General features: G+C 35.6%; 3 protein-coding genes across 3 annotated transcripts; 1 reads left to right on the top strand and 2 right to left on the bottom strand.

Moving 5' to 3' along the window:
- Positions 1-1,303: 1,303 nt before the first annotated feature.
- Positions 1,304-9,112, bottom strand: LOC132544933 (coiled-coil domain-containing protein 92-like). Its single transcript, XM_060208597.1, has 4 exons — positions 8,995-9,112; positions 7,171-7,336; positions 6,239-6,286; positions 1,304-5,256 (listed from the first exon to the last, which is right to left on the bottom strand). Exons 2-4 carry the CDS (start codon positions 7,295-7,297, stop codon positions 4,490-4,492), a joined length of 942 nt encoding a protein of 313 aa, XP_060064580.1. The 5' UTR covers positions 7,298-7,336; positions 8,995-9,112; the 3' UTR covers positions 1,304-4,489.
- Positions 9,113-9,388: 276 nt separating this feature from the next.
- Positions 9,389-25,751, top strand: LOC132544941 (E3 ubiquitin-protein ligase DTX4-like). The gene is made up of 8 exons (XM_060208605.1): positions 9,389-9,593; positions 11,032-11,965; positions 19,362-19,429; positions 20,401-20,559; positions 21,941-22,005; positions 22,357-22,503; positions 24,245-24,496; positions 24,896-25,751. The coding sequence occupies exons 1-8, from the start codon at positions 9,389-9,391 to the stop codon at positions 25,112-25,114; spliced, it is 2,049 nt and encodes a 682-aa protein (XP_060064588.1). The 3' UTR covers positions 25,115-25,751.
- Positions 25,752-28,574: 2,823 nt separating this feature from the next.
- LOC132544932 (rRNA methyltransferase 1, mitochondrial-like) lies at positions 28,575-44,944 on the bottom strand. The gene is made up of 10 exons (XM_060208596.1): positions 44,901-44,944; positions 43,435-43,608; positions 41,458-42,053; positions 40,567-40,795; positions 39,523-39,581; positions 38,927-38,978; positions 38,296-38,375; positions 30,580-30,682; positions 30,115-30,217; positions 28,575-29,007 (listed from the first exon to the last, which is right to left on the bottom strand). Exons 3-10 carry the CDS (start codon positions 42,030-42,032, stop codon positions 28,841-28,843), a joined length of 1,368 nt encoding a protein of 455 aa, XP_060064579.1. The 5' UTR covers positions 42,033-42,053; positions 43,435-43,608; positions 44,901-44,944; the 3' UTR covers positions 28,575-28,840.
- Positions 44,945-58,274: the final 13,330 nt, after the last annotated feature.

The following is a 58,274-nucleotide window of genomic DNA, read 5'->3' as shown; positions in this document are numbered from 1 at the left end:
GAGTGTATAACACCTTTTAATACAAATTTAGAGTTTCAAACTGTATCACACAGCTGTTTCGTCCTTTTAGAACAGGTCAGTGAGGCATAAAGTTTAAAGGCTAGGAAGCGACTGAGGACAATCCCAAGTAACCGAAAGAAAAGTCAAAATCTAGATGGGGAGGTTCACCAGCCCCAAATTACAATGTAAATAAATTTCGTAATTTTTCATATATCTGGAAATTTAAGAGCACCGTTAAGTATGTGTATATTCTGAACTGTGCCACTATTCCGGATTAAAACAATTCTTTTGTTCACAAAATAAAATTACTATATGCGATTTTGTTCTAAATGTGTACTGAAATTAACATTGTCGGCACTTCCAGCTCCAGTTAATTTCATCGTGGGCTTAGAAATAACTACATTCAAGACCTTGGTATAAACTAGGTGATAAAAGAAAATTTATTTAGAGTCACAAGCTGTAGAAAGTTTAAATGGATTAAAAATTGGTGATAATAAAATGAATTCCGATCCTGGCCAAGGAACAACCAGGCCCCCTTCCGTTCCCTCCCCCATCCCCCCAGCCAGAACACTCAGTTTTATTTTCCATGATCTGCGTGTATGTATTTGTTTGTTCACATTTGACCAAAGTTTGCCTTCATTTTACGGAAATTGTCTTTCAATCAATGCAAATTCTTTTCGTTGAGCACTTTTCGATATGTATGTGGTCTACTTCAGTTCCTTTTTTTGTAATAACCAATATTTAATAAAACGGATAATTTTCGAAGCGTTGTTATGTAAATAACCGTGCCTTTTGCATTCGGCGACCTCATGGTCTGACCTGGGTCTTTCTTATCTCTACTGAAGTCGGTACGGAGCACAGTATAATGACCGACTATAAGTATGTAAATATCGGACTTTTGTGTTACATTTGTCTATTTAATAATAAGGGTAAAACACAGCTTAGTCAGACACAATGTCAAGGTCAAGATAGACAACATAATTCCAGTCGGAGCTACATTTGTATGTTTGTGTTTCTGAAGTTGTTATTTCAAAACATACTCATTTTCCCGTGTATTTCACACAGTGATGTGTTAGTGTTTGTGATTCTGTAATTTCGAAGTATATGAAATAATCTTTATGTGTATTTCACAAAGTTTTTTTTATTATTGATACATTCAATATCTGAAAGTTTCACCCTCTCTCTGATTGGTGTGCTATTGTGTTTTTAGTAAAATATATGGACGGATTTTAAAGGCCTTAACGGTCTCCCAGTTCTTCTGAGTGACTGAATAAAAAGAAACAAGACAAGTTTTCTCTTCAGTTTTATTTTTTTTATTTTGATCACAACTCGTGAAATAGTTGTAAAGAAACAGCTATTTATTAAAATGATATCCCTTGTCATCACTCATTTTAATACACACTACGACACAGTGTACATAAATTTGTAAAAATTTGTATAATTAATTAACAAATAAGCCATCTTCACTGGAGAAACTTTTTATATAAAATCAACTTTTACTAGAATTGGACGGATGGACATTGATAAGGTTATAAATCCTATTTAATTTAAATAAGTAAATTGCAAAAAATTCATACATTTAAAACCTTGAAACAAAGTATCACAATAATTCTCAATATTATTGGTGTATTTAATTATGGTTATTACCTGAAGAAAACACCAGAACAGTTAGTGAAATTTCATTTCTTCATTTTCATACACTTGAAGTATTTCCCTGTTCTATGAATTTTCCATCATGTAATATAAAAAAAATTCAATGATTCAACGAGTGGTGTTTTTCTTTTGGTATTTCCAGTCTAATTACCATACAAACATACTATTTTGTGTTTATCAGTTTAGTCTAGTTGAAATCAATCTAAAGCTTGATCCAGATATATATCTACATGATCGAGGAACTGAACAGAGTTAGTTTTAAGTTACAAACAACAGGACAGACTGGTCTCTGACAAAATGCACCGCTTACCAGCTCAGATATCTACCATTCTCCAAAATTTAAGATAACTGATTTACTGATCACATAACTTCCTGATAAAGAAATTTCTGAGAAACATTTCACAAGGACGTACACGGTGATAACTAAACTAAGAAACTGATTCATAAAATGTGTTTTAACTCTACAAAAACAACAACAACAAAATATTCTGTGACCATATGAGATTCAAATATCCTTATTTTTGGCTTAAGATCGTTTTATGTTAGGACTGTTTTGTAATTATTTTGATTTAAGACAAAAAATTCATATAATAAACTGTAAGACATTCTCACACATGATCAACATTTACAACAATGCTTTCAACTCTCAACATATTCTTTATCATTTTCACATGAAATCCTAGACTGCAAATGTTTGTAATGCACTAGTATATAATGTATGACCAAATGAACTAAGAATAGATGACGGTGAAAAAAAAAACTACTTCAAGCACTTTGGCTCATTTAAATGGCAGAGTTAGTCTAAAAATTCGAAGTTTTTGAAAACAAAAAGACTTTTTTGAACCCAGTATGTCCCCTCGAGTTTCCTTTCTTAAAGATTTCTCTGAATAATTTTCTTGTCTTTTTAAAATACATGTTATTTAATTTCATCTTTCAAATGATCAGCACAAGGGTAATCTGTAGCTGCATATACTATTTGTAAATTATGTCATTTTTTATATACCACTTTTTCCAAATGCTTAAAAATCATCAAACTGACAATAAGGATAAGGGCCTTTAGAAATCCTACAATTATAGTATTTGTGAGGATTTGTGAAAATTGATCTTTACATACATGGAATTTGAAGACTTCTCTTGTCCTCCTTTAAAATCAAAATCAATATTCACATCCAAAGAATATTACACAGAAAAAATGAATTTATGGTATACTCAAATCCAAATCACTACGGCACGACTAGTTTCTTCACATTAATCCTGCTAAAACACAGCTATATTGTAAGTCCTCATCTTTGTGAAAGCAAATTTCATGGTTAAAACATACAGATACAGACTTCTCCGATCACATATATCACAGTAGAAGCTCTTAGAAAAGAAATAAAGCACATCCATCTAAAAAATACATTATTTATCAAATTCCTGAAATTCAAGAATGAACAAGGTTTTTTCTAAGCAACTTAAAAAACATTTCTTTCACTCCTTAACACTTACTACATGAAATAAACATAACCTAATCAACATTACAAAGAACACTTACATTGCATTGCACGATATATTAAGTCTACAACAATCCTCTGCAGTTAAGTGTAATTGCAGGGGTAAAAAAAAAAGACTTAAATAACTCCATTTCGTTTTTCTTAAAATTTCTTTAAAAAACAAAATTTTATATTCCTTTAACTCAATATACAGTATTTTGAATACAGTAAAAATTTTTTTACAACAAATGAATGTGTTTTCCTTTTGTCTGTGCACATCATACAACAGCTACCTAATCAAACCAGTCTTTACTTTAAGAGAAAGTAAAACAACAGGCACAAAATTAGAATTCTTTACCAGAATGATACTTTCTGTAATATCCCGCTGGAAAGTATTGCTTTACATCATTCAATTTTAAATGATGCCATTTTTATTAATTTTGCCGTGAACAAGTGATAGTTATCAAGCAGGCATATTTTGATAAATAGCATTAACTTGGTTAATGTGTCCATTTCATTTAGTAGCGTTAAAATTTGTGGAGAAGCTTAAGAGTATAGTTCCTAATATTTTGTAACGTTTGTAAGAGTTACATAAAATTTTGCGAGGTCATTGTTTAAAAAAAAAGAGTGAAATCATCACACGATATAACATAATACATAATACACCATCTACAGACAGCAAAAACAACACAGAAGTCACAAAGTCACAGTTTGCAAATGAAAGGTGACAAATGAACCTTCCGCTGACAGCCAATCAGAAAATTTCTTACTTATCTAAAAGCCAATGACAGGATAACTTCCATCTTTCAAACAAATTAGATTTGTTATCATCAAACAACTAGACATACATGTACAAAACAAAATGTAAAATTAGCAAAACACTATTATAAGTGTAAAAGTTGGTGTAACAATGAGCTATACAAAAAAAGACATTGTTAACAAAATGACTTACCAGGTACTATTAAAGTAAAACTTAATAAGTGCAAGGACTATGAATTCAAAACACAAATATCCATATTCCATTTAAAAAGTAATTTGGAAATAAGAGCAGTTTTCGGTCAGTACCACATTCAAACTAAAATTTTTGAAAATCTTTTCAATAGAATATATTACTCTTACCATCATAAATATCTTAACTTAATGGAATATTTGATTTCAAATAAATGAATGAAAGTACAAATTTGTAGAACTTCAAAATTTATTCTGTATTAAAAATTAGTGATATTTTGCTTTTCCAAACTTTCCATAGAGTGATCCTTATATTTGCCCCTTGATGTGTTAGGTATAAATGGTGTATAAAATGTGTCAATATCCGTGGCACTAGTAAAAAAAGTCTCTATGAAATGTTCATAAAGACATTTACATCAATTATATTCATGGCTATGTGAATGCTGTGGTTGTGCCCACTTAGACTCCGCCCCTGACACCTGATCGACAGCTAGAATGGGCATTTCCCTTGTTTTCGTCCTGCCGTGTTTTGTAGCTGTAAGCTGTGGAGGTGGAACAGGAAGCATTTTATGCAGATAAACCTGTCGACCATTGGCTGGCTCCTCTCTACTCACTGAGGACCTAATAGGTGGAAGGGGATGTCGAACATTACCCTTTATTTGGACATCAGGATCCATTTCATCACTTAAACGTAAAAATGGCTTTGCCAATTCAATTGGAGAGTCTGAACGAGAAGAACTTGTGGATTTTCCAGAACTGGTTCGAACAGCACGTTTTTCAAGCTCCTCAGGTTTAACACTTGGCTTACTGTGTCGAATAATCCCACGACGAGCACGACCCGAGAACTGATCTCGGGATGGTGGCATTGGTACAATATGTCCATCAGTGATCACAGTCTTTGCAACAGGTGTAGACTCAAGTTGAAGACGTTTTAGTTTGTGCAGTTCAGATGTTAAATAAGCAATTTGGTTTGATTTGGACTCAAGTTCTGCCTTATATTGATCAATTTCTTGTGTCTTTTTACGTGCTTCATCAATGTATTTCATTTTTTGTTTTTTTGCCAATAGTTCAATATCACGAACAAGTTTCTCCTTTCTTTCTAGCTCCTTTTCTAGTTTAGTGTGGAGTTGAGATTTGTCTTCCATCTCCTTTTGTAGTTCCTCCACTTTTGCAGATGTAGCACCTGCATAAACAAGAAAAGAACTGATAGATTCAAATTACCCAAGTACTTCATCTACCCACAGTTTAATGACCCTTGAAGTCCTAAATGAATATTTCTACCTCCAAACCTCTTATAATCATTTACTTAACTATAACACTGAAAGTCAGGTGCTCATGAAAACCAAAAAAAGGAATTGCAGTAATTTTAGACGAATGGATTCTCAGGCATTTACCAACAAAACAGACTATAACATTGTGATTATCAGACTGATTCAGATCCGGAGTATTAAAAATCATCTGAAGTCCACCGTTAACTCTAATACCCCTTCTATGGGTATCTCTTCATTACTCAGTATGAAAGAAAATTACCCCATCCCCATTCTCTTCACAAGTATTCCCTCTACTGAAGAAGTGCACTGTTTTCATTATAAGTCTGTTTCTATCATAAGCAGCCTACTCAGAATTATACATTGTAAATGTAACCCTGCTTCAAAATGACCTGTGCTGTAGGCAGGGCAATAAACCAAGCAAAGAATAAACACACAGCATATACATTGTATATAGTTTAACATCACAACAAGTGAATCAACACCTCTTTTAAATAAACAAACAAACCCTCTGACCTTTTTATTCACAAAACGGGAAAGTGCTTTCTTAGACTTTACTGTTGACCAATGACAAACAAAATCTAATCAAGTGTAGAACTTGTGTAGAAAATGTATACAAAACAATGCTTTTCTGATGTGTACACAAATTTTTAATTTAATTTAACACAAACAATGAGTGATGTTCATTTTCTTGAACTTGTTGATAACAGGGGAAAGAAAAAAAATCAATTACAATGTTTTGTCTGTGAAATCTTAACTCTTGGGGTGAGATTACTGAGTTTCTAAGCATCTATTTGAAACAAACCTCAGTCCAAATGTCTTATATAACATGATACAACATTCTATCTTTTTATTTGTCTTCGATTTTTTTATTTAAATCATAACTGATATACATACCAGTGTCATCAATGCCCAGACCCTGCATATTAATCTGGAATGTTAAGTCTGGAAAGAAAATCAGGCAATTATTGTCAATTGCAAATCAATTTTACCAAAATGTACTACTACGGAAGAGCATACATAATCAGTCAGATCAATGCTATAATGTATAGCACAGTTAAATATCCTATTAGTATACATCCTGGTACAATCTAAAGCAAGAAAAAAACTACTGTAAATGTACATATTTTGCAATGATCTTATTTTAGCATTGTTTTATGCTGAAATTATTGCACTAAAGTATGATAGCGCTAATTGCAGTTTATATCATATATCAACAATTGTGGATGTGCTAATTCATCATTGTTTTGATGTGGAAAAAAATTAACAAAAATGATAAAGCACTAAAATTTTATTGCCCTTTTAGAAGTATATTTACTGTAGCATTAGACAAAAAGATACTGAATTTTGTCATGTTACTCTATTGGAAATTGTTTTCCAGTAAAAGTTCCTGTTAAATTCAAAATGACTTTAAAAAAACTTTGCAAAAAAAAAATTTTGACACTTTTTCTTGCATTAAAATTTCTATCTTAAATCTCTCGAAAAATGAAATAGAAATGAAGTTTATAGTTTAACTATATAACTATCATAACTAAGTGACAAAAAAATTAATATCTCTTATCAGACAGGTAATTATTAAAAATGTATTTTAAATGAAAGGAAACTGAAGTATCATTAACACTGAATTCAAGATAATATGCTTATTAAATTACAGAAAGAAATGTTTTAGTTTTTAGTAATCATAAAACTGTCAATAAATGATTAAAATATCCAATAAAATATCAATAATCATAACTAGTAGCAAAATCCAAGCTGATGGATAATATAATGCTTTATAAATCAATTTCCTTGTATGTAATAGGTACAATGTATATCAGAGGTTTGCAGACCTGAACACTTTTTCTGTAGGTTTCGTATTTCTTCATGTAGAGCCTTCAATGTGTTGGCGTGCTCCTGCTGCATAAACAAGATGGCACTCTCCATGTTGCGCTTGTGAACAGCCGATTCATTTGCCATGATAAGAGCTTTGGCAGTATCCTTTGTACAAAAAATGATCTAAAAAACAGAAAAAATAATTTTTGTAAGTCAGGGATGATGTTGAATATGGGGTATATAAGTACTCATATTATCTGCAGATAAGAAGGCCAATAGAGAAACACTATTTAAATGATGACAGACAGAAAAATAAACATCAATCTCTAGAACTGCAATGGGTTCCTTATGACTAAATTGAATGATGAGAAAAAACTTTGAAGAAAATTTCTGATCTGCAGGGATCCCATATCAGTTGTATTCTGAAAACGTTCATCGCTTCAGTGCAATGCGCAAGACCTCTTCTTCCTTGGACTAGCAAAAAGAACTTGAGTTAGAATAATCAACCTCCTCAATGATACTTTGTTTCCTGTTTGTGAAAAGATTTAACTTAGAAGCAGATAAGCCCATGACAAAATCACTTTTATTTTAATTAAAAGATTTTAGGATATGCAAAGTGCTTCAGATTTAAAAAAGATTGAAAAAAAATTACATAATGATCTCAATATTTTTATTTCTTGTTCCACTAACTAATTAATCTTAAGATCTACAACAGGATTTACATTTAGATCTGATCACTGATAACTGTTGGGACAACAAAAACAAAAAAATTAAAAGAAAAAAAAAATGAACATCATTAATATCATTAGGGGTATCAAGTTTCTTGAATTAAATTGAATTTTACATATATTGAATGTACAAAATATCAGCAACAAAGGTAACAGAATAATTTGTTTTGTAAAACGTAATTCAAATATGGATTCAGTCTCGGAGCAAGCAAACAAATCTCTAGTTACAACCTCAGTAGAATATGCTAGCACAGTTTGGAATCCTCACAAAAAAAAAGAAAACAAAGACATTGATTAACTGCAAGTAGCCCAGGCATACCACCTGCTTTGTTACAGTGGTATCACAACACACCAAATGTTGGATATATGCTCCAAAGGCTGGTCTGACACAATTTTGTTGATAGAAAGAGAGGCACTAAAGTGATCATAATGTACAATCACACACACGTTAGAGTGACGATGATGTACACTGTCACACACAAAGTTGTTGTCATCAATATAGATAATTCTCCTGTTTCACCACACGACAAGCCATTGTCCAAAACAAGGTGTTACAAGGAATCATTCTTTCCTTGTAGCATATCACAATGAAATAAACTCCTTACTAATCTGGTAACTGCAAAAACCCCATCCACTTTCAAATCTCAGATCTCTTCTTACATTTATTAACTTCGCTCTCATAGTTCTAGATGTGACCAACTGATGATATACTTCTTTTCTTCACAAAGCGCAGACTTTGACACTTGACTGTATCTTCAGAATGTTGAAGGAGGTCAAAATCAGTAAAAGTAGAGAACCAAAATACACTGAAAATTGCGATGCACATACCTCGACAAGACCTTACTGCGATTTCATGACAAATTATACGCAATTATGGTTACACTGATAGTCCTTCTTTTCCCACGCAGCCAAGACATGGTAAACATAACATCATATCTATGTGTAATATCAAAAACAGAGTTCCTAATTTATCGTTGTCTCAAAGCTAAGTAAGACATCTCTCCGATATTGTAAACTAGACACCATGACTGGCATGAGAAAGGATCGAGGAGCAAAATGTTTGTGCAAAAATGCATTGACATATTTCAGTACATCAAGCAATGGCATTGTTACCAATAAAGTTAACAGCTGAAGTAGGTCATTTCCAAGAAATATCCAACTATCAGCCAGCAGGTCATGCTGACAGAAGACTAACTCCAATATTTTTTTCTTGCATCGCTGTCAGTTGCGGTCAATGGATTTCCTTCGCTACAGGAATGCCAAAGGATCATGGGTAATTTACATATTTCCAAAATAAAAGCAGATTGTTATTTTCTAAACTTAGGAATTAGATTGATAAAAGAGTATGTATATAGTTATAAAAATAATACATTTATTGTACTACTCCAATAATTAAATAAAATGAATACTCTCACGATTGTGAGATTTACCTTTTCTTTTCGGAACTTATGGCGTTATATACCTGTATTGACAATAACACCCGAGAATTGGAATCAATCTGTCAAACATGGCGTCGTCCGCTACAGATTCTGTTATCGTCTGGGAATGGATGAATGAATATGGGCGCTGGAAGCCCTACATGCCGCATGTAACACAGTATATTGAATCAAACAAGTCGCAGGCCACAACTCTGAATCTCGGTGTCATCGATGGGATGCTCAACATGTATTCAATCGATTTTATTGCCATGTGCCAAATTCGCCTTGGTACTGGTAAGTTGCATGTAATAGGAGACAAAATTGGACAACACACATTTACTAACGTACAACTATATTGTAATTTGAATGGAAAGAACATATTTTCTTATTCTCGAACACAATTCTCGTAATGTGTGAATTGTATGACGGCTTACTGAGTTTGGTTAAAATACAGCGTTGCCTCTGGGGAAAAATCAATAAACATCTGTTCATGATGTTGCGTGCTTTTCAAGTTAGAAAGCAGTAAATGTATGTAAGAAATAAAGATATCTTATTGTTGATCTGAACACAGAACCATACTTTACTTTTCTTAACTCCCACATGTTTTATCATACACTGACGAGGAATTTCTTTTGTGAAATTAAGCTGGGAAGACCATCAGTATGGTTGAGATCTTGATTTAAGGATTTAAGTAGACTTCTTTGTGTCTTAGGATTGATTGTGCCATACATGATATAAAGCACAAACATATGAAATTCAATAGACTTCATTTCAAAATAGAAAATAACTTTGTAGCTGTTGACATCTGTCAGATAGAATTACCATGAACATATAATTACATGTAGGATATAGTAGAATGATGAATTAATGGTTATCTAGCTAGTCACATAAGTCTCAGTGGGAAATATTTGGTTTGATATATGAAGATTAAGGTGTTTGATGCAACACTGTTCATTAATAATTATTCCTGATAGTTTTGTAGTTGTTAACCTTGACCATTTTCATGTAAAATTATAGTAATTGGATTGAATGAAAAACCTGGCTTTGTTTTCATTATACCATTTCAATGACCTCCATATAAATCTTTCTTTTGGTAATATTCTATAGACATGCCAGTATTTCCTCATGTTATTTCACCACATTTTTTTTGCTTTATTTTTGTTTTTGTTCTTTATGGTTTTATTTTTTCAAATGTTTTACAAACATGTTCCTTCATAGATGATCAGAAGCAAAATATCTTTTCTGAAAACTATGAACATCATTCATACTGAAAACAGGAATTATGATAAGATGTACATATATTGTATGATGATATCTTTGCTCCATCAAAGTTAATATTAACCAAAAATTTCACATTCACTTTCATTGATCTTAATAGAAAAAAAGGGATAAACAAAAACTTAAGCGGTGTAATTAGATAGATGGGATATTATTCAATAAAACTAGATTGTATGTAACATATTTTAGGCCTTTTTCCAGGAGGCTGTACAGTGCTGAATATGGGACCCATTCCCTATTAGATTTATTTCATAATATTCGCAGAGTTTAGATAGATCTTTCATTAGCTGTATATGTATTTGCTTCAAACGAAACTTTTTTAACTCGGAATATTAGTAATATAGTATAAAGTTCTGAAATGTTGTGAAAAGTATCTGTCATCTGGACAAAATATTGTTATAAAAAATGTTGTTAATTAGGAATTGATGAAAAAATCTTGAATTTTTACCAATAGGGACACCACGTCCTGTGCGTCGGATGTTGTACCCACCTGATTCTCCCTGGGGGAGAGGTACATTATGGCAGTGGGAAGGAGACACAGCTGGTGAATGGCACACTTATGATGCAGATGTCGCTAGAGTGATAGATGACTTTTTCCTTCAGAAAGGACGATCAAACATTCTTGACCTTACCCATTCATCCTTGAATCTACCGTATCAAGTAAATTTTAGTAAGATGACACAGCAAAGAATCGGAACAGGAAGACAAAGGAATATACGTCGTGAAAAACTAACAATACCTTATCCCCGAATATCTCAAGGATCTGCTGGTCAGCTAATAAGTGGTCATCCTATCGGGTTGACCAATAACATAATGAGTCCAAATACAGTGCCGAATCTTGTTGGGGGGTCAAGTCCAAATTCTCCAAAACAGCCAAGACTTGCTTCAGGATATCCACATGTAAATGCCAGTCCTGCAGCTCAACTCATTATGCCTACCTCAGTTGGTGCTACAAATCAATCTTATATTCATGGAACTCCAACAAGTCTACCCACAACTACTGTTTCTATGTCACTTCCTGGAAGCCACATTTCTTCAGCAACATCTTCGTCAATTCATTTCTCTGGTCCCCTGACAAGGAAGAGGTTACATTCTAGTATTGTTAACAATAACAGGTCTAATCTGCCGATTTCATCCATGCATCCTTCACATTCAAGTGGACAAAATGTGAATCAGCCTATGATTCCAGGCAGTGGTGGAAACTCCTCAGCTCATATGATTTCATCCCTCGGATCACTTCCCTTACCTCCAATTCCACCCACATCTTTCTCCAGTCCAAACATTTGGATGCCTAATGTGATAAACCTCCATCCCCAGGGATATCCAAGCATGTATCCGGGAATGTCTGTTCCGTCGTCCAGTCAGACCACGCCTACCTACTCAGGAGCGTAAGTTGACACTGTTTTAAATATTTTACAGCTTAGTTTAAAAACCAATGAATAAGGATGAACTCAATTATAAGTCTTATTCAGCAAAATGAAGTAAATTTTTTTTGTGAAAACTCTGTTGTATGATTTGGGAAATTGGTATAAATTATAAATTGATAATCAGTTCTTATGAATCCAGTAAGATACTTTGTGCAGTATAAGTAAGATATAAAGATGAGTATTTCGAGAGATTCCTTTGTTATACGCTTGTGGATTTTGACTTACAAATTACAGAATATCTGATTTGTAAATCTGCTTCAATGCCATTAGTTGGTAAAGTTTTTACCATATTAGGCAAACATATTTCACAAGCTTACAGATTAGTGAATGATGATTGGACAGTGTTAATAATTGCATGCATGTGCTTGCATAGTCTAGCTTTGGAGCTATGAGTTTCATTTTTGAAAAAAAGGTTTTTAATTAATTTTCCTGTCATAGTTTGAACCTGTGTGGGACTTTACTATTTTGGTTAACCTTTTTTGTTTTTAAAATTTTGGGAATATTTCTTCAAGGGCTGCGATTGCTACATGCAGAGGGTTCTAATACATGTATTTGTTTGTAGCATGCTGAAATGTTGATAAGAGCTTCTGGTTTTGTTATAATAATTAATGACCTTTACCTACATGTAAGACCAGTCACAGTGGTCACATGTATTACAACTTTTACTCAAAAACTAAAGAGTCTAGAGTCTTGCTATTAGGCAAGTAGCATTTTGGGATGGAAGCGACCAAGTTTATTCAAATGAATGACCTTGATCCACCTTCAAGATCACAGAGGTTACATATTTTACAGGCCTCAAATGAGCTCTTTAAGTTTAAACCATCAAGAGAACCAAATTTTGTTATTTCATCTGCAACATGCAGTATTACAAACTCTTACAGGCCCATTTGGTGTCGATAAAAATCAAGCAATGTATTTATTATGTTTTATGATATCAAGCAGTCTTGACCTGCTTTGAAAGAAAAATGGCTTGTCAAGGGTCAATATAAAATTTAGAAATTTTTATTGGTGAGTATACATGTTGTGTAATGAGATGAAGTAAACTTCTGATATTATAAGTAATTATAACTACATGGTTATAAATCTATATAGATAAAGATATAGACATTTGAAAATGGGTGTATTTTTTTTGGGCAGTAATGACTTAATGTGAATGGGCTAATTCCATAGCCCACAAGGTCATGTCATGATATCTGATATCCTTGTCTAAATACACAATTAGATGTGTTATACCAAATTTTCTAAATTGGCAAATTCCTTATAAATTTCATTATTGAATGTAGAATGAGAGAATAAATGAATTAAGAAAAGAGAGAAAAAAAGATTACAAGATACCGGGTATGCTATGAATGGTCACATTCTTTACTAGATAACTAAAGGGATCTCAGTCATAGCATTTCAAAAAAAAGGTGTGTAATCTTTTTTGTTTGTTTTTTGTCTTTTCCTATAAAAGCAAAAAATGAAAATTACCTACCAGAAGATATAGGTATAATAAAGAATCACATTAGTTTGTAAAAGATTGAGTTAATTGGTCTGGATAGGAATGTTAAAATTTTCAATGTTATCAGTTGTGGATCTCAATAACTCAGTTTGTCAAGTGTTCAACATTTTTTTTGTGCAAACTCAGATGGAGATTTGAAGTATATGGTACATCTAGCCCTAACTGCATGCATTTGTGTCTCAAAGAAAGTTGAAAAATGGATAAGTGTGCACATGTAATGGTCATGCTCTGGTCCAGATGCTATATATAACCCAGTTGCTTGTGATAGGCCCCCAGTATGTTGTTCAGTGAGGTAGCCACAGACGACTACAAGGAGCATCCTGATTCAAATGATGTTGGCTGTTCTGGAAACAATTTACAAACAAACAAAAATAACCGTTTAAACAATCTAATGTACCATGTATACCAGGTAATATATAGATAGATGTGTCTGTGGCCTGCACTCAGTCAAATAACAAATACCAAATAATAGTCGTTTCCAATCGTCACATTATGTTTGTACACAAAACCATACTATAGAGCTTACACAGTAGTTACAATTTCTTAATGGCAAGTGTCTCGGGTAAAGTACCTGGTAGTCATTTAATTTCACAAGCAGAAATGTTTGATTTTCTCTTGTTGAATCAAATTCACAGAGATTCAATTTCATGCATGTGCTTCTTGTCAAAATTTAGGGTGAAAATTAAACCCACAGATTTTTCTCAAACAATTTATTATGTGTGTTATATTTACTCATGTAACATTTAAAGAGACTCTTATCAATTGCCAGAAAATTAATTCCTGTCAACATTTAATGGTTGACAACAGTTCTTGATCTTGTTGAGTGAAAATAAATCCCCAATGACTATTACCTACTATTCAAATTGAACTTCAGTTGATAAAATCTCCCCCTCCTGATAGGTAGAATTAGGAAAAAAAAAAAAAATAAAAAGTGTCAAGCCATTTATAAGAAAGTTTATATGAGCAAGTCTGAAAGTCTGTCAAAGTAATAAGGAATGAATTCTACAAGAGTGAAAAACTATTGATAAAAGTATCTGGTTTGGAACAACTCGGTGTCTACATATCTTTACCAGACAGTAGTTTCACCAATGTCCAATTCTCAGTTACAGTTTAGTACACTGACATTGTCACTTCATTTGTGCTGGGTTAAAAGAAGAAACAACCCATTTTTGTGCAACACAAAGGATGTATTAGAGGATTCATGTCAAATTTTGTTACTTGAATGTGAAATGATTAGATTTTACACTAAAACAGTATAAAGGTTATCATAACTTCACACATTCATGGTGTATTCTTTTTATTGATCTGGTCTTTAGGTCACCTGATACAAAGTATCATGGTGACTTATCGCGATCACTTCCAGCATTGTGCATCATATGTCTGTAAACAATTCAACATTTGTGACTTCTTCTTGAAAACCCCTGACCTGATTTCAATGAAATTTTACATTAATCTTTCCCTTATCTAAGATGAATCAAAATAGTGAATTATATGGTCCCCACCCCACGGAGGCATGAGAGCCGCGACCAAAAGTTTCAAATTCTAAAATCTCCTTCTCAACACTCAGATATGGTAGAAACAGATACTCTTCATGGATAGAAGCTTTACCAAAATTGTGAATTCGTAGCCCCAGGTTCTCATATTTCCTGATGGGGAAGGAGTAAAGTTTACTGTAGTTTATATAGGAAAAATAGGTTTCCATTGTAAATATTTCAAACTTAGTTCGAATTATGAGCAAGGGACGATGACAAGATGGTATGCATATATTGATCCTTTTCAACCCTCAGGGGGATAATTGGTGGGGCAAAAGGGATCATATTGATTTGGATTTAAAATTATTCTTTTCAACACCCATATATGATAGAATCAAATGCTCATCTTGGATGAAAGTGTCTTAAGGTGCTTTACCAAAATTGTGAATTTCATGACCCAATTTTTCACATTTCATTGTGGGGAGGGGGTAAATTTTACCATAGTTTATATCAGCAAAATAGGTTTTTGAGCATAATATATTCAATCTCCAATAGAAATATTTCAGACTTGGTTAGAATTGTGAGTAATGGATGATGGCTAGAAGGAATTCATATATTGATCCTGACTGACTCCCAGGTGCTGAAGGGCAGGAACAAAAGGGATAACATTTGTTTAAATTTCAATATCTTCTTCTCAACACTCGGGTATGGTAGAATCAAATGCTTTGTATGCCTTTTTTTGGCCTCTTGTTCTTATAATGGAATATTACTGTGATTAAGCCCAAACTTTTCCTTTTATGAAAATAAAATGAAAATATGTGTATAATGATATAAAAATGATTAAGCCAGAAACTTGTTTTTTTCTCCCACACAGATTTCGATATGTGAAACAGATTGATCAGGTCTCAATTTATATCTCTTCATATTAAAAAGAAAAGATTTTCCCTAGATATACAAGCTTTAAAGCCTAACAGACATTGAACAGGAGAATTCCTATGTTCGTTAGCTTGAGTTAGACATTTATGTGTGTGTACAGTATAAATGCACACAGCTGCATTTTATATCAGTGGCAATGCGGATGCTGTCAGCTATCTGCTGATATTGCTGAAGCCAGTGATGCTCCCCTGTCACTGTCATGAATATTGTACAGATTTGTAATTGTGGTTCTCAACAAGGATGTACAGGTAAGCTTTGGATTGTATATACTTGTTGTTTTTAGCTTGTGTCATTTCCATCCCAGAAATAAAAAAAAAAGAGTTTCTGAAGTACAACTGTTAGATTGGAGTAAGTAGTAGTTATTGCAATATACACTAAATTCTGCATCATTTTAAAGGAATTCTTTGGATGTTTTTTCATAATGGTTTGTTCAGTATGAACTGTTTAATATTATATTTCATGTATATACCTTGCCAAAATCAAAGCATCACTCACTGTTATAAATGTTAGCCATTTGATTGGCTGTAGCCACAAAATTGTGTCCAATCACAGCAGTCATATATCCTTGAAGTTTACAAAGGTGCTAGCTTTATATGATAAGCTTAATATATTTTCTTTTATTCCTATCAAAGAGGTCACAGGTAGACAAGTAATCTAAAAGTTAAGAAGGCAGGTATAGGACCCTTGATTTTAAAATATTGTCATCCTATTGTTGTAGAGAATAGAGGTAAATTCCATTACATAGTTTTGTTGTAATATACATTAAATAAGTATGTTTTGTCTCCAGGGGTGGGGGCAAGTTATTGGCAAAGCCAAGATACTGAAACAGCAATAAGATGCCAATTCATTTGATAACTATCAACAATTTGTACTGGCATATATGCTTGAATTTTATTTTGATATTATGCAAAGATTTTGTCCTCAAGCCTTGAGGTCATTAGTTCAATGTACAAATGCCATAAACAATAAGAGGTAGTAAAAGTACCAATTTTCTTAGACACACATAGAAATGATCATTTGAAACATTATTTTTGATGTCGCACAAAATACCATGCTCTAAATTAATACGTTGTTTGGGTGCCACATTGGAGAAAATTGGAGTACACACAGAAAAATGCCTGTAGAGGTTGGGATTTTAACTATTTGCTTTTCGAACTCAGGTGACTGTCAACCCCCATGGGCCTCTTACTTTTTTTTACCTTTGCAGAGGCTCAGTAAAATGAAAATTTCCTAGCTAGACTTGTTTTGATAAATCTCATGGAAATGAAAACTTGTGCAAGGATTTGTGTACATGCACGCTGGCTTGGTGACATGGAACATATCATATATTATGCAGATATCATGTGTAAATGATGAAGAAGGCCGCCTGTAATAATAAAAAAATGTCAAGACTTGTGTAAATAAATTTAGGTTGAAATGAAAGCGGCTGTACAATGCTCTGCCATAGGGAATTCCTACTTTCTCAATAATTCATGAGGTGAAACACTACTATTCTCTTTATGTGTAATATTATTGATCAGTTTTATTCTCTTATTCATCTCAAAAAAAAAAAAAAAAAAAGAAATGACTAATAATTATTTGACCCTCAATATTGGCATTGTGTATTAGAATATCATCTGAGAAATCGGTAGGATCGTACAAAACTTGGTTGTATTCATTCCTCCCCACTAATCTAGGTTGTTATTGCAGCGTACTGGCAGAATGTATAACAGCCATACCAACCAAACTGTGTAGTGAATTAGATTGTGAATGATCATCACTGGGTCCAGAATTTGGATCAATAATTCTGAGATGCTTCTACCACAGCGTCAGTAACAGACCTAAAATCTAACATGGCGCCCTACAGGATATGGACATGATGTTTTTTGTAACATTCTTGATTCAGAGATTTTAATGGAGCTATTTTGGCCATGGTTTTAATTCAAAGGATTTTTGAATCGGTACCCAGTTTTTCACTGCAATGTGTTAAAGTCAATTTCTAGATGATTGTCTGATTTCATGGGCTATATTTATAAAGTTGTGTATTTCTGAACCTCAATGATAAGACGTGCTCTACACATTGTTTATTGTTGATATTCAAGGTTGTATATTTCATGTAAAAAATACCAGTATCAATATTGTGTTAAAATTTCAGTATTAGATATATAATACTCAGAATTAATAATGTTTTTCAAGTATTTTGTTATACAAATTTTCAACTTGTCTGTTCAGTAGGTGTAAGTGCTGTAACTAATTAATGAATGGCTTATTTATTTGATAAATTTGTGTGTATTTGTTTCTGTAAAATGTGTAAGGAGATCTGTATAATGGTGTACTCTAATTTGGTATAACTGGAATCTATCAACGGCATCAATGCAGAACTTCATTATGCGCAGATACCCTCAGTACAAACGACTGTAAGTTGTACAGGATGTTGTAAATCCTTTACTTATGATATATTGTAAGTGAAATGAGTTATATATTAGGATGAGATACGAAAGGTGAAGTGTTTTGAGAAAGATGTGAATTGTTTGGGCATAAACTGTATGAAGAAATTCTTTTCCTTTAAGTTAAACCTGAAACAATTTTGAGACTTACCGTAAAATTTAAAAAAAGGTGCTGTGGATTTTGAATTTGCTTTTCATCAAACCAAATACATAACATATGCCTGTGTTACAAATCTTATTACCTTAATATTGATGTACCAGTTGTGAGTTTAAGTATCACAGTGACAAGCGTACAAATCACATTATATTTTCAGGACATGCAATGGAATGTTCTGTTATATAAATTGTGATACCCTGGTATCTAACCCCAGATGTCATATGTTTAACAGCTAGGAAGATCAACATTTTTGTATTTTATTTCTAATAACTTTTAAAAAGTTAAAAAAAAAAAGGGTCCTCCCTTACCCACAAACCCACTCCCTCCTCAGCACAACAAAAAAATGAAATAATCCAACAAAGTCTTTGTATAAACAGAATTGCTTTTTTTATGGATACCATATTTGACCTAATAAACTCACATGCCTCTGCAAGTCCACCATCACCTCTTCAGGAGAAGAGGATGGGTGTGTTAATTAGAACCTATGACAAAATAGCTTTCCTCACTGATCTGCCAATGCAATCTTATGTATTTTAACAAAAAATTGTGTTGTTATTTTACATAGGAACTTTCCCTGTACCTGGTTTTAATAAGAACAGCACTTTTGTGTTTTTGTAAACACACAGTGCATTTATTAGGCTAACCACAGTATTTTACACAGAAAAGAGTTTATCTAAATGATTTCTTTACAGATACTTGGTCGTTTTATGACAGATTTTATTATATAGTAAACCGCAAGTCATTTTAAATCGATTGTTGGCAGTTCCATCTTGTGATTTTTTTTCAAGAAAAAGGTCCTGATATTACTGTGTTTTTGTTATGTAACAAAGGTATTGCATTCTCATAATAAAATCTTTGGTTACAGATTGCCAATTCCAGGAAACTTATTTAACAAATCTCGAAGTGGCAGTCGTATCAGCCCAGTTGTGTCAAGTAAGTAATTGAAAATCAAGACATAAAATATGCCATTTCCTTTGTAACTGAAAATGGCAAAATCATTACATTAGAAGTATAATCGACAAAGGTAATATTGATATTTTTCAACTGTTTAATTACCAAAAATATTTCCAAAGCAATATAATTGTTTGACTTTGTTTGAAATTGCATCAATAAAAGAAATACATTAAAATGGTCTAATACTGTTCATATTGTTGGCCTTGAGTTGTTGGAAGCTCATATTGGGTTTTTGCATCTGATTGAGGAATTAGGTTCTCTTGTCTTAAGTGAAGGAAAAGTGTGATATACACTGTACATTCTTACCACATCAAGTAATTGCATACTGTTTCAATGAAGTTGGTGGGGCCATAATAGCTTATCTGGAAGCTGTTCAACCTCATGAATATGAGGTGCAATCCCTACATGGAACCGTTTGTAGGGCCATGGTGTCGGTGTGGTTGAGGCATCTGACCATCATCATTATGACATCAGCCCTCAACCTTTGGGTCATGTGTTAAAAGGCCTACATGGGACAGTCAACAGATACTGGCCTTAGGTCTATAGTTTTTTCTCTTGGAACTCTGGGTTTCTTTCACCAGCCAAACCTGGCTCATTCTTAAATGATCCCAGCTGTTAATAGGACCTGAAGCAACAATTAACCAAACAGGACTATTTTTCAGGAAGGTAAGATCACAACTGTTCTGTGGTTGTGACTTGAGGCAAGACACTTTACCTCAGTTAGCTCTTTTTGGCCTGTTGAAGGCCTATTTTATGTTGTTCAGTGAAGAAGTCACCTTGATTTTTAGTACAAAGAGACCCTGTCTGAAAACAACCCTGGCTGATTACAGGAAGATCGAACCACCAAACAAAGTCTATTGTAGAATGAATTTCGTAGAGAATACTTAATTTTGAAACTTGTCTTTAACAATTGTTTTGTTGAATTTAACAATTCTTTGTTTACTTGATAGGTGCTACCAGTATCTTGGCATCACCTGCAGTGCCACTTCTGTTATCATCCAATGGGAGTTCAGGCACTGCCACATCTGTAAATGCATCATCAGATCCTCCATCAGAGGGGCGTATACCCAATAATGTTCCCAAGGCCTCCAAGAAACAGAGTTCTACAGGTACATGCTTGTTGTTTTCCTTCTTTTCTTGTTTAACAACTTCTTTTCCTTTTCCTTGACCTACTTTTTTTCTTCCTAGCATTATCTTTCCTCCTCCACTTATTCTTTTCTTACATTTTACCCATTTTTTTCTATTTTTTTTTTCTTCCTTGCCTACTATTGCTTTCCAGCTCCCTCACTTTTATCCCCCATGGCACTTACTTTTTTCCCCCCTTATCTTTTCAGGGATTACACCAGCTTTCAAAATTCTTGTGCCAAAAATTTTGCCTAAGTTGATATTTTTTCTCCAAATGATAGATTTAGGAGCCAAATATAATTTGGTAAAAAATCATGTTTAAATAAAAGAGCTTATTGTTTAAATATGATTAAATATCTATATAATCTGTAATAAAGAAATCACCTTCAGTTTCAGTACTCTTATTTCAATAAGATCTTAAACTTATATAAGGTAGCTTAAGAAAAAGTATTCTTGGTAGTATTGTCATGTACATGGTATTCATATTTTGTGAAAAAAAATTCTGAATTGAAAATTTTGTAACCAAATAAATTCAGTCATGACCCCAGAATATATTTTAATGGGAATAAGCAGTATGGAAAGGAACAATTAATCACAAAAATGTACCTATATAAATATCATAAAACCAAAATATAAACTTCCAAATTGATTTCAATACCTTTTAAAACATATGTTTGTACATGCACATGCTTAGATGTATATAGTGATTATTTGACAAATAGGATGTGAAGTTAATTTTCCATGTCATAATTTTATCAAAATTATTAAATTGTGCAGAATAAATTTAGTTTTTTTGTAACTGAAAAAAGAAGGCAAAAATCAATCCTTTTAATTCTTTCTTTCCTTCCTCTTTTAGTCTTTTTTTTTCTCCCTTACCTACACATTCTTTTCTCACTTGCCCATTCTTATCTCTCCTTCATTCCCAGTCCACGTGTACCTTCCCTATTCCCCAGTAGTTTCTCCCTTTATGCCTGAGGTGAAATAATTTTGAGAATATGACTAAATGTGCCTGACTTGGCATGCTGTCATGGACACTTCAGTGAGATTACACTTTAAATTTATTCTGTAATAGCCCCATCATCTGTGAAAACTACCCTTCCAAGATTTAACATGACTGTAACTAGAGTTTAAAACAAACCACAATACCACTTACTGATGTGCTTGTATTATGCAATATTCATTGTCCATGGCTGCATATTTTTATTCATATCTTTTCAATAATATATACGTACCAACAAACATCATATTATTTGTTTACTATTCCTGTTGTCTCTCAAAAGAATTCAAAGATGTCAATCATGAAAATAAATCAAAGTTCAGTAAATCATCTTTGGCCAGTGCTGTATATAATATATTCATTTTTAGATAAGTCTGGGCTGGAAGTATTTGAAAAGTATGCTACTGTGATGGAAACTCCCCCAGAGGAGGAGGTGAGTCATAGGAGGATATAAAAGGGAGAGAATATTAATTATTGTCTAATAATTAGACTTTTTTCAATGTGAACATTTACAGACATTTTTCAGAAAATGCTGCTTGTAAGAATGAAGTTCATATCCTTAGTAAGTAAATTCAATCAACATCCATAGTTTTAATTTTCCTACATTTACATTAGTCCTTGCATTTATAAATTTCACCCAATTTTGGGATCCACAGATATCCATAGAGTTTACAAGTTTGAGTTCCTCCAGTTACTTATTGAGTTTCCAATCATCCTGATTGGAAAATCCTTTGTTATTTTAATGTCTCCAAAGCAAAAAAAATTGAATTAATTATTTTTGTAGGATTGTTGTATTTGCTGTGATAAATTGACTCAGCCATCAGGATATGGTGAAGGCCACAAAGAGGCAACTATTGTTTTCCAGCTCAGCAAGTGTACTCACATGTTCCACAAACTCTGCATCAATGCTATGTATGAAAGTGGTGCCAAGGTAAGGGAAAGTAACTCTATATCAACTTGTTTAAGTGCGATGTATAGGGGAGTAACTCTGTGTGAACGTCATGTACCATATATAGGGGCATAGTGTCAAAGTAGTGGGAAGGTAAGTTGTATGCTGTGATGACAAGGTAAGGGGAAGTTACTCTGTATCGACATCATGTATATTTGTGTCATGGCTTGGTAAAGGGATATAACTATGTCTCAACATTGTTTACATCTGATGTGGTGCCACAGTAAGGTAAGTAGATATGTACAAATTGTATCAGCATCATGTTTGTATATGTTGTCATTTAGTTAAGGGGAAGTTACTCTGTATCAACATCATGTATATGTGTGCCAAAGCAAGGAGAAGTTTTCTTGTCTCCCTGGAAAATTTAATTAGTCCTGGCTCAACAAATAACAATTATGTGAAACTAACTACCGTAAATATTCGCGTATAGTGCGTATAGTGAAACTGTCGTGTCAAAAAGGGGGTGCGCACTATACGCAGGTACATGCCATTCCTGGGGTTAAAGTTCTGCATCCGCCATATTGGATTACCTACATAGTTATATGTAAAAGTCGTCGGTCTTATATGATAGTTTGGAGATAAAAACAACAACAAAAATAAAATAAAATAAATTTCGAATGTTTTAATCATCTGCCGTTCACGCTAGCATTACGGTGATTTTTTTTTCGTTTCCCGTCGGTCTTACTATTAGTCGGGGCTATAGTAGTGTCTGAATTTCTGCCTCATTTTGATGATGTAAATTCAATGAATCCGGAAGTTTTTAGGCGATTGTCGTTCTGTTCATAAAGCGGACAGCCAATCCCACCGATGCCCAAAGTTGGTGACCCCATGACCTCTCTTGATCTGCATGGCCCGCACGCGCAGTTCTGTTGTACTGGCAGCGATGCTGGGATATCGGCGATCGCATACAAAGTTGACCAGCTCTCTCTCTCCATCTCTGGGTGTTTCGCTGTCGCACCTATGTCAGCCCTTCTGGTCAGTGGTTAGGACTTTAGACGGTCTTTTCTTTCTTCCGTGCCTTGATATTTCACTCTGGAATGTCGAAGTGGCGACCGGCGGCACGAAACTCCAGTCTCTCGGCGTAGTCAAATGGCGTTCGCAGTTTCCCCATGTCGAAGTCGGTGTAAACAATCTATCATTAAATACCTTCGGATACCGCGGTGGGTACAGATACCATGAAAGATCATGCCTATACTGAACAAACTATCTGCTTTTATGGGGACAAGGTAGGATTGAAAATGTTAAGACAGTTAAAACAACATCGTTTTCTGACCAATAGTACGCGTTCAGCCCAAGCCGGATGTCATCAGTCTCCTCATACTCAACGTGTTAACTGTCACTAACCGTTAATTATACAATCAGCCAAGCCTGTCATTCTTGTTAGGTCACCTGGGTAAATTTGTTTACTTAAGGTAATTACATGTGTTAGGGTCACGCTCATTGTGGTTTCCTAATTATCAATGGATCAGACCACATCAAATGTTTCGTCGCAGTGACCAGTCAATTAATTTTTCTGTAGATTTTTTTTTTAAATCTGATCTCCAAAAAGTACCTGCGCACTATACGCGAATATTTACGGTATCTAACCCTGGAAGAGCATGCAGTACTCAAAGTTTAAAATTTGTTTATTCTTTTGCCACCGGACATCAGTTGAAATCGGTCTATATATGCTAATTTATTAAATCTGTTGTTGTACCTACATCCTATCTTTCTATTTGAGCAGAATGGCTGTGTACAGTGTCCAACTTGTAAGACGATATATGGTGAGAAGCATGGAAATTGTCCACGTGGAGTGATGGAATTCCATCGGCTTCCCCAGCCCCTTCCTGGCTACTCAGACTGTAACACAATCAGGATTCTCTACCACATTCCACCCGGGATACAGGGACCAGACAATCCTCACCCAGGGAAACGCTACTCCACGCGTGGGTTCCCAAGAGTTGGTTTTCTTCCGGACAATGAAAAGGGACGAAAGGTGAAATTTTGTTTTTGTAGATCATACAAAAGATATCAGTTATTTGTTTGTATACATATATTTGGGCCAATATATGATAATATCTTGTTTGTGTGACTAAATATTGAAATTGGTCTCGATATCTTAGGATGATGAATTACGATGTAAGGCACTCTATAGTTTGCATTATTTGTGGGGAGGTGATAATTCATATTCATGATTATGAATTATGATATTTGTTTGGGGGGATTATAATTCATATTCATGATAATAAGTTATGATATAGAACACTGTATAGTTTTCAATATTTGTTGGGGGGGGGGGGTTCAATGTTATATATTATTTGTTTGATGATGTTTGCAGCATTGTCTCTATCTACTAAGTCAGTTAATCTAATGATGGAAACAATACATTTTGCAGGTTCTGAAACTTTTGATTGTGGCGTGGAAAAGACGACTGACTTTCACTATAGGCACCTCCACCACTACAGGCGAAAGTGACACTGTTACATGGAATGAAATCCATCATAAGACAGAATTCGGAACAAACTATTCAGGACATGGATACCCTGATCCGAACTATCTGGAAAACGTGCTCATGGAGCTCGCTGTGCATGGAGTGACAGAAAGTGATTTATGATTATCTGGATGAAGGAATTATGAAAGGAAGAATTGGACATGAAAGGAGAAAATGCAAATAATTGTGAAGGAAGGGGAGAAAGAAGGATGAAAATGAAACGTTTGATAAATTTTATCATTGTTTAAACTTTATATAGATATTGAGGGCTAAAAGTTGTCTCAGCTGGATTTTAAGATTGAATAAATTCTTTAAAAAAAAATTACTGGATGAATGAATTAAAGATTTCACATCCTTTGAATATTGATTATGTTTTGAGAGCTAATTTGAGAAAAAAGTAAGTGGAAATTTTGTGTTTAAATTTGATTTGAGCTGGTGGTAACTTCATATGTTGTAAAATAAAAAAATTTTTGGGTAGTGATACTGATGGTTTTTCAAATAATTACTATTTTATGGACATTTGATTCCGTGGATAAACGTACCTCTATAAATGCACCGATACTGATTATAACCGTTCGTAGATATACAAATTCATGGATTAAGTGTACAAGGAGTACAAAAGAAATTAATTCCCCACAAAAATTTATGATTTTAAAGTATAAAACATATTCTATTTGTGAAAATATCACAAACATTAGTATTGAAATGATTGAGAATAGTTTTTAGATATTTTATACATTGTGCCATGTAACTGTTTTTATGGAAGTTTCTAGCATTTTCAAATTGAAAAATTTATATTGAAATATATATGCTAATAATGAATGCATGTGTTTGGAATGTAATATGAGCATGTTTTTTTTTATTAGTTTGCTTGTAAGCTAATGTTTGGAAAAATTGGCACAATTCCTACAACTCACTGTATACTTTATATGAATTTCATTTCCATATTAATAGGTAATTTACATACACATGACATATAGGTTAATTATGTATATGAATCTGGTGCTTTTTTTTAAGTTTTTAAACTGCTTGATACTGCAATAAATTGTTTGCACAGGTTTGTTAAATTTATATATGTATACACTTACTCTTTCTCTATTTATAGTTTTAATTGTTTTACTTTAACAATTGTAAAAAAAACTGGATTGAATTTTCATAATCAATTCCATAAAAATAGCTTAACAAGTAACCACTGTGTCAAGAAAAATCACATGAAATTTTTACATCATATTGTTTGACTGCAGTTTTATACTGATGATGTGTCACGGTTTGATTTTTCTACCCTTATAAAAAAAAGCTTAATATGAATGAAATTAGAATGGGTCTATTAACTAAATTTCTTGTAGCTAATAGGTAAGGATATTTATATTGGTCACATAATATTTTCATGATTTTACTTCAGGTTTATATACCATATACATGTAGTGGTTATCTATGCCAAGATAATGTTTACACCAATTTATGACTGGGATATTAACGTGAGCGTTAATATAGAAGCTATAAAAACATGTGTAAATTTCATTTGCAGTATGAAATGCTACCTAAGTAGCAAACACAGTTGTCTCAATTGCTCCAGTGGTATTTATTTCGACAGCTATGATTGGTTAGAATATATACATTAATCTAATTGTACGTTCAGATTATTTGGTCCATATTACAGATTACTTGCATTTATAAGTGTAATTCATGAGAACATATTTAAAATTCTTCTTCTGAAGGAATGCTGGGATTCTGTCTAAATTTAGTCTGAAATGCCCTTGGTGAAGATATAAATTGTGTATAAATGGTTGGTGTCTGTCCCCTGGGGCAGGATGGGTAAGGTTCAATATAATATACATAGCCAATTCTCGAAAATCTTTATACTGTAGAAATAACAGCATTTTGTCCAAATTTGGTAGGAGCAGGGCCCAAAGGGGGAAAAGAGTGCAAATCTTTTGAATCCATTTCCTTTTCTATTGGTTTTGATAAAGCAAAACCAGGTAAGCAATACAGGCCCTATGGACCTCTTGTTAACTGGACGCGGCAGTGTCTTCTATCTGTGTTCTTTTCAGCATTATCTTTGAATACTCAGAAGTCAAACAAAGTTTTTCACTGTATATTTGTTTAGTTATTGGATTGTTAAAATACGCAAATAAACCTGGACAAGCTTTGCAATTTTTCAAAGGAATTAGTTAATGATAAATCCATCTTTTTGTTTTGTGAATTTGTATATAATATTTCAGATATATACAATCATTTTTTTTATTATATTAATGAATTTATTAAAAAAAAAAACACACACAACATAACAAATTGTTCTTGCTGTTTGATGTCCTGTAATAAACATGGAGGCCAACACATGAAGTATGACTTAATGTAGGGATATAAACTGATTACAGGGCAAGGATTTAACAGTTGTTGTCATATACAATAAAACTAACAGATTATAGAGCCTTTGATGTGGATCAGGAGTGATAACATGGACAAGACGGGACTGGAAATGTAACACTTATTTGATCTCTGACCTTGAAGGTCACAGTCACTTAATTCCGTTCACTGTATACCCCACCCCACCCCACTTTGAGTGATTTTGGTGATGGACTTCTATTCAAGTTTCATCAAGATATGTCTCTAATGTTTCAAAAATTATAATGGGAATAAGATTTTATCAGCAAGATTACAATGATGGCGCTAATAAGAACCTGTACCTCCACAAGAAGGGGAGACAAAACTGCCAAGGTGGAAATATGAACCTCCTTGATTTGTGTTTTGGTAATTCACTTATTCCAGGTAAAACTGATATTTTAGAAAAGAGAGTGATGGTAAATGTATACGTGTCACAATGGTTTATCTCATAAAATACACTTCTATATCTTACATGGATTGTTAAATATTTGTCATGGTGGATGTTTAGATTATTTGGCGAGTTCATTTTACCATCCATAGCTGGAAAAATTTTGAAAAGCAAATGCTTTCTGTGAGAAAGAAACTGAAAATGTCTTAAGAAAATTTGGCTTAAAAGAACATAATTTATTTTGCAGAAACAAATTACAGGAACCATAGAAAAGTAAAAGTGACCTTGACCGTTGACCTGAAAAGCAACCTGAGACAAGCTCTGTTTCAAGGAAACACTGAATAAAGCATTTGATGAAATTTTTAGTGGAATTTGCTAAATAGAACTCGAGATATTGTGCAGACACCGATTTCCTATTCATAGTTATAGTGACCTTAGAATTTGACCTCTGAAAAATGATGGACAGATGCAATCATAATATTCTTTTCTTGTTTCTTATCTTGGAAGACAAACTCAACACATTTTTTTTTCTTTTTTTGACAAAAGATATGATTTATATTTTCCTCACACATAGAAGCTTCTGTGAGAACACTTCATGAAAAACATTCAGTTTTTTTTTCAATTTCTCAACACCACATCTCTTTGTTTATCTTGGCTACATGAAATTAGGAATGATTTTGTTTTCAAAGTGTCCTGGAAATTTACTAATTAAAATTCAGAAAAAAATAAGAAAAAAGAAACTGAGTTTGTAGTTGATGTTGATGCATCATGACCATTGGTAACAATTCAACAAACAACGAAGTAATCATGTTTTCGATGGAAACATTTTGTTTAGACAATCTGAACCTTTGTTCATGCAATACAGACTTGTAACATCTTCTTTTGTTTTCCACCTGAAAAAAACATGATTTATTGAGCTAAATATCTTGCTGAATCTCACTGTGAATCCTTTTCAACGGTCCATGTAAATTGAAGAATTTTTTTTTAATCAACCCACATGATACATAATTTTTATCACTTTTCTCAGCGAAGTCTTCTCTTTTTCAAGTTTTACATGCCTATAAATCTGTCCTCCTTCATGTATTTGTTTTATTGGTTGTCAGGGTGTGTAGTACTATCCCGGTTGCCACAGAAACATTAAGAGATTCCACCAATGACTGTCTATCAGGTGTACACTCCCTTAACTTGATCACTTGATCACAATGTTTCAGAATCTCGTCCTTCAAACCATGATGCTCATTACCTTAAATGAGATAAAAATATAAAATACAACATGTATAATGACCAAATTGTTAACATTACAATCAAATTAAGACAAAGTCAAATGTTGTAATTTAAAAAAAAAAAATCAATACTTTCTAGAACCACATGTACAAAATAAAATAGTCTTTAATTTCAAATGTCTTGGGGAACATGGGTGGGGTGGGAGGAGGGTTGGTTGCAAATAAGGTCTGAAGTTTTCATCTGAACGTGTAATGATCAATTTTCAATTTATCTGTTTATATGGGAAACTTTCACTATAGTTTTAACCTTAATCACTGTTTGGCCAATAGATCACAAATAAAAGATTAGCTCATGTTCGATATCAAAGTCGAACTTTTCGCTTTATTGTATTTTAAGACAGATTTCACACTGCAAAAAAAAACCGAGTGCCGTGGACACAATATACGCCGCCACAAAATATAAAGATAAAGATTTAATTATCGCTTTTAACATGTCTGTATACATAAGCTCAAAATGAAGTCTTACATTCACAAGGCTCCACTATGAGCAAGCTACAGACACAAAGTTGAAAATGGCATAAATCTATGAACCTTAAAATCGCCCCTTCATGCACATCTACCCATTGTAGTAGTGACATTGAGCAAGTTTTATGAAAATCTGATCTTTATTTTAGGAGGAGTTGCGTTCACAAGGCTCCACTATGAGCAAGCTACAGATAAAAAGTTGAAAATGGCATAAATCTTACAAAAATCAATGAACCATAAAATTGCCCCTTCATGCACATCTACCCATTGTAGTAGTGACATTGAGCAAGTTTCATGAAAATCTGATGATCAGTTTAGGAGGAGTTGCGTTCACAAGAAATGGACGTACGGACAGACGGAGAAGATGACGCCAATGTACTACCGCCTCCGGCGGCATATAAAAAAAAATCAAAGGATTGAAGAATTGAAGAAACTTTGGGTATCTTTTCTCAGTATAAAGTAATTAAAGTCATAACCTTAACATTTAACAAGTTTTTTGAAGAAAAAATTCTAAATCTGAACTTCAGAATTTCTTTTGTGGTTGTAAAAGGTTGGTGTACCAGGTAAGTAGTTACTGCAGATATGAGGATAATAAAACTCACCAACAATAAGTAGTGTTGGCTTGTTTACCACACACTCTGTCACTTCCACTGTTCCAGGTCCAGTTGCTGTACCAATTATCTGTCCTACATTGGCCCTCCAGTCCTACATAATGATAAAGCATTGTAATGAAACCCTTTTCTTTTTAAAAGAAGGATATCGGCAACAGTTTACCTTTTGACACAAATTCTGAGAAACTGTGATCTTAAAATAGAATTCTTGTATTTCTATGGAGGTGCCAAACCAAAACATTACCATGGCAGTTAAGTCACATTTCTTTATCATACTATCAATTAAGTATTCACAGAAATCCTGTATACAGAATTTAGCCATACACTACACAAGACATTTCATTATTTATGTTTGCCTCACATAGAGAAAACGGGGAAGGAGGCCATCTTAGTTTCTTATGTTGTTTTAAGTTTCAGGAATGGACACAATGATCATTGTTGGCTTTTACTACTCACCTCTAGAAATTGTGTTGTGGCTTCTTTGTTTTTTAAATTAAAAAATTTCATCACTTCCATGGCCCCAGAGCTTGCTTTGCTGACCATAGGGCTAGCAGTGGCACTAAAAAAAAGTCGCAACATATCAGTAATAAGCTATACCCTTGATGTATATATCGCCTGCCTCTTAAATTCACATTTTACGTCAGGGTTATAGAGATCCAAGTTCCACATAGTGTATGTACATAAACTATAAACTCTCCATAAAAGATATACATCACACTACTGCCATGACAGTGCACACAGTAATCCCACTGGGTTCATTGACTAAGAGCTATTTGCATGTATTGGCTTTCAGATCTTGTAGCACACAAAAATAACTTGGGGTAAACATCGAAAGAAGAAAGAAAATTGATATCTTGAAAGCAGCGCACTAGTATATACCTAAGTTATATTTCAGTGTAGGAACTCATGTAAAATGACATCAGAGGATGACATTAGATTCTCCCATCATTCACAGGCTTGTCACCCATTTTACTTGATCAAGATTTCTCTGTCAAACCCTAGGGTATGATTTCTCTGTCAATCCCTAGGGTATGACAGCGCATGCACCGGAAATGACAGAACTGCTTCTACACACATCGTCTGCTACATGTATGTTAACAAATTTCTTTTTAATCTTTTATAGTTCACACTTTCTCTTTTGTTCAATTTCAATACAAATTTGGACAAATGGCACTGAATGCATATGAACAGTATTTTTTCCTGTTTGTTTACAAGCTGATTATCACTGAAGCTAAGGCTCTCTGAGAAAAAGTATGATGGGAGAAAAATAATCATTCCCTACCTTGAGGGTGTAAAAGAGAAATTTCCAACTCTGGGAGTGCTATGCCTCTCGAGTTGGAGATTTCTCTGTCAATACCTCAAGGTAGAGGAAGATTCTATTAATCTCTAATATGCAGATTAAGTAAAGTCATCACAATAATAGCAATAAAACAGATTTGTTTTTATTTCATGTGAGAGGATTGCTAAATAAGAATTTCATTTCAGTAATAATTACCATAACTTTAGTATGCAAATACAGTACCTACACCCATCTTTGTATCCCAACAACAAAAGATTCAAAAGAAAAACAATCCCGCCCTCCCTACGATCCATGAGCCATCACGGCAGGAACGCAGAGTGATCTCCCTTCCTCTTACCTTTATGGCTGCCGACGAGTGCGGAGGTGTCTGAGCTAAGTGCTTTTCTTACTCCTTCTCTTCGTACTGCCATTGTCGTTTGAGTATATTGTTACTCTATTAGTAGTCTATAAACCCATCTCCCAACTTATATTGTGAAATTAAGTATTGTCATTTGTTTATTTTGACCGTATTTCCGGCCGTTTTTTCCTCCACGTATTCGAGTGCGTGACTACTTGTCTCGTTGCTCGGATTTGCGTGAAGTTGGAATTTGTTTTCTTGCTGCTTTGTCGGCCGTGTTGTACGGCCGTTTTATTTATGCAGTGCAATCTTGCTGCGTACGGTAGGCTTTGTGCTCTCGTTCGTAGTTTTTTGATTGTTCGAGAACTTCGTTTCCGGCCGTGTTTTTCCTCCGCGTGTTCGAGTGCGTGACTACTTGTCTCGTCACTCGGATTTTCGTGAAGTTGAAATTGTTTTCTTGCTGCTTTGTCGGCCGTTTTGTACGACCGTTTTCTTTTTTTTGCAGTACAATCTTGCTGCGTACGGTAGGTTTTATGATCTCGTTCGTAGTTTTTTGATTGTTAGAAAACTTTTTATCCTTATTTTCATTGTTACAATTTTTTATTGTTTCGATGCTGGATAAAGGTGCCGGGTTTACGTCGGGGGTCAGCGCATGGATGTTCCTATTTCTATAGATAATGGGAACCCCATGATACCTGTCCCATTTGCCGACATTACAGCCAGACCTCACTATGTGAACTTTGTTTGCACATGGAGTCTGCTGCTTAGGCTCCCATGCCTTTCCAGCTAACTTTCCGCCGGAAGAGGGATTCGTCCTCTTCTTCCGGTAAGGGAAGTAAGCTTTTTAAGACCTCCCTCCTGAAGTTCTGAACCAGAGCGTTCCTGCTGGGGGTGCTCTCGTTCCACCGAGCTCCGCCCTTCAGCAGGGGGTGGCTCCCCCTGTCCAGGTGCGTCCTGGAGTAGGGGGGGGGGGCAGCCCGACCCTGACTCGGCGCAGTCAAGGGTCGAATTGGCCGGTAGCTCTCGATAGGCGGCGGTGTTACCGTCGGAAAGGGACTTCCGGTCGAGGTCTCTGATTCCTTCAGGGACCTCGGCACGCCAGGTGGCGTCGTTGGTGGGGGCCGCTTTGACTCCGGAACTGTGCCTTCGGGTATAGGTTCAGGGGCCACAGACTTTTTGTCAGGATTGTCTGTGGCTACGGGGATTAGTGACACTTGAGTTCACTAATCCTGGTGTCAGCGCGGGGTCTGTTTTCCCACCCTCACAGGCATCTGGCTCTGGGACTTCCGTCCCAATCCAGATTTCCCAGTGCAGGGTTTCCCAGGGGGTTTTCCTCCAAGGGTTTGGGGCTTCAGGCCAGGAGTCCGGTTTCCGGTCTCCCTTTCCCCCGGGCTCAGGGAGTAGAGGTGCCTGCGGGCAGTTACGGGCTTAGCCTGTACATGTCTGGGTTTCCACCTGGTGGGAGTGGCGGTTCATCCTGGTCCTTTGGACAGGATGTCCAGCCCCAGACTCAGGCAGGCCATCTTGGCCAGTTCTGGGGTCACTCCCGGCCCGCTGGACCGTTCCCATTCCCTCAGGGGTTTGGGTTTTTACCCCATGGGTCTTCACTCGTTGGTCTCTCCTCTAGGAGATGTTATAGCAGTGCGGAATCCCCCCAATGTTCTGCTACTTCGGGGGCCTTGTTGGCCGGTCCTATAAAGGTTTGCCAGACCTTAAGGACTTCCGCCTCCAGCGCGGACCCGTCGGTCTCCTGTTCCCAGGGGTCGGCTTCGGGTCTCCGACCCAAGCCTACAGCTACAGCTGTTGGTCGCGCTGCGTCCAAATGCCATAAAGAGGAGTTCCCCTCTGCGGAGATGGCTCCTCTGGCGGCCCCTGTTCCTCCCAAGGGGACTTCGGTCTCTATTGAGGAGGAGATGGACATCGAGGGTGCGGGCTCGGCAGAGGAAGACGATGTCATTCATCTTTCTCCTGGGCCAAGAGGGTTCACAAGGGGAAGATGGCCCTGAGACTGCTGAAGCCGAGGCTCAGCATGTGCTTTCTGGGATGCGGGTCCTCCGGGCCAACATCTCCCGGATTCTCAGGGCGGAGGTTTGCCCACCGCCTCAGCATCGTCGGCGCCTGAATCCACCATCCTTCTGGGTTCCCTGGTGGCTCCTCGGGCTTCCGTTCGCTCAGATCGGTCTCTGCCAGAAGGCAATATCATGTCTTCGGTTCTGGCCACGGCCCGGGCTCCGGTTTTAGAGAAGGACTCCTTCTCTACCCGTGCTCCCGGGTTTGTCGGTCTGCAGCTCAGTGTTGGTGAATTGTCGGAGGCTTCAGCTTCCGACTATGCCACACATGATGGGCAGCTGGCCTCTCAACCAGCACAGCTGGAGTTGAGACAGCTGGCTGCCTGGCCCGGCAAATCAGTGGACCAGGTGGTGCTCGATCCCAAAGAGCACCACAGGATGGAGAGAATGTTGCACCTCTCCATCCAAGTTCTGTCATACATAGACTTCCTGACAGTTTGTCTATACAGGGTATCCGATTTGCCTGAGTGTCGGTTATCCGAGACAGAACAGCCGACATACAGGACACGGCAGCCTTGCAGGTTCTCTGCTCGTCAATGCCGTGTTGGCTAGGCAGTTTTCAGTTCTGAAATTCCGCCCAGTCCAGTAACCCTACCGTTTCCGCTTGTTGAATGCCCCCTTCTAGGGCTCTACCCTGTTCAGGGGAGCTCTTCCTTGGGTTCAGAAGGATATGAAGGAGGACTCGGTCGCCTCAGCACTTCTGGTGAAGAGGTTTCAGGCTGAGAAGGCCAGTGCCTCGCAGGGGTCAGTGCCTCCTAAGAAGAAGGCGAAGTCTTCGGCTGCTCAGTTTTCTGCACAGCCCAAGTCCCAACCTCACTTCAACGGCAACAAGGGGAAGGGTAGGAAGGGTAAGAAACCTCCTGGGGGCAAGAAGAAGGGTTCCTGACTATTTCTGCTTCTTGGCCGCGAAAGGCGAAGGGTATGGCCGGGTGGACGGTGGTTCTCCTTTCCCGGGCTCATGTCCTTCTCCTGCAGGCTCAGGCTCCGGGTGGGCAGACGATTCTCTGGTCTGGCAGGGGCTCGATCTGCCCCATCCGGAACTCCCTGTGGGCGGACGTCTCTCTGCTTTCCTTTCCTAGTGGCAGGATATTACAGAGGACGCTTGGGCTTTTGTCGGTGGTCAGGGAGGGTCTAGGTATTCCCCTTCTTCAGGATTCGTCCCTCGCCTCCTGGCCGTTTTTGTTTCTTTCCTCCTCCCGGGGATTCAGAAAGGGCACGGGTGCTCCAGGAGGAAGTAGGGACCATGCTGCCAAGGCAGAGATGCCCTTGGGGCTCACGACAGCTCCTTTGGTGTTCACCAAGTTGCTGCTGGTGTTTCCTTCACTCCTGCAGAATAGACGTCCACATCTATTTCGACGACTCCCTCATGCCTCTTTTGGTGTGGGAATCGTTAGTGAAGGACACTCGTCTGGTCCTGAAACTCTTGCTCAGAGTCGGCTTCATTCCTTCCAGAGAGAAGTCAGAGGTTCCTTCATATTAGGACTTCTTCTTCCTGGGGAACCATTTTGACATGGTTCGGGGCTTAGCCCTTCCACCTCTGGAGAAGTTTGAGAAGGTCAGGGCTCTGGCTCTGACTTTCATCACTTGGTCGCTTGTCCAGGTACATTGGTTCCTCAGTTTTCTGGGGTATCTCAACTCCTTGGCATATGTGGTCCCCCTAGGGAGGATTCACATCGGACCTCTCCAGATGTTCCTCCTGTCTGACTGGGTTCCGTCATCCAGGAGGCCTGGATCCCGCTTACCCAGTCGGTCAGGGAGTTCTCTTGCTGGTGGACCATTCAGGAGAACGTTTTCCACGGGGTACCTCTGACCAAGCCTATCCCCTCTATGATCCTGTTCATGGACGCGTTCATGACAGGAATGTGAGCTTACCTCGATGGCCAATGCCGCTTGGGGGAGTGGTCTGGCGAACAACTCTCGGAGCACATCAGTGTACTCGAGATGAGACTGTTCATTTGGCTCTGCAGTCCTTTAGGGGTATCCTGCAGTCCAAAGTGTGGCTACCGACAACAGTTGTCGCGTATCTGGAGAGACAGGGGCCACCAGGTCTCATGTCCTGTGTGCCCTCTCCATCCACATCCATCTTCTCTGCCAGGACATGCAGTTGACCATAGCGGTCAAGCATCTTTCTGGCAGGCTGAGTGTGTTGGTGGCCACTCTCCAGGCGCCACCAGCCGGTGTTGACGGAATGGCAGCTGTGTCCCTTGATTTTCAAGGGGAATTGTCAGGCGTGGGACAGACCTATTATAGACCTGTTTGCCACTTCCCTGAACAACCAGCTGCTAACCTTCGTCTCCCCGGTCCCAGACCGTAAGGCGTGGGCTGTGGACGCCCTTTCTCTGGAATAGGAAGGGACGTATGCATATGCATTCCCTCCCTTCAACCTGGTGGGCAGGGTTCTACAGAAGTTCTGGGAGCATCACTGCTCCTTACTTCTGAGAGCCCCTCTGTGGCCGAGGCAAGCTTGGTTTCAGGAGCTCTTGTCGTTTCTGGTGGAGGAGCCCTTGGCTCTCCCCACCAGACCGAATCTCCTTCGCCAGCCTTGGCCCAGAACGACACACTCTTGACCAGAGATCCTCCACCTTCACGCGCTGAGGCTATCTCTGGAAGCCACGCCAAGGCAGGCTTTTCTCAAGAGGTGTCAGATTGCATTGAGCAATCAATCAGGGCTTCCTCTTCTGCCGTCTACCAGTCACGTTGGATGATCTTCTGTGATTGGTGTGTCGGCAAGGAAGCTTATTCATTCGAAGCCTCTGCATTTGATTGCGGAATTCCTAATCTCTCTGTTTAGGTACCGCTATCTGCCACCTGGCACTATTGCTGGCTATCGTACAGCTATTGCCAGAGTTCTTGCTTGTTATGGCAGGAAGGAGATCGGTTAGTCCTCCTCTCTTTCTGCCCTAATCAGAGGCTTTGCTATGAATAGAGTTGTTTTTAGCGAAGAATCAGGTTCCGGGGTTCTCGCACGATCCCATCAGGATCCTGGCTGTGACTAGCTCGGAGGAGCGAGATAGGTTGCTTTGTCCTTGTCGGGCTCTTAGGTTTTATCTTGATAAAACCAGGGAGGGGGGGGGGGGCGGGGCTCTCGATCCCGTCTGTTTTGCCCATTAAACAGGGGCAACGAGATATCTCCTCCCAGTCGGTTTCCAGGTGGGTTTGCCAGGTGATTTAGTATGCTTACGAGCATTTTGATGATCTGGCTCGGGCGAGAGCGAAAGCGCGGTCTCACGAGGTCAGGGCCCTTGCTTCATCCTGGGCCCTTCTCTCAATGAGTCCTCCTTTCAGGAGGTCATGTCTGCAGTATTCTGGCAGGGCAGGGATACCTTAACAGATTTTTATCTGTGATCCCTAGCTTCCCACTCAGAAGGCCTGTATTCATTGGGACCTTTGGTGGTGGCATAGTCAGTGGCTGGGCCTCCTCGTTAGCCCCGGGCCATGTCTTTCCGTACGGCGGCATGTGGGTACACCTGCTCTTTCACAGAGAGGTCCCTTCCTTCACTTTAGCACTCTGTTCTCCCTCCCTACTACTTTGGTTGTGCTGAAGGGGCTGCCTGGCTTCTAGTCACCACTACGGTAAGACGAATTCGCATACTAAAGTTATGGTAATTATTACTGAAATGAAATTGAGGTTTTTTAATGTAAAACCAATTTTCATGATGTAATACTTACCATAACTTTATGGAGTCCCACCCTATCCTCCCCTCTTCCTTATCTGCCTGGCTGCCCCTCTGTGGGGTTTACGCCATAAAGGTTATTAGAGGAAGGGAGATCACTCTGCGTTCCTGCCGTGATGGCTCATGGATCGTAGGGAGGGCGGGATTGTTTTTCTTTTGAATCTTTTGTTGTTGGGATACAAAGATGGGTGTAGGTACTGTATTTGCATACTAAAGTTATGGTAAGTATTACATCATGAAAATTGGTTTTACATTAAAAAACCTCAAGTTTAAATCACAAATAAGATGGAAACTTGTGTAGGGCCCTTTGAATATGCCATCCGCTTCTACTTTCATCTTTAAGAAGTGGAACCTAGATAGCTCAATCAGTAGAGAGTCTAACATTTAAACCTCAGGTTTGTTTTTCTTAGAAGACCGAGATCTCGGATCGTCCTGTGCTATTGTGGCTGTGTCATGGGGCAGGCCAATTAACCTCACTTAAAAAATTGGAAAGCATGTGGCTATTCTCCTACATGTTGTTCAGTGAGGTAATAACCAGCCACTACAGGGAGACTTCATCTCTTGGTTGTTGACAGGGTGATAAACCAAGCAAACAAATATTTAAAATGGTTTGATCTGTCTGTTGGAGACTTATCTTATATATCCTGTAATAACCCAGTGTTTAAAAACAATCCATATCTATTGTTGTTCAGAGGCCAAACAAATCCAATTTTTATGTACCTGAATAAGCCTATCACAGACATGGTCTTATTGTTGGATAGATAAAGGATTGTGATTTAAGTTGATACTTACCTGTGGTGACTTGAGAGGACAACAGCATCCACACCGAAGTAATAGGAGGACCTAATGATTGCTCCCATGTTCATAGGATCCTGTTGAGATACACAGTACAACTGTCATCACTTTGGTTCAGTTTGGTACAAGCTCAGTACCAATCAAATGATAATACATAAAAATCAAGTACTTTGCAATCATTAATTTGTGTGGGGAGTATTTACATCGATTTCAAGAGTTCTTTAAATTCTTGAATTCATATGAACTTTTAAAATAACATAAAAAATACTGTAGTAATTCTTTGAAAATCAACAAAATTTGGTTCCCTCGTATGACTTTACAATAAACAAACCTCTGAAGATAATATGGAATCTGTAAATTAACCATCTCTGTCTACATACCGTATACTATAAGCTGACATAATTAATGGACATCAGCTAGATTTAAAAAGATGATTAATGGACTGGAACTACTAATAAATACAATACAGAAATCCAAACACCAAGCCTGCAAGGGGAAGGTTGGTTTTGATTTTCACAGGTATAATCAAATAGTTTCACATTAATTCTGCACTTATTGATTGTCTATCTTACTATTAGCTTGAGTGCATCAAATTTCCAAAAAATTAAAACCGGTGTAGAAATCTTACCACAATTTCGTAAGGCAGCAACCATATTGGAGGTGGGTCCAGGATGGCAGCCCTATTATAAGAAAAGAACAAGTGAAAACAGCATTGGCTGGTAATAAGTTGACCAATGCCTGCAACAGTGAAACTAGAAATGCCAAAAAATACTGTCTGGTGTCTTGATTGAAAGTATGTCTCACTTCTAACTTTCCTCTGACTGACAGTGGTCATTGGGGTGGGAGGAAGGCAGTGTTAGTAAGAGACCTTTTGTATAAAAATGTTGTGATATGATTTGCTGGCTACAAATTCAGCACAATGATGAACTGTCAATAACACTCTTGTCAGGATACTGGTATTTCATATACTTTGCTTCATCGAGGAAGTAGACATTTTTGAAAGTTTGCACTCTAGAAACGATCTTTATTCATAACTAATGTATTATTCATGCAAAACTCAAGACTGTCATCCCAAATAATTCAACTGGTAGGTTTACAAATGAAATAGTAATTGAATATTTTAGTGGAAGACTTAGTGATGTGAAAATGATTTTTGGTTTGATCTGCATCATTTACGATTGTGCTGAGCCTAGAAAACTTAAGATTTGAAGCCCAGTGTATTACCTTGTATCATCTGGTGACAAATTATGGATATCAAGTGGGTCTGCATCCATACAGATTCCCTGAAATATGAATGGAGTTAGAAATAAAAAGAAATATTAAGAAATAGAATGAACAATATTCTCATTGAAACCTCTGGCCTACTTCAGTCTTTGCCATTCTTTCAATAGGTTCATAATGTTTCCATAAACATTTATTAAAATCTATTAAGAAGCACTGTCAATCAAGCAATAACATTAATTGTTTGAATCTCAGTTTTTATATGGTGACCATAATACAAGGAAGGTTGAAGTATCATTTCAAATTTTAATTTTAAATTTTTATTCATTACGATTAAGATTTTATCAGAATTCATCATGAAACTACCAATGATATCAATCTGACTGATTGATGACGCTAGACTAAGTGAATGATGAAAGAACGATAGGGATGTGACAAGTGAAACTGACAACAATACACCTTCAAATGTAAATCTATGCCACTGATCTACATCTATTGACCTCCTTCAACATACTGAAGATTAAGTCAACATATTCATACCACATGTCAATTTTGTGAAAAGTAGATTTTTAATGTCATAATACTGTGTTTCAAAAGGACAAGAATATTTTCATTGCACATGAAAAAGAGAAATTCCCAAGTGTATCTAAAAAATTTGGATAACATCCCAGGTTGTGTATTGAAGAAAGGTAATTTTCCAATTGTGTCCAGAGGATTCCAGGGAAATTCATGAGTTTATCACAAATGTTGTGTATGGAAAATGAACCATGAACTCTCTAGAGGATTTAAGATATTCCTAGAGTATCTGTAATACTAAGATAAAAGACAAACCCCAGAGTGTTTCAGGAAAATTTCAGATAAATTCATGCAAGTATCACAAAGATTTAATATAAATTTCCAAGTGTGTCAAGAAAATTTATAATAAATTCCTGGGTATATCACTAAGATTCAAGATAAACTCTGGAGTGTATCTGTATGATCCATGATGAATTCAAGAGTGTATTTGGAGGATTTCAGATAAATTCCCCACAGTATTAAGACGGTTACCTGGTGCGGTCGCCCTAGGCACAGCTGATCCAGGTGAATCCGGGAAACCTCTTCAACAGGTATTTTGGCTTCCTTGGCCAAGCCCAGAATATCAACATCAGGGGACAGTCTGCGGCCTCTTTGGACGAAAAGTTTGTGACAATGTCGTCGTCTGTGAGATAGTGCAATGCTCACAGGGTGATAGCCAAACAGTATCTCACCCTTGAATGGGAATTTCTTATTTCTGTATCTACAATGTAGCACAAAAATTGACACCTATATCACGAAAGGTTGATGGTGAAGTTGATTTAATTCTAATGGGTTAAGGGGTTGGGGTGAATCCTTATCCAGTAAAACAAGAAAACTTCAGAGAAATTCACACTATCAGAAATGATAAAATTGATAATGGCTAAGAGGCTTTTTTTTCTGTTTTTTCTGTAAATTTTCTTTATACTGTTCATTAATCTAAATACTTGTCAGATTATTCCACCTTAGAATTGACCAAGACAATTAATTTTTTGACACCATTGCTACTGGTGATAGACAGCACAAGCCTGTAGAATTCGAGTTTTGCACATAGATAACCTTTCAGCTGAAAAGAAATCATGGCTCTTTAACTGTAGATTCACTTCAGAAATAATTTTTTGTAAATATATCATCTGATATGTATGCATTGGAACAATTTGGAATTTAAGAATGACAGAAACTCAGGGTTTTCCATAATTTTATTAGTAGAAGGCTGTGTAGTGAAAGTAAGAGGCTGGCCTGCCATGTACGTGTAGTCGTGTACAGAACATTATTACGGAACTGGATTGGTGTAGGCGGCCAAATGATCAAAGTAGCCGGTCAAATTGGCCGGCAACCGGCTCTTATGGAAAACCCTGGAAACTAATACTAGAGTAAGATACTTACTGCACTCCAAAACGATTCCCAGATCCTTGTACAAGCTTACTTTTGTTGCCATCATTTACATTCTTACTGTCTTTTGATTCACCCATTTGTTTTCTCCTGAAAGTTTTCTCTTCTCTATGGAATTCAGCAGAATTTTGCCCTCTGAAATTTTTTTTTCCAACGCTTAATTGGAAGTCATTATCAGAATTTTTCCTTCTGAAAGTTTTTTTTTCACCACCGAATTGAAAGCCATCGTCAAAATTTCTTGCGTGTTTGTTTTCTTCCTTAAAATGAAAGTTGTCTCTTGTTTCTCTCCTAGTGTTCAACTCACCAATATCATTATTTTCCATGGAATTATTTTCTTTACTTCTGCGGAGTCTTTCAAAGGATGATTTCCTTTCGAGTAATTTCCTTGCCTTTCTACCTGTAGGCTTCTCTTGGCTTGATTCCTTTTCTAGGTTTTCGTCAGACAATGTTACCGCAGCATGGCTATGACATTGTCTCGGAGAGAATCGTGCACAAAGAACCTGTGTCACGTTTACAGGTTGTCTCCCTTGAATGAAGTGGCGACACAGCTGTCTTACTATTGCAGACATGACGGTTTAATAATTTTCGAACTACAATAACAAAAGCATAATGCTTACATTTTTCAAACGAATTTTAAACTGTCTTCAGCCAATGAATGTAGGTATATGCCTAATGTATACATTACAAGGTGTCCATGGATACTTTCTTTCCTAGTTTTAATGCTTAAGACATAATTTCCAGGGAAAAAAATCTTTTGTGACTACCACACCACTATATATATTTAATTATTTTATCTGAAATATTTTTCATTATATCATGTTTTCGTGGTTTGTCTATGAGTTAGAAAATAAACAAAGCAAAAGCTTCTACACTAAAATATCTTATATAATAATATTTTGTCAAGTGTCATATTTATCTCAAAGGCAATACTCTCATATGCCTGGTAAGTTATTAGCCCTTATGTATTACAAACCAGTAAAAATACTAATTATTTCAATGATGAATAACTGACATTTGCTGAACAAAACCGTTCATGATAGATAACCACCAATTCATTGGTTTACTGCACATCTACAAACTATTCTTTAGATTTCTTTCTTTCCTCTTGCTCTTAATTATAAGTTATTTGAAAATTCCTCTTAACAGCAAAAATAATCTTTAATTGTCATAATCAAGATGGCCACCTGTGAGGCATTTTGTTTATTTTGATAATTTTCAAATTCAAAAGATTAACTAGAAAGTAAGTGTACGTAAATATGAAATTTGAAAGTGATACATCAAGTTTCACAGGTTAAATAGCAATAAATTCTCATTGTCAATTATCATAATGGATGCAAAATGCCATTTTGTCTTTTGAAATCAGTCCCAAAATCAAAGGGCACAATAAGGGACGAAGGGCAACCAAAATAAGAAATTTGGGAAAGATCCATCCAGCACTTCTCAAGAAACAATAATAAACTTTTGTCATAAAAATCCAAGAAGGCCAACTGCCATTTTGTAATAGTCTCATCGCTCAAATTAACATATTATATGTATTACCTTGTCAAAGAAAGAGAACTGATCAAATTGTATTTGAAAACAGTTATATCAAATTGGATTTTATTAATCCTCATCAAACTCTTTGTTCTAAATTCAAAATTTTCAAGGCTGACATTAATGCTTAAGCTGAAGGTCTCCATGTAATGGCTGGTGACTACTTCACTAAACAACATGCAATAGGCTCACAGCATGTTGCAACTGGAGTACAGATGAAGTGATTTACCCAAGGGCACAACTACAATCCATGACCTACATTTCTGAGAAACATGAGCCATGTGGGGATCAAAGCGCACACCTCGGATCTTTATCAGAGGTTGAATTTCTGACGCTTTTCCAACTAAGCTATTGTTAAATCATGACGGTAATGAAATTGTGACAGGAAACACTAAATGGAAAAAAATACACATTTCAGTATACAGATTCTATACCTACCTTCACAGATTCACTTGTTAAGTTGAGGTTAATTGTGTCTAAAGAATTTCAGTCCCATCCAGCGAATGAAGAGACAGATGACAAACACAATCAGAGTGCTTGGCAGCAACAGCACATAGTACACAAGACCATATGTCTCAAAACTCTCTTGTAAAGTCTCGACCATAGTTTAGTCTGTAACAGAAAGTCAGAAACATTTATTCAAGCTCAAAAGGAGTAAAAACTTTGTGGGCGATTGTTTTGGGGTTTAGGACCATTTGTTACTTCCTTAATGATTAACTCTGTTAGTAAAGTTTGTATGTACACATTATAAAACACTGACTTTTAGTTAAGACAATGAATGCCTTTGGTGACAACCAAAAAGATTTTTTTTCAACTTTCTAGTGTTATTGGGAATAGCCAGTTATTGTTATGTGGGGATATGTTTTCACTATCATTAACTTAATTGCAAAAAATTTAATCTGTGAAATAATGGATACACATGTCCCTTTACATCCAGATTGCAAAATTTCAATTTGATCACTTTAAATGAAAATCATGAAAATTTTGACCTGTGAAAAATACCAGCTACATTATGCCTACAGTGGTTAAAATCTAACACTAAAGTTAAGTTTGGCTTTTCAATTTAGGTCATAATTTAAAATTCTGGAAAGTTAAATGTCTGGAAAAATAGCTGATCAAAATGAAATCAACCTACATATTATCATTAGGTACTAGATTACAATTATCTATCTGTATGCATTATCATTATATAACTACCCAATAGATAACACATTACAATTCTTTTATCAGTATATGTTATCATTATATAACAAAACATACACAAACAAAAATGAAAAAAAAATCTATTGCTCAAATGGTAGTAGCAAATTTGAATTTATATATTCTATGTTTTAAACCTAAAATGTGTACATAAAATTTCTTTCAAAATAAAAAGTAACAATTAACGTTATTTCCAGTACAGGAACAATAACAATATGTGGCTATTTGACAAGACCTTTTCATTAGGGGTTTACTTCCAGATAATTTGCCTTTCTTCTATCTAGGTATAATTTCTTGATAACCCCATGTTACAAACAAGAACTGTTCTTAAACATGGTTATGTTTAGAACATCAAGCTAGGAACAATATTCTGTGTATAATTATTTCTGTACTTCCATATGTAAAAGCCATATATCTGTTACAATACAATATGGCCGTTTTTATTTGTGTTGTTCAGGTAAAAAGAACACTACGATAGGCCAGAGACGTGTTATATATGTCTCTGGGTAGGCATATAGGGTCGAAAATGAAGCGTTGAACCAGATATCCTTCAAACCGCTAACTTGATTTACTAAGTCGGGCTAACTTGATTTACTAAGTCGTTATATGAACGGATTAATCAGACTGATCACGGGTCAAAATATGACAATATTGTCTTTTTATCATTTTATGACATGCAGAAACAATCTACATATAGAACAAACCTAAGAAACTGCACTTGAATTGCCAAGGTACAGACAGAAGCCATGTGCACCGGAAGCGATTGTCTGTAATTTTATGCAGCCGCTTACAGCATTGACAAGCGTCGTGTGCAGATATAATAAATAGATATTTAGGTGAAATAATGTGGGATTAACACATATTAGGCTACTTAACATTCCATATATAGAACAAAATGTTCTTTCAACTGACAATCATTTAAAGAATTTTGAATCACTATTTTTATGTACTTAAGGGGCTTACACATTATGACAGATAAACATGAAAAGTGTTTCTCAAACTGAGGATCATAAATTTCTGTAAGTATTCCTTTTATCTATTCAATTTTTGACTTTTAATGTAAATACGGTAACAATTGTTGTCAATATGTTATTAACAAGAGGGAACTAAATTTTTTGACAGTAATATTAAAGATCAAAGCACATTGACCCCCCTTTGAAATAATCATGCCCACTAGCACTACTTTCAGTTAGTAACATACTCAGATATGGCTGCAGGAATTGCCCTTGAATATAAACAGTAAGATGTTCAACATTTTAGATAGTTTTTAGCAAACGATTATAATATGTCATATAATGATTACAGTGATATTGTGGTATTTATGCTTGTCAGTCATTCATAATTATACCTGCATATATATTAATTATTAACAAACTGTATAAATTGAGAGCAAATGTCACCTTACTGTACTTTGCTGGTTGGAATTTATCTTCTGTCATAGAGTAGAGTGTGAGGCTAGAGATTAAAATGTGGCAAGTTTAAGACCATATGTAGGGCAAAATATATTTTTTCAGATTACATATGTGCTTTAAATTTCTGTTATTTACTTGCATACAACTCAAAGAGTAGAAGCAGACTTTATAATAAGATGATTATTTTGAGATTTTGAACCTGTGTTGTGGTTGTCAATGGGAGTGAAGACTTGTGAAAGAGGGAGTAGCATTGAAGTTGAGAGAACAGTGGTCACCTTTCTAGCCTCAATTTCCCAGTAGTCAAGCAATAGAGTAGCATGCTACAAAATGTTGAAACGTTGTTAATTTGAGTCTCATCAGAAACAGAACCCGTTATTCATTACTCCTTGAAATTACAAAACTAATAGATTTGAAGAGAATCTGTAGTAAAGTGTTATTTGATGTACAACAAAGTATCACATTACATTCATTTTAGAATAAAATACACAAGTATGGTTATGGATCATCTCAGACTCATAGACCGAATTGTTCAATTGTTCCCTTCATTAGCATTTCCAAATAACAGATATATGATATATAAGGCTTCCATTGTCAGGAACCCGGTATACTCATAATATCAAGCTCAATCCAGCCAGTACCTGGACATTTCATGTTTTCCCTATTCTTGTTGCACTAAATCTGATTGTTCAAATTAGGTAAGCAAAATTCCTGATGTGTCTTATTGCAATTGGCAAAATTTGATAGTATTTCATTTGGACAGACAGGCCTGTCAACCTGTCTCTAGGTAATAATTAGTAATTCTGCGTAATTTAAAAAGAAATTCCAAATAAAACTTTCAGTGCAATGTAACAGCATGTAGCTAGCCATCCTTGAATGTAGAGGAAAGACATAAATTACATACTTCTTGATCATAGAGTAATTGACAATTATTGACATGTTTGTTAAATATATTTGAAAAAACCCAACAACTATGCTATAATTAAAATCAAAGTCAGCAAAGAATGATATATGCTTATGGGATTTGTATGGTTCATATTGTGGCCAAAAATTTACATCCTAAAAACAGTTCACCAGCTAGCTTTTGTCTTATACTATGAGACATTCTATTTTCTAGTGGGATAACTGACACATATGCAGTTGGTAACAGCTACCAAGCTTGCTGTTTCTAAAGATAAAAACAATCATCTCTAGAAACATAGTACCAATTGCTATATTTCATTATAATTTCCCTTTAATACTTTAATACTTTGATACTGCTATTTTCTGAAAACAAACTGTTTTGACTTATGAAAAATTATGAGGTGAAAATGAATATTGAATGCAACTATTCAGACCACAGATACATTGCAGCAAGCCAAAATTTAACTCTTAGATAGAAATATCTACATATCTATATACATTTATGTATATACAGTATACCTGGGTATATACATTGGATCTTACTTGAGTTTTCTTTTTATTTCATGAAAAAAGAAAAAAAATTATCATGAATCACAGATTTTTTCATTTAAATGAGCCCATGAAAACAACTTTGTGATTCTTTCTATCACATGGACAATTCTGAATTCCAAACATTACAGAAAACATGCTTTCTTATGTAATTTTTCGAGTCACTTCGCCACTACATTTATTAGCTCTGAGATCGCTATTGTGATGACAATGTATTTAACAAATTAGCGACCATGACTTCATTGCAATGATTATGTCATAATAAGATCATTCACAAAAATAGAAATTCACTACATAGCACTACACACTTGTGATAAGACTTATTTTCGACTGATCTAAAAGAAATCATTTTTAGTCATAATTTATGGCAGATCAGTATTGAGGTGTTCACTTATTAGATTACTTTCATTGTACTGTGTTATACACCAGGTATGTAGATTTGAGGCCTACATTGGGCAGTCACCAGGTAGTGGTTGCAGATTAGTAGTATTTTTTCGGCCTGGCCCATCCTTAAATGACCCTGACTATTAAAAGGATGTATAGCAACAATAGATAAAGAAATCTTTGAAGCAAGCATTTTCATAGGCTATAAAAAAATCATTTTTGTCAACTTTAATTATTTTTGACATTATTGATACTTAACATGATTTATTTAGAGTACACTTTTTTGTGTTATGGCTTAATAAATATAACATAAAAAATAAATTAAATTAATCCTTGAATTGTGATTTTCCAGTTTTATAATCAATAATTGAATACACATAATCAGTAATCTGTTGATTAAAATCAGTTTCATATTTCTTATTTTTTTTAAATCTCTTAGTCATTATTGAATTATATAAATAAATTTTTTGAGAGTTTTAACACTGATTAATCTGTTTCATTTCCTTAATTAACTCAATTTTTTACTTATTATTTGTTCTTTTTTCGATTATTGGCCCATGGCTAACTAAAATAACATTTTTGAAACCCATATGATTTTGTATGATATTGACCCAGAAAGGTTTTTTTTCGAAAATTAGATAAAAAGGCAAATATTGTGATATATATTGAATTTCAATGAATCAGTTGCCCCTACTTGATGTTGATTATATTTCTTCATTTGGTAACATTTTATTTCTTAATTTGATAAAATTTTCCTTCAAATTTGACAGCATTATATTTTTCAATTTGACAAGATTTATGTTTGTTACTAATATTTGACATCATTTACTTTTGAATTTGACACATCTTATTTCTTAATTAGACAACATCATATTTCATAATACGATAACATTATATTTCCTAATTTGACATAATTTGTATTTCTTAATTAGACAACATCATATTTCTTAATATGATAACATTACGTTTCCTAATTTGTATTAAAATTAATTCTATAAATGTAGAAAAAAATGTAATTATGAATGTTTCTCCGAATCCTATCATTTTCTTGTATGTTATTGCATGAAATTACTTATGATAATATTTTATCACTAACTTCAGCTTCTGGATCAGACTGTTTGCTTTTCATATAGGCTTATTTTTCATTACCAGTCTATCATATTCTTCAAACACTGCTCTATAAACACAAAATTGAATGAATTATGACGATAATAACAAGAGGATTTCTTGTTAGAAATGTGGCCGTATGTAAACCAAAGGCTTACGCTCAATGTTTATATGAACAGCTTACATACAAAATCAGGCACATTGTGACAAGATTTGTCGGAGGTTTGACTGGCTAACAAATAACTACGTAAATTGCGGCAATAGCCACTAGATGGTGCTACCAAAGCTGAGATTGTGTCAAAAATGGTACACACTAGCGAGGCCTCTGTCGAATGAAATCAATAGCAACCATCAGTGTCTATTATGGAAGATGATGAAGGTGTTGGGTTCACCTTCTCCTCAAGTCTGTCTCCTTATGGTCAGTGTTGTACAAATGTTGTGTCACAGTGTAATGTTATTTCTGGGATTAATGACTTTCTTCAGCAGACTTCAATAAATATTCCCCTGGAATACTCAAACACAAGGAGAATGAAAAATTATAGTAGAAAGATAGTCCTCATCCAGTCAACCACCATTGATCACAAGTTATTAATTCATCAATGATTGCTTATTAACTAATAGTGCATTATAATAATATTAGATGAAATGATATATATATATATATATATATATATATATATATAACAGCCTACACACATGTTAGGATTAGTGTTAATAATGAAGTTTGGATATGATGTTTATCATACATGTTGAGAGCGTGGCCTAATAAACACCATTCTAAGTTTGTATAATGAACATCTCGGTCTGAACCTGTGTAATAAACACCACACCTAACCTGTATAATAAACACCACATCTAGCCTGTGTAATAAACACCGCTCCTAGCCTGTATAATAAACACCACTCCCAGCCTGTATAATAAACACCACTTCCAGCCTGTATAATAAACACCACATCTAGCCTGTGTAATAAACACTACTCCCAGACTGTATAATAAACACCACTCCCAGCCTGTATAATAAACACCACAACAAGCCTGTATAATAAACACCACAACAAGCCTGTATAATAAACACCACAACAAGCCTGTATAATAAACACCACTCCCAGCCTGTATAATAAACACCACATCTAGCCTGTGTAATAAACACTACTCCCAGACTGTATAATAAACACCACTCCCAGCCTGTATAATAAACACCGCTCCCGGCCTGTATAATAAACACCGCTCCTAGCCTGTATAATAAACACCACTCCCAGCCTGTATAATAAACACCGCTCCTAGCCTGTATAATAAACACCACTCCCAGCCTGTATAATAAACACCGCTCCTAGCCTGTATAATAAACACCACTCCCAGCCTGTATAATAAACACTACTCCCAGACTGTATAATAAACACCGCTCCCAGTCTGTATAATAAACACCACAACAAGCCTGTATAATAAACACCATTTTCAACACCGCTCCGAGCCCTTATAATAAACACCACTCCTAACCTGTATAATAAACACCACTCCCAGTCTGTATAATAAACACCACATCCAGCCTGTATTATATACATCACTTCCAGCTTGTATTATAGATACCACTATTTCAATAGGGAAATTAGAAGGATTACTTTAAAATCTTTTTCTCAGTAGGAGTTTAGTCCTAATTTGGTGTAAAGCATCTTTGTGTAAAGGGGACTCAATTGTGTGAAAAGGATGAACCTGCAAGGTCTGATGGTCCAATAAGGGAAATAGAAGAATCATTGTAAAATCCTTCTGGTGTAAGGTTAAAGGTATTTTGACCAAAATGTGGTCATATGCAAACTCAGGAAGGGAGATCCAAGTTTGTTTAAATGGTGGGTCTTGGCTGACTGGGATCTTTGGGGTTGGGCCAAAAATGAGAAATTTATCAGATCGTCATAATTGTTCTTCTGCAGCATGAATTAGAGCTGGAATAGTTAGCAGGATGCAAACAAGTGAACTGACTCAGACTAACTCAACCATAACCAGATACTGGCCTTTTGTGTTCAACTCTGCTGTAGAATGTTGAAAATATTGTACTATGTATTGTATCCCATTTATTCACATGCTGTTTGGTCTTACAAAAAATTTACATCACACTGAGACAGAAAAGTGTCTATCCTTCATATAGTTCTAATGTAAGCATTAAATGTTCATTACAATTTCCGGTAAATGTCTTGCTTACTCACATGCTTTTACTGAAAGAGTATTCGAGGTGTAAAACAAGCACTTTCATGGCAGCTGAGCTAGTTTTCGATTGAGTCAAACTTGCATGGATTAATGTAGGTTTTAGGGGAAACCCTCTTCAGAAATAAAGAGGAAAGATAGGCTCAGCAGTTAGACATTAGAGAGGAAAGATCAAGCCAAGGTGCATGAGGCAAGCAGAAAATGCAAGGGGAGTCCTGAGGTTGAGTGTAAACCAGTAAGTTTTTGTACTTTAGAATACATGTGTTAAGTTTAGGCATCAAGGTAACTCGTGGATACAAAAAATTGAACAAAATATGTGGTATGCTGGACTCTAATCTTGGAAAGTTGAACTGCTGTAACCAGATGACAATTAATGTTGGGAGGTACCAACCAAATTGTGAAGCAATATACAATGTTTTCTGGCATTAGCAGAAATGTGAGGATTTTGTACAAGTTTGATCTGAAGCATACTTAGATGAAGAAGACTCAGTTTTGTATAAACAGTATGTATGACCCATCTGGTTCATAAGGGTCCTGGGGACCATTATAGAAAGTTGAGTGAATTCTTAAAATTTCGTTTTCAGGAATGAGGAATGAAAGAATTTTGTTCAAATGTAACTTTAAGCAGACCTTTGATAACAAGAATACAGTTTTTTGTAAATTGTAGGTTTCCCTCTCCTGACTTCTGAGGCAAGTCAGGGGTGTGACCCAATAGGATATAGATAGATGTAATATTTGAAGTCCGTTTCGTGCTGTTGCATCGAAAGTAATTTGGCCAAATTATGTATCAAATATCCTTGGATGATTAAGTGAAGTGAAGATAAAGTTTGAAATAATTCTTTTTATGCTTGGATGAAAGCAATTTAATCAAAATTTGATAGTTGGAAGTTTTAAAATTCCTCATCTTGTTTGAAAATATAATGTTATAACTGTGAATAAAACAGTTTTGAAGTGAATGCTGAAATATGCATATGATAGATATAGGCCCCATGGGTCTCTTGTTTATTGTAGACTTACAGAAGGCTTAGTTTATATTGTAGGCTTAAACGTGTTGATTCATTTGTCAGTATTTACACATCCTAGCTCTGGGTCATCATCAGAAATATTGATCATGCTGTTTAAATTGTTCTTTACACACAAAGGTGATGAAAAAGCCTCATAAATTATTATCGTCATAATTGTGGTGTTTACTCAACTATTGTGTTAAAAACATAACCAGATATTGACAAAGTTATTCCAAAAAAAGGAGTAGAAGCAAAAGACAGAACAATGTGATATATCAAATTAATAATTGCTGTGATTTGTAACTACACTTTAATGTGAAAAGAACAGTAGTTCATAACAGTGATGGTCTCAAACATCAATATACAGACTGTCTCTTACTAATATAAAACTAACTAGGGTTGGTGTAAGAGGTAAATAGGGAAACTGTCTCTTACTAATACAAAACTACGGAGGGGTGGTCTCAAACATATATAGACAAACTGTCTCTTACTAATACAAAACTACCCAGGGGTGGTCTCAAACATAATAGACAAACTGTCTCTTACTAATACAAAACTACCCAGGGGTGGTCTCAAACATAATAGACAAACTGTCTCTTACTAATACAAAACTACCCAGGGGTGGTCTCAAACATAATAGACAAACTGTCTCTTACTAATACAAAACTACCCAGGGGTGGTCTCAAACATAATAGACAAACTGTCTCTTACTAATACAAAACTACCCAGGGGTGGTCTCAAACATAATAGACAAACTGTCTCTTACTAATACAAAACTACCCAGGGGTGGTCTCAAACATAATAGACAAACTGTCTCTTACTAATACAAAACTACCCAGGGGTGGTCTCAAACATAATAGGCAAACTGTCTCTAACTAATACAAACTACCCAGGGGTGGTCTCAAACATAATAGACAAACTGTCTCTTACTAATACAAAACTACACAGGGGTGGTCTCAAACATAATAAACAAACTGTCTCTTACTAATACAAACTACCCAGGGGTGGTCTCAAACACAATAAACAAACTGTCTCTTACTAATACAAACTACCCAGGGGTGGTCTCAAACATAATAAACAAACTGTCTCTTACTAATACAAAACTACCCAGGGGTGGTCTCAAACATAATAGACAAACTGTCTCTTACTAATACAAAACTACCCAGGGGTGGTCTCAGACACAATAAACAAACTGTCTCTTACTAATACAAAACTACCCAGGGGTGGTCTCAAACATATATAGACAAACTGTCTCTTACTAATACAAAACTACCCAGGGGTGGTCTCAAACACAATAAACAAACTGTCTCCTACTAATACAAACTACCCAGGGGTGGTCTCAGACATAATGGGCAAACTGTCTCTTACTAATACAAAACTACCCAGGGGTGGTCTCAAACATAATAAACAAACTGTCTCTTACTAATACCAACTACCCAGGGGTGGTCTCAAACATAATAGACAAACTGTCTCTTACTAATACAAACTACCCAGGGTTGGTCTCAAACATAATGGACAAACTGTCTCTTACTAATACAAAAGTACCCAGGGGTGGTCTCAAACATAATAGACAAACTGTCTCTTACTAATACAAAACTACGGAGGGGTGGTCTCAAACATAATAGACAAACTGTCTCTTACTAATACAAAACTACCCAGGGGTGGTCTCAAACATAATAGACCATCTGTCTCTTACTAATACAAAACTACCCAGGGGAGGTCTCGGACATAATAAACAAACTGTCTCTTACTAATACAAAACTACCCAGGGGAGGTCTCAAACATATATAGACAGACTGTCTCATACTTATTCCAAAACTACTCAGAGGGGATCTGAAACATAAATGAACAGGGTGTTGTCAGAGGTAAATACATTCAATATGGAGGTTCGCTGTCTCACTGCTTATACCAAATATAGCTAGCGTATAAATACTGAAGGTGAGGATTATGTAGTGTCTATATGATGGAAGATCAAGTGAGTTAATACTCAATTTTTTCCCCTTTACTACTTCTTAATATCCAAAAGGAAAATGGGTTCTGATATCAGGCCTTTAGCATGCTGGAATGAAGAGCTAATAAGTTTAAGGTCACAGAAGTGAAATGTATTTAAATCTTAAAAGAACCACTTCCAAAAAACCAAAAGTCCTAGGATGACAGATATCAGGCCTGAAGCATGCTGGGATAAAGTACTACCAAACTTTAATTTTTTTTCAAATGATTAAACTTAAGCTTGTGTCAATGTTACAAGGGTCCATTTGTTAAAATATATATGAACAACGTTTTCATAATAACCACAAGACCCTGGGTCATAATATTTGTGTGGTAGCTTGTTTCGGAAATACCCTTTCAATTAAATGTGTAGAAATGGCTATTTTAGTAGACAGTCTTTTATTTAAGCTGCAGAACAGGTGAGTACGTAAGCAGTAATCAAAAGAAATTGTACATATAAATGTTATAAAATGATTTGAAATGAAAATATTTTTTGGATAGCTTGTGTTTAATTTATATTTGATGTAAGTGACTGATATGTTTTTATATACAATTTGGAAAAAAAACCGAAAAAAATACGAGAGTGAAAATGAGATGAAAAAGTTTATTTTTGTATACATCTTGTTGTAAGTTTCTTGTATCATAAAACTGATAACCTTTCCTTATCTCTTAATTTTCATTGAAAGATATTTTAATTTCTATACTGAAGAATATATATTTATTATGATATATATATATATAAGTTAAGGTTTGAAAATCTGTAGAGCGATCAGAACACACACTCCTACCAAATCAGAGTTTTAATCAATAGAAACTCTCTACATGCTACAGAGAGGCCAGTTTTCATTGATAGTAAAAGCTTGTATTGATTTGCTGAAGAAAATATCAGTCTATGTTAATAAGGTTCCGTACAACAGCTAGCACTGACAGGGCTTGGGTCTGGTCTAACTCCAGCATCTGTAGCATTGGCTCACATCATCCTTCCACTGCGCTGCAGCTTATAGCTCTATGTAGCAGCAGTTTGAGCTCTGGATTACATAGTTAGTGTTATACTATTGGGGAAGGTTGGAGGAAATGAAAACTAAACCTGTTGATGCGGCTGCTGTTCCTCCTCAGAAACGTTAGGTAGGAAATCATTTAAATGGTTTCTCTCTGTGATTATAATCTATTTTTCGTTTAGTGGAGATACATCTATGTCAACATTAGTATAACTGATTGACCAGATGGTGTTAATATATGATGACATTCTGTATGTCTAGTCATGCTGTATATGTTTACATTATGTATGTCCCATGTCATCCATTTATACGTGTTTATACATATGGGACTCAATTCACACATTGACAGCGTAAATTTACTTATGGGAATAATTTTATATTTATATATAGACACAGATATATACATATGTCATGTGATCCTGTTGTCTTTATAAAGAGGGATTATTTTATATCTATATATAGATACAGATATACACATATGTCATGTGATCCTGTTGTCTTTATAAAGAGGGATTATTTTTTATATATATATATATATACAGATATATACATATGTCATGTGATCCTGTTGTCTATATAAAGAGGGATTATTTTATATCTATATATAGACACATATATATATATATATATATATACATATGTCATGTGATCCTGTTGTCTTTATAAAGAGGGATTATTATATATATATATAGATACAGATATATACATATGTCATGTGATCCTGTTGTCTATATAAAGAGGGATTATTTTATATCTATATATATATATATATATATACATATGTCACATATATACACCTATGTCATGTTATCCTGTTGTCTATATAAAGAGGGATTATTTTATATCTATGTATAGATACAATTATAAACCTATGTCATGTTATCCTGTTGTCCATATAAAGAGGGAATATTTTATATCTATATATAGACACAGATATATACATGTCATGTGATCCTGTTGTTTTTATAAAGGGGGATAATTCTATATTTATATATAGACGCAGATATATGGAAATATTACATTAAAAAAAAACATCACAAAAATATCTTTTCAGAAATAGTAACCTCTGTCACAAGATCACTAAGGACATTTAGAGCATCACTAATATACATAAATTTCATATGTAATTTTATTACTGATATACAATTGTGTGCCTTTTACAATGTATGATGGTGATCATTTGATTGTAACACATTTTGTGATTGGATAATATTTATGATCCTATTATACTCCTGAATCACCACTACATTGTCATGGGAATCATTCTGGTGCTAGCATGGCAGCCATTTTCATGTTGATACAGATAATTGGTATTGACATTGAGAAAATTCATGATAATGACATGACATAATCTTATATTAAATAGCCAGGTGGAGAGAATGAAGATGACAATCTGTATTTGACATGCCTTGATTACTACTTTCCCCTTTCAAGCCATGTTTAAGCAATTTGTTGTTAATTGGTTAGAATCTGAAGAAATTATGACCAGTCGAGTTTTCAGTTCACAGAATCAACTACAATCATTATTATAATGTCCAGAGTCAACCGTCACATGGTATTGTCTCCTACCTATACTGAAAACTTCTGTAAAGAGTAATAAACAAATTCCAAATTCCCATTTGACATATACATGCAACCTGTACCAACTTTGTCTTGATTCTGTCATCTAATGTAAAGTTCACAACCTTTCCATGATATCCAATATTAAATTGATCTACATAATTCAGCAAATAATTACTGGTATCATTGGCACTCTTGAAAAGTTGTGAGAAGTTTTTAAAGTATTGCACCAGAAATCCACATATGAACAATAAGTCTGATTGATAATCCACACAGAAAAATGCATTTAAGGCCTTGTCATAAACCTCTATGTATATCCTTGTTGGAATATTTTGACAACTTGACTTAAAAGTGGGCAGAGCTTCTATGTTGCCAATAGTTGCAAGGAGTGATATGATTGGTTTAGAGCAAATGATGAGGAGTTTCAAATGAAAATTTTGAATTTCTCTTGTAGTTCTGATATTTATATTACTTAAAACCTCAAATAATTTAAGGTTGGATAGTATGCTTGTCTTTCTGCATCTACAAGAGAAAAAATAACACCTTCTGTCATTTTAGCACTCCGCATTTTCTTGTGTTAAAGATAATAATTACGATCTATTGAATAGTAGACCAAGCATACTTTCCACTGATTGTATGATATTGTATATATAAACATTTGGTTCATAACACATTAAAACATCTAAAAGATCAATCATCATATTCATTCTTTTGTATGGAATGGAAGAAAATTGGTATTATTTTATAATCCACTGTATAGTAAAAATATTGTAACAGAAATGTTATGACCCATCTAGGTAATAAAAGATTATTTCCCGTGTCTTTCTGTTTTGGTTTCTACTGCAAAGGTTTTATCTAGAGTGTCTTCAGTTTTGGCTCCCGTTTGAAAATCAGGGATTATCTCTGGTGTCTTCTGTTTCAGTTCCCCCCCAGATAATCAGAGATTATCTTCTGTGTCTTCTGTTTGAGTTTCCCCCAGTTAATCATGGATTATCTCCTGTCTTCTGTTTTGGTTCCCCCCAGATAATCAGGGATTATCTCCTGTCTTCTGTTTTGGTTCTCCCAGATAATCAGGGATTATCTCCTGTCTTCTGTTTGAGTTTCCCCCAGTTAATCATGGATTATCTCCTGTCTTCTGTTTTGGTTCCCCCCAGATAATCAGGGATTATCTTCTGTCTTCTGTTTTGGTTCCCCCCAGATAATCAGGGATTATCTCCTGTCTTCTGTTTTGGTTCCCCCAGATAATCAGGGATTATCTCCTGTCTTCTGTTTTGGGTTCACCCCCAGTTAATCAGGGATTATCTCCTGTCTTCTGTTTGAGTTTCCCCCAGTTAATCATGGATTATCTCCTGTCTTCTGTTTTGGTTCCCCCCAGATAATCAGGGATTATCTTCTGTCTTCTGTTTTGGTTCCCCCCAGATAATCAGGGATTATCTCCTGTCTTCTGTTTTGGTTCCCCCCAGATAATCAGGGATTATCTCCTGTCTTCTGTTTTGGGTTCACCCCCAGTTAATCAGGGATTATCTCCTGTCTTCTGTTTGAGTTTCCCCCAGTTAATCATGGATTATCTCCTGTCTTCTGTTTTGGTTCCCCCCAGATAATCAGGGATTATCTCCTGTCTTCTGTTTTGGTCCCCCCAGATAATCAGGGATTATCTCCTGTCTTCTGTTTTGGTTCCCACCAGACAATCAGGGATTATCTACTGTGTCTTTGGTTTCGGTTCCTCCTAAGGTAATTGGGGATCGTCATCAGTCTCATGTTGGGTTCCCCCCAGATGAACAGGGATTTGTGCATGTTTTATAATGGTCTGGTACATATACATTGTAACAACATAATTGTGCACAGGAAGTTCTGCATGGATCATGAATTGTAAATGGTCAAATACAAAGACATGGCTCTGTTCAGGCGAATCACCTTAAAAAAGTTAAATTTTAATAGACTATTGGAATAAAAAACTAAATAACACTTATGCAGTCGTC

The sequence above is a fragment of the Ylistrum balloti genome, unplaced genomic scaffold (genome assembly GCF_031769215.1).
Source record: "Ylistrum balloti isolate Yb309-2 unplaced genomic scaffold, AGI_CSIRO_Ybal_v1 Utg369816, whole genome shotgun sequence".
In the NCBI taxonomy this organism is placed as follows: domain Eukaryota; kingdom Metazoa; phylum Mollusca; class Bivalvia; order Pectinida; family Pectinidae; genus Ylistrum; species Ylistrum balloti.
Note: the sequence above shows the minus strand (reverse complement) of the source record. Positions and strands in the feature narration are given on the sequence as shown.

Coding starts and splice junctions, on each gene's coding strand:
- LOC132544933 (XM_060208597.1), bottom strand. CDS start 7,297: ATGGCAAATGAATCGGCTGTTCACAAGCGCAACATGGAGAGTGCCATC. Junction 6,287..7,170: donor CCTACAGAAAAAGTGTTCAG/GTCTGCAAACCT, acceptor TTTTCTTTCCAG/ACTTAACATTCCAGATTAAT. Junction 5,257..6,238: donor TCTGGGCATTGATGACACTG/GTATGTATATCA, acceptor TTGTTTATGCAG/GTGCTACATCTGCAAAAGTG.
- LOC132544932 (XM_060208596.1), bottom strand. CDS start 42,032: ATGTCTGCAATAGTAAGACAGCTGTGTCGCCACTTCATTCAAGGGAGA. Junction 39,582..40,566: donor GCCTAGGGCGACCGCACCAG/GTAACCGTCTTA, acceptor TTCATATTTCAG/GGAATCTGTATGGATGCAGA. Junction 30,683..38,295: donor GTCCTCTCAAGTCACCACAG/GTAAGTATCAAC, acceptor ACTTTTTTTTAG/TGCCACTGCTAGCCCTATGG.
- LOC132544941 (XM_060208605.1), top strand. CDS start 9,389: ATGGCGTCGTCCGCTACAGATTCTGTTATCGTCTGGGAATGGATGAAT. Junction 19,430..20,400: donor TATCAGCCCAGTTGTGTCAA/GTAAGTAATTGA, acceptor TTTACTTGATAG/GTGCTACCAGTATCTTGGCA. Junction 20,560..21,940: donor CAAGAAACAGAGTTCTACAG/GTACATGCTTGT, acceptor ATTCATTTTTAG/ATAAGTCTGGGCTGGAAGTA.